The sequence below is a fragment of the Phacochoerus africanus genome, chromosome 5, assembly GCF_016906955.1.
Source record: "Phacochoerus africanus isolate WHEZ1 chromosome 5, ROS_Pafr_v1, whole genome shotgun sequence".
Lineage (NCBI taxonomy): Eukaryota > Metazoa > Chordata > Mammalia > Artiodactyla > Suidae > Phacochoerus > Phacochoerus africanus.
In genome coordinates, this window is record NC_062548.1 from 122135022 (window position 1) to 122205136 (window position 70115).

The window sequence follows — 70115 nt, forward strand, 5'->3', positions numbered from 1 at the left end:
ATAGGGTCGCCTTGGCCGCTCAGCTCCGGGGGCCCGCGGACGCCCTCCGCCCTCAGTCCCTGCGCAGAGGTCCAGCAAGGCCCTCAAATGCACCGGCCGAGCGCTGCGCGTCCGGCCCAGCGCGGTGGCCACTAGGCGGCGGGCCGGGGCCGGGCCGGGCCGGGGCGGGCGGGGCGCGGGGCGGGGACGCGGCGACGCCGGCGCCTGCGGGTCCCGTGACCGCGCGCCCCGCCCGGAACCTCGCCGTCATGCAGTCCCCGGCGGTGCTCGTCACCTCCAGGTGAGCCCGACCCCGCACCCGGCGCAGCGTCTCAGGCAGCGTGGAGTCGGGGGCTCGGGGGCCCGGGAGCCGCCGCCGGTGGCGCCCAAGGCGCGGGAGCCGGCGGAGGCGGCGGGTCCCGGGCTCCCGGTCCGCCGCCCAGGCTCCCCAGCGCGGGGGCCGTTGACCCGGGCTCGGCCCCTCCACCGCCCCGCGGGAGAAGCGGGCAGCTGCGAGTGCCCCCGTTTTACAGATGGGGAAACTGAGCCCCCCCCCCCCCCCCCCCCCGCCTCCCGCAAGGGCTAATGAACTCACCCAAGACCCACTGGAAGGACTGGACGGGCAGGTCCCGCGCAGGCGGGCAAAGAGGGAGGCTCACCTCTCCCCTTTCCTGTCTATCTGCCTTCATTTCTTTTCGGGAACCTAGTTTTGTATCTTTTCAGCGCTCATCGTGTGTCTGGCCCAGTGCACGGCAGTGGGGACGGGGTGAACCGGGCAAGGCTGGGCCCAGCAGGGGAAACAAGGATGGAGGCAGACCGATGCTGAGACAGGGTAGTGGGTTCAGGTCGCCATGGGAACACAGGGCAGGGTGTAACCCCGGCTTCTGGGAGGCAGTGAATGAAGCCAGGCTCTGCTGGAGGAGTGGACATGAACCAGGTGAGGGGGGAGAAGAGGAGGCGGCTGCTCCAACAGGTGGCTCAGACAAGTGCAGTTTGAGCAGAGGCCTTGGCAGGGCCCCTGGAGGCAGAGGATGCAGTGCGGGCCCACCCTGGTTCCGGGTGGAGGACTCAGTGCAGAACAGATCCTGGAAAGGCTGCGATGTCCGTGCTTTTACTTCCCCCCTTTCTAATATCTGTCTAGCAACTCACTGCAAGTATTTTCATATACTCCACCCTGTTCCCTCTACACAAAATCTTGGACTAAGGCATCAGTCTCTTACACAAATGAGTGGTATTTTTCCAGCTGAAATCTGAACATCCCTGTGCCCTCAGGCTGGTCTAGAAAAGTACGATTCTTTAATCGAACCTTGATGTCAGCCCTTGCTTGGTGTCCTCTGCCTGGTTGCTGGTCATGTCCTCGTTGGCAGAAGCGTCCCTAGTGCCACACAACTCACCCCCACCCCCTCTCGCTGAGTCTGTTTCCTTTTCTGCAAAAAGGGGGTTTGAGGTTGGCAGGTGTGAGCAGACCAATGAGGGTGTGACTTTGGCGCGGGGAGCTGGGAAAGCAGGTGGATGGCTTCCCTCACTGCCCCGCCTGGACGGGGCTTCTTCACAGATGCCGGGGCTGGTGGAGAAGGCCAGGTGAGTGGTTCTGGGGTACAGCAGTGAACACCACCAACCCCTTTCACGAACTTCCATGGGGCAGGTGGACAGTGGGTAAATGTGTGGTGTGTAAGGGGGGGTAAATGGTATGAAGGAAAATAAAGGGATGGGGAAAGCGTGTGCTAGGAGGAGGGCGTGGCGTGGGCTGGGAGTGTCTTTCTGAGAGAGTGGCGGGTGGGCAGATGCCTGACAAATGAAAGAAATCTTAAGAAAGAATGTACTGGGCAGAGGGGCCAGCAGGAGCCAAGGTTCTGGGGCAGAGGGGTGCTTGGGCCCCAGCGAGGAGGCCACTGTGGCCCGAGGGGAGTGAGGCAGGAAGAGGGTCGAGGGATGTGGCGCAGAGCTGGGGGCCTGGGGGCAGGGGACAATCCGGATAGGCCTCCCCAGCTGAGGTGTCACAAAGGGCCGCTGTGCTGACAGGAGGTGGGTGAGCTGGGCGCAGCGAGGAGGCCCTTCAGGAGACGCTGGCAGTGATCCACTGAGAGCTGATGGTAGCTCGGTCCAGCGTGACGGTGGCAGGGAAGGCGAGAAGTATCTGGGTTCTGGCTATGGTGCGAAGGTTGAGCTTTCAGGGGGTGTTGATAATTGGCTCTGAGAACAAGAAAAAGGAGTCGAGGAGTTCCCATTGTGTCTCAGTGGGCTAAGAACCCAACACAGTGTTCGGGCGTTCGATCCCTGGCCTTGCTCAGTGGGTTAAGAATCCGGTGTTGCCACGAGCTGTGGCGTATGTCACAGCCGTGCCCTCGGATCCTGTGTCGCTATGGCTGTGGCTGTGGGGTAGGCTGGCAGCTGCAGCTCTGATGCGACCCCTGGCCTGGGAACTTCCATGTGCCGCAGGTGCAGCCCAAAAAAGAAAAGAAAGAGGAGTCAAGATGGACTGCAAGGCCTTTGTCCTGAGTGTCTAAGAAAGTGAAGTTGCAGCGGCCCCCGACGGGAGACCGAACAGGGCGGGTTTGGGGGAAAGGTGGGAATCACTGCTGGTCTGGACGCGGTCCTTAGGAGGCTTGTTGACAGCCACGTGGAGGTGTTGGGCCGGCAGCTCGGAGGAGTGTGGCCTTGAGGGGAGAGTCGGGACTGGAGAGAGGAGTGGGGGGACCGCTGGCCATAGATGGTGTTTAAAGCGTTGGACCTGTTAGGGATCAGCTGGGGAAGGCTGCTGTGCGAGAGAGGTCTAAGGGGGTGCTCTGGGTGGGATTGGGGGGACCACGCAGGGAAGCTGGGCAGGAGTGGCCAGGAGGGCAGAGAGCCGAGAGAGACTGGGGGTCCTGGGAGCCAATGAGGACAGAGCTTCAGGGAGCAGGAGGGACTGTCACGTGTTGCTGGAGTAGGAGGAGCAGGAGAAATGACCTTTGGGTTTAAAGACCGGAGGTCCCTGGCCACCTGGGCATGCGCAGTTGCAGTTGCATGATGAGGACAAAAGACTCATTGGAAAAGGTTCAAGATCAAACAGGAGAGGAACCCGGGACAGTGAATAGAGGCCGTTCTCTTGAGTTTTCCTGAAAGGGGAGGGAAATGCAGCAGTAGCTCAAGGGGATGATTGGGCCACAAGAGAACTTTGGTTTGTAAGGAAGGGAGAATGATCCAGGAATGGCACAGAAAAGAACGGGTAGACACAACATCCTTGAGAAGGTGAGGGGTTGGCCTCAGGTAGGGGCCAGCCAGTGTGGTCCTGGTGGCAGGGGAGGCAGATGCAGGCCAGCTGTGGATGCCCCGGGACGTGCTCGGACACTCTCCCTCTGCTTTCCTTTCTCAGTAAATAAACAGGAAGCAGGATCATGAGGGAGAACAGGTACTGGGGTTTGCTGAGTCAGGCAACTCAGGCTCCAGGTCTTTCTACTCAGCGGGAGGCCCGGGAGCAGTGTCAGCATCACCAGAAGGCCGCTTAGAGATGCGGACACCCAGGCCCTGCCCCGAACCTGCTGGATCAGAATCTGCATGTTGACAAGATCCCCAGGCGACTTAGATGCACTTCACAGTTCGAGAAGCTTGATCTGGGGTGTGGTTGGGCAAACTACACCTATGGGCCAAATCCTGCCTACCACTTACTTTTGTAAATAAACTTTCTGTACTGTCTGTGGCTGCTTTCGCTCTACAACGGCTGAATTGGGTGGTTGTAATGGAGACCCTGTGGCCTGGAAAGCCTGAGATATTTACTATCCTACCCTTTACAGAAAAGGTTTCCTTGGAGGCCCAGGGGAGAGGGAGAGAGCGGGGATTAGGCTCAGGCATGTAAGTCAGCTGGCGGATGTGGTAACGTGAAGAGTGAGTCGGCAGCCTGGATCTGTCTTTCTCACCAGTTCCCAGGTGAGATGCTGCGGGGACCACATTTGGGGAACCCCAGGTCAGGACTAAGGCGGGGTTGCCAGGCCCGGTGTAGCAGCTTGCAGGTTGTGGCTGTGAATTTCAGGAGGACTAGTCAGCCTGACTGTGTTTACCTGGTCATGTGCAGCTGCTGGGCGCAGCTTCAGAGAACTGGAGAGTTTAGGGAAGAGGGCAGGGGAGCTGAGGCCTGAGGCTGCGACCCCAGCACTAGAGGGGGCCTCTCAGCTCGGGAGGCGTGGGAGGGACAGCAGGAAGGTGGAGGGATCAAGGATGCAGGTCCTGGGGACCTGTCAGGTGTGGGGTTCTGAGAGGGAGGAGGAAGCTGGGCTGAGAGGAGCTGCAGGTCAGTGGGGACATGGGGGGGGGGAAGCCTAGAGGGAACCCTGCCCCTACCTCTGACCTCTGAGCCCAAGGACAGGTGACTCCTTTTTGTGTCTAAGCAGTAGTGTCCCTTGGTAGGGCTGTGGAAGGCGGGAGTGCCTTGTGTGTGCATGTTGCAGGGGGAACCTCCAAACAGAGCCTGTGACAGTGCCAGCTATTTCCTCATTGTCACCTATTTTCCTACTGGGAAAACAGCCCTTTGTTCCTGAGTGACCCAAAGGCGGGGGCATGGCCTGGGAAGCCAGGCTTTAGGAGGGGCTGGCATGTGGCGGGTGGGTAGCCTGGAGCTCTGGCCACTGAGGACAGCCAGCAGAGCAGCCCCGCCCCCCCAGGCCCGCTGGGCCACCCCGAGGTCCTGCCTGCATTTTGCTCAGGAAGCCTGCTGACTTGCACCTGAGTTTCCTTTGCCTTCTCTCCCTCCGCAGGCGAGTTCAGAATGTCCACACAGGCCTGGACCTGACGGTGCCGCAGCACCAGGAGGTGCGGGGCAGGATGATGTCCGGGCACGTGGAGTACCAGATCCTGGCGGTTACCCGGCTGGCTGCATTCAAGTCGGCCAAGCACAGGCCCGAGGATGTCGTCCAGTTCTTGGTGAGCTGGGGGCTTGGGGGGGGCCCAGGGGTCCAAGTAGACAGACACACTTGCCACCAGGGGGCAAGGAGCATCAGGATGTGAGCTGTGTCCTAGCCAACACTCGCTCAGCCTGAGAGTGCCAGGGCGTGTTGGCGGTAAGGACACCAGTGAATCATGGTTGTGGTGTGTGGGGAGACAGACCTGTAAAGAGACAGATGCAGGTGGTGACAGGAGCTAAGGGGAAGGGAGGGCTGTGGGAGTGTGGAGAAGGGGCCCCCAGCCCTCCTAGGGAAAGGGTTCTGGAAGGTTTCTCAGAAGAGGTCGGGGCTGAGCTGTGTTTTAAAGAGCAGGTGGAGAGGTCCGCTTTATGGCAGCTGAGATGCTCCCACTGTCCCCCCTTTAACCTCAGCCAGGAAAATATCCACAGAAATTTCACGTCTCTACATCTAGATGTGGGTAGATTGAAACATATAGAGGAAGCGGAACCCGGGGAACGGTGGAGGTGGTGTTTGCAATCCTGGGTCCCCAGCCTCGGCAGCCAAGCCTGCAGCCATGGAGAACCCAGTAGCATCAGGGAGGCAGGACGAACAACTCCCGCCTCCTGGCCTTGGTGGGGCCTGCAGTGCTGTCGCTTCAATTGCAGAGTCGCCCTCAACTCTAGCCCCCATCCCCCACCCACAGTGGTGGCGCTCCTAAATCCAGCAACCCCAGACATGGCAGAGGTGCCATGATCCCTGCTCCACCCCCTTCAGTGGTGGCAGAGCCTGTGACCGGAGACTCTGGACACGCAGAGGTGCCCATCATCCCAGTGTTCCAGGCAGTGACAACAGTGACAGTGCAGGGCACCAACAAGCAGAGAGGCACAAGCAGTGCCAACGAGGGTACCGGGCAACACCTTTGTCAGAGGCAGTGGAGGCTGGAAAAATAATCAGTCCTCAGGTATAACCAGGGGCAGCTCAGGTAAGGAAACCAAAGGCTAGTGCTGTAGCGCCACCTACTGGAAAGTAAAAGAAAAGCCTCTAATCCACTGAATCGTTCAAAGCAAGTTTTTTTTAAAAAGTTTTATCTAAAGAAGACAGGTATTTGCTACTTCATGTATACCAGCAGAGGAACAACTCATCAAACATCATGAAGAATCACAGTGACACTGTATCACAAAAAGAAAATGACCGTTCTCCAGAAACTAAAGTTGCAGAACATTGCAGTTTAACAGATAAAGAGTTCAAAACAGCTATCAAGAAGAAACTCAACCAGCTCCAAGAAAACCCAGAAGGGCAATTCAGTAAACTTAGGGATGAAATTAGTAAACAGAATAAACACTTTGTCAAAGAAACTGAGACTAAAAAAGGACCAAATAGAAGTTCTGGAGCTGAAGAACTCAGTACGCAAGATGAAGAATACACTAGAAAGAACTGGAAAGAGGGCAGACCACATAGAAAAGAGGTTTTTCAAGTTCAGAGATAGACATCTTGAAATGATTCAGTTAGGAGAGGAGCGAGAACTAAGATCTGAAAACAATGCAGAAAATCTTTGAGAACCAGCCAACTCTTTAAGGAAGGGCAACATTAGGATAATGCATATCCCGGAAGGAGGAGAGAGGGAGTAGGAAGCAGAGAGTTTATTTAAAGAAATAAGAGTGGAGAACGTCCCAAACCTGGGAAAGGAACTGGAGGTACAAGTCCACGAAGCTAAGAGAACACCGAATTGCCTCAATGCTAAAAGACCTTCTCCAGATAATTATATTAAAACTGTCAGGAGTTCCCTGGTGGTTCAGTGGGTTAAGGACCTGGCATTGTCTCTCCTGTGGCGTGGGTTTGGTCCCCAGCCTGGAAAATTCCGCATGCTGCGGGCACAGCCAAAAAAAAAAAAAGTCAAAAGTCATTGACAAAGAATTTTAGGAGTTCCTGTTTTGGCTCAGTGGGTTAAGGACCCAGTGTTGTCTCTGTGAGGATGCAGGTTTGATCCCTGGCCTCACTGACTGGGTTAAGGATCTGGCATTGCTGCAACCTGCGGTGTAGGTTGCAGATATGGATCGTATCTGATGTTGTTGTGGCTGTGGCTTAGGCTGCAGCTGCAGGCCTGATTTGACCTCTGGCTTGGGAACTTCCATAAGGCACAGCCATAAAAAGGAAGAAAAAAAAAAAGAATTTTAAAGGCAGCCAGGGAAAAGAGGATGGTAGCTCACAAAGGAACCCCCACAGTTATCAGCGGATTTTTCAACAGAAACTCTACAGGCCAGGAAAGAATGGAATGACATTCTCAAAATACTGAAAGATAAAAACTGTCAGCCAGGAATATTCTATTCAAGAAAGTTATTTTTAGAGTTCCCATCCTGGCACAGTGGAAATGAGTCCACCTAGGAACCATGAGGGTGTGGGTTTGATCCCTGGCCTGGCTCAGTGGGTTAAGGATCTGGCCATGCTGTGAGCTGTGGTGTAGGTCGAAGATGAGGCTTGGATCCTGTGTTGCTGATTAGACACCTAGCCTGGGAAACTCCTTGGGTGTGGCCCTAAAAAAAGCAAAATAAATAAATAAATATTTTTTAAAAAGGACGTTATCTTTCATTTATGAAAGAGAAATAAAGGCTTTCCTAGACAAACAAATTCTGAGGGAGTTCATCAACATTAGACCTGCCTTACAAGAAAGGTTAGTAGAAGCTCTTCTTCCTGAAGCAAAAAGCTTTGAGTAAGGCGATAAATAGACAGAATCAGAAAATTGCATCTCTACATATCAGAATAGGTTTTTAAATAATTTATTACAGCACAAAGGATGAAGAGATGAAAAATTAGTTAAAAAACTATAGCGACTTCAATTTGGTAACCAATTTACAACATAAAATGTGATAATTTAAGATGACAAAAGCATAAATGGGGAAGAGGAAAAGGATGGGCAAATGAAAGTATCAGCAGGAAAAGGACTATTTTATCTATGAGCATTTTATGCAAACTTCATGGTAACCACAAAACATACATCTAGAACAGAGACACAAAAGTTAAAAGGGGGGAACTGAAAGAAACACCATAGAAACCACCAACCAAATAGAAACACAAGGAAAAGGGAACAATGAAGACATAGAGCAGCCAGAAAACAAAAGGTAAAATGGCAGCACTAAATCCTTATTTATTAGTGATTGCTCAGCAGGTTAAGGATCTGGCATTGCCATGAGCTGTGGTGTAGGTTGCATATGCAGCTCAGATCTGACATTGCTGTGGCTGTGGTGTAGGCTAGCAGCTACAGCTCGGATTCAGCCCCTAGCCTGGGGACCTCCGTATGCTGCGGGGGTGGCCCTAAAATGCAAAGAAACAAACAAAAACAAGACCCAACTATGTGCTGCCTCCAGGAGACTGACCTCAGCTCTGAAGGTAAACATAGGTTCAAAGTGTAGGTATAGAAGAGGATAATTCAAGCAAAGGGCAGCCCAAAGAAATATGGCAGGTATAGCCATATTCATATCGGACAAAGAGACTTCAAGCCACAAAAGGTAACAAGACAAATATAAATAGTATATAATGATAAAGGGGACAACTTATCAAGAAGACATAATAATTATTAATATATATGTCCTTAACATAGGAGAACCAAAATATATGAGGCTTTATTAACAGACCTCAAGGGAGAAATTGAGAGCAACACAATAATAGCAAGAGACTTTAACAGCCCACTTGCATTAATGAATAGGTCACCCAGGCAGAAAGTCAACAAGAAAACAGCAGCCTTAAGAGAAACATTAGACCAGATGGATTTGATAGATTTGTACAGAACATTCCATCCAAATGCAGCATAATACACATTTTTCTCAAGTGCACATGGAATGTTCTCAAGAAAAGACCATATGTTGGAACATAAAACAAGTCTCAATAAATTTAAGAAGGTTGAAATCATATCAAACATTTTTTTCTAATCACAACGATATGAAACTAGAAATCAACCATAAGAAAAAAAGCTGGAAAAACCACAAACATGTGGAAACTGGTCAGCATGCTACTAAACAGCTGTTAGGTCAATGAATGAAGAAATCAAAGGATAAATGTTTAAAAAATATCTGAGGACAAATTAAAATGAAAATACAATGCGCCAAACAGGAAGCAGCACAAAGAAAGAAGTTTATGGCAATACAGGCCTATCTCAAGAAGCAAGAAGAATCTCAAACAATCTAATCTTTTTTTTTTGTCTTTTGTCTTTTTATCAAATGAGCTCATCTTATACCCAAAGGAACTAGAAGAACAAAGCCCAAAGTCATTGGAAAGAAGGAAATAATAAAGATCAGAACAGAAAGAGACAACATAAAGACTAAAAAGACAGTAGAAAATTTGATGTAACTAAGAGCGGATTCTTTGAAAAGATAAAATTGGCAGACCTTTAGCTAGACTGACTAAGAAAAAGAGAGAAGACTCTGGTAAATAAAATCAGAAGTGAAAGAGGAGAAATAACAATGGGTACCACAGAAATGCAAAGGATTATAAGAACATGATGAACAGCTATATCCTAACAAATCGGACAACCTAGAAGAAATGGACAGATTCTTAGAATCATACAACTTTGCAAGACTGAATCATGAAAAATAGAAATCTGGGAGTTCCCGTCATGGCCCAGTGGTTAATGAATCCAACTAGGAACCATGAGGTTGTGGGTTCGATCCCTGGACTTGCTCAGTGGGTTAAGGATCCAGCGTTGCCGTGAGCTGTGGTGTAGGTTGCAGATGTGGCTTGGATCCCATGTTGCTGTGGCTCTGGCATAGGCCAGCGGCTACAGCTCCAATCTGACCCCTAGCCTGGGAACCTCCATATGCCACAGGAACGGCCCTAGAAAAGGAAAAAGACAAAAAAAAATCTGAATAGACTGATCACTGAAGAGATTGTAAAGATATTGAAACAGTAATCAAAAGCCATAAGTCTAGGACCAGAGAGTTTCAAGGCAAATTCTATTAAACATGCAAAGAAAACTTAAAACCTATCTTTCTCAAACTCTTCCAAAAAATTGAAGAGAAGGGCATACTTCCTAACTCATTTTTTGAAGCCAACATTACCTGGTACCAAAACCATCAAGGACACCACACAGAAGAAATTACAGGCCAATATCTCTGGTGAACATAAATATAAAGCTTCTCAATGAAATATTAACAAGCTAAATACAGTAATACATTAAAAGGATGATAAACCAAGATCAAGCAGGATTTATTCCAGGGATACACGGATGGTTCAACATCAGCAAGTAAATCAACATGGTACGCACGCCACATGAACAAAATGAAGGATAAAAGTCATATGATCATCTCAACAGAGGCAGAAAAATCATTTGACAAGATTCAACACCCATTTATAAAAACTCTTAACAAAGTGAGTTTAGAAGCATGTAGCACAACACAATAAAGTCCATAAATGACAAGCCCACAGCTACCCCTCTAAGACTGGGAATAAGACAAGGATGCCTACTCGTGCCACTCTTATTCAACATAGTATTAGACAGGCAATAGTATATCCAGGGCAGCTAGGCATGAAAAAGAAATAAAAGCCATCCAAAGAGGAAAGGAAAAAATAAAACTTTCGCTATTTGTGGATGACATAATTTTATGTAAACCTCTAAAAATGCCACCAAAAAACTATTAAGAATAATAAATGAACACAGTAAATATTATGCAGGGCATAATATCATAAAACCTGTTGCATTACTATGAGTTAGCAGAAAGAGAATTAGGAAAACAATCCCATTTGTAATCACAACAGCAAAAGAAATACCTAGGAATAAATTTAATCAAGTATACTGAAAACTACATAAGACATCTTTGAAAGGAATGGAAGAGAACACCAATGAATGGAAAGATTCTATGCTCATGGATTGGAAAAATTAACATTGTTAAAGTGTCTGTATTACCTAAAGCAATAAACAGATTCAGTGAAAACAAAACAAAGCAAAAAAAAAACCAGATTCGGTGAAATCTCTATCAAAATTTTAAGGGCATTTTTCACAGAAACAGAATACATTTATTAAAAAATTTACATGGAATCACAAAAGACCCTGAATAGCCAAAGCAGTCTTTTTTCCTTAGAAAAAAAGAACAAAGCTGAAGTATCACATTCCCTGGCTTCAAACTATATTACAAAGCCATAGTAATCAAAACAGCATGGCATTGGCAGAAAAACAAATACATAGCTCGATGGAGCAGAATTGAGAACCCAGAAATAAATCCACACATATATGGATAATTAATTTATGACAAAGGAGCAAAGAGCACACTGTGAAGAAAGGACAGGCTCTTCGGTAAATGGTTTTGGGCAACCTGGACAGCCACATGCGAGAAAATGAAGCTACACCACTATCTCACACCATACTTGAAAACCAACTCAAAATAAAGACTTGCATGTAAGACCTGAACGCATTAAACTCTGAGAAGAAAACGTAGGTAGTCTGCTCTTTGACATCCGTGTTAGCAATATCTTTATGGATATGCCTTCCTCCGGCAAGGAAAACAAAAGCAAAAATAATCACGTGGGACTACATCACACTAAAAAGCTTCTGCACAGCAAAGGAAATCATTAACAAAATGAAAAGACAAGCTACGGAGCAGGAGAGGGTATCTGAAAATTGTATATCCAATAAGGGGTTAATATCCAAAATGTGTGAAGGGCTCACCGAGCTCAACAACAGAAGAACCAAACAATCCAGTTTCAAAATGGGCAGAGAAGCTGCGTAGACATTTTTCCAAAGAAGACGTTTCCTGGCCAACAGGCACATGAAAAGATATTCAGCATCACTAATTATTAGAGAAATGCCTCCGTGAGATATCCCCCCTTTCCTGTTAGAATGGCCACTACCAAAAAGGCAAGAAATGACACGGGTGGGTGAGGATGTGGAGAAAAGGAAGCCCTCATACACTGCCGGTGGGAGTGTAAATTGCAGACACAATGGGAAACAGTGTGGAGATTCTTTAGCTAATTAAAAAAATAGCACTGCCATGTGAGCTGGCAATTTCAGTTTTAGATATTTATTCAAAGAATACGAAACCACTGATTCAAAAAGATATGCAGCTCTCTCTATTATCATTGCAGCATTATTTACAATAGCCAGGATACGAAAACAAATCTAAGTGCCCATCAATGGCTGCATGGTTAAAGAAGCCTGTGTATGTATATATACTTCAGCGGACTACTACTCAGCCATAAAAACATGAAACCTTGCCCTTTGCAACCACGTGGATGGACCCTGGGGGTATCATGTTAAGTCAAGGAAGTCAGATGGAGAAAGACAGATACCATATGATTTCACTTATGTGAAATATAAGAAACCAAAAAAATCAAAATAAGTGAACCATCTAAACCAAACTAAAAAACACGTAGATTATAGAGAACAAAGTCGTGGTTACCAGAGAGGATGGGGCAGAAGGAAGGGTGAAATGGTAGCGGGTACTGTGACGGGTAGAAACTGAACTTTTGGTGGTGAGCATGCCCGGGCGTCTACAGAAGTAGAATGTAATATTGCGGAGTTCCCGCTGTGTCACGGTGGGTTGAAGATCTTATGTTATCTTTGTGGCGGCCTGAGTTCAATCACCAGCCCAGCACAGTAGGTTAAGGATCCTGCAGCTGTGGCTCAGATTGGATCCCTGGCCTGAGAACTTGCATGTGCCACAGTTGCAGGCAAAAAAGAAAAGAAATGTAGTGTCGTACCCATGAAACTTATGTTATAAACCAATGTTACCTCCATTTAAAAAATGTTTTAAAGTGCCGATGGAGCTGAGAGCAGCAGAGAGGGAGAAGGGTACCCCAGGCAGAGGGCACAGCCCAAGCAAAGGCACGAGGCTGGAAATAGGGGGTCGTGAGAGGGACTGGAGCCGCTGAGTGTCGTCCTAGAGGCAGTGGGAGAGGAGGAGGGTGAGACAGCAGCACCCAGCTCATGCAGGGCATGCAGGGAGCCTGACTTGTCTGGCTGCCAAGCAGGAGTTTTAAGCAGCAGCATGACGTGGTCCTCAGGTCAGTTCTAAGAGGCTGGCTTGGGAGGCATCAGCTTGGAGGTGATGCTGAAAGCCTGGGAGAGGGTGAAGTTGCCCAGAGAGTGGATGTGGGTGCGGAGGTTAGAATCCCTGGGGACACCAGCATCTCTGGGACATTCCAGGGGAAGGCATCCAGGCCGAGTAAAGAGAAGGGGGCTAAGGAGGGGAATTTCAGGAAAGGTGAGGCTGCAAGGTAATTATTTTAGTATTTACATTTGGCTGCTAAGAGTGTGGCTGCTAGGCCTAGAGTATGCCCAGGAGAGAAGGCCACAGGATTGTGAGATAAAGGTAAAATGAGCAAGGGCCCTGTGGTCCAGACTGGAGCAGCAGCTGGAGGTTTGCTGAGAGTCCTGAGGCTCCTGGCAACCAGGGCAACAAGGTAAAGAGTGAGTTACCTAGTTAGAAGAGAACCCCCGATTCTACAGATGGCACAGTGCTACCTTTAAGGGACATTCAGCACATCTTGGGACGTGTCTAAAAGAATGTGATGTTTTTCGTTTGCTTCTTAGGGGGACTCTTGCTGAGAACCAAGGTGTAATGAAGGGCAGGTGGTAGTTGGAGGTGTGCTCTGCTTCGCTGGTGGTTTGCAGCTCCTGCCAATCTCGCTTGACCCAAGGAGAGCTCAGAGCACCCATGTTTTTCAGGGGTGGGAGCAAAAGAGAGACCACCTGAGACCCAAGTCCCTGGGAAAGACAGAGAGGCAGCACTCGGGGGCCCTTGGGAAGGCCCCCTGAACCTGCTTGGTCCTGTGCAGAGGGCCAGCCTTGTGAGCCAGGCTGTGTGTGAGGACATCTTTGACACATCCGTGCCACTTCCTCCTGACTGGTGACACCCTTGCCCTGTATGCACAGGTTCCCATGCATGGAGGTGCTTCTCAGACGTTTGAACCACCTGCAAGGGCAAAGAATGCATTTACTCCCTGTGGGATCCAGAGGTGTAACCCCAAACCTGAAATTTCTTTGAATTTTCGTGATTTAGCTTTAAAAACACTAAGGAGCATTTTGCTTTCTACTCCTTAAGAGGAGTGTAAGCCCTTGCTTTGGAGACCACTGAATGCGGGCCCGGATGGGACGGCACCCAAGACTTAAAGCCTGGCGGCCGGTGCTCTTCATGCCCCGGGGGACCTACAGCTCCCAGCACCCAGGTCCACGTGGGTCTCGCGGCTGGGCCTGCATGGAGGAATCAAGCCAGCAGAGGGCGCTCTGGCTCCACCTGGTAGAGTCTCAGGTTGTCAGGCCCACCAGGAGTTGGGAGACTGCGTCCCTTTTGTGAAAAGATGTTCTTACCTTTCCTCGAGGGCTGTTCTCGGCAAAGCTCCCGAGCCAGGCTTTGTGTTGATAACTGCAGGTCACAGTCCCCTGTCCCAGGTGACTCCCCACTGGGGGTTCCTGAAGTGCCCTCTTGGGACCTCTGTTGGGGTGGGAGGAGCAGCCCTCTCTCCCTCTTCACTCGGGAAACCACGAGCTCCTCTCATTCCAGGTCTCCAAAAAGTACAGCGAGATTGAGGAGTTTTACCAGAAACTCAGCAGCCGTTATCCAGCCGCCAGCCTCCCCCCGCTCCCCAGGAAGGTCTTGTTTGTTGGCGAGTCTGACATCCGGGAGAGGAGAGCCGTGTTCGACGAAATTCTGCGCTGTATCTCGAAGGATGCCGAGCTGGCAGGCAGCCCAGAGCTGCTCGAGTTCTTAGGTACCCAAGGCTCTGTCCCAAATCCCTGAGGTCACCCCTGGTCCAGTGCCTCCTGCTGCCCAGAAGCTGCAGCCAGACCACTGAGGCGCGTTGGCCTTACTGCCATGCCTGGTCCAGGGTGGTGGGTGGAAGAGGCCTGGACCCGGCCCTGGAGGACTGACCGCCTGGGCGCTGGATGGGGCTCAACCAGTGGCTCACCCAGGGGACTGGTCACAGTCTGACCACCCACCCCGGCCAGCTCTGTCCAGGGTTCCCCTGACACCCCCCCCACACACACACACACAGTCCTGCCCTGGGAACACCCCACTCAGTTTGCACCCCCACCCAGAGGGTTGTGGGTGTGGATCCAGGCAGCCCCCAGGAATGGGGGCCACGAGCCCTTGCAGTCCCACAGCCTCCTGTCTTTCTGCTTGTCTCATCTGTCAGGTGAGAGCAGCCCAGTGGACAGGTGCTTGTGTGAATCATGTGAGCCGACACATGCAAAGTGCCCGCACAGAGCCTGCCACACAGGAGGTGCTATAGAAGCCACAGCCAACTCAGCACACCCAGTGACTCAGAACACGCCAGGCCTGTCCCCGTCTTGCACAAATGCCCCCGGGTAGGTGGAGGACGGGGAGCCCTCCCAGGAATCTGGGTGCTCCCCCCTGCCATTCTCCTCTTTGGATCGCTCCATTTAACTCTTTCCCCAATGACTATAAATCTCCTAGTTCCACAAGAGAGATGAGATTTTTTTCAAAAGAAATTAACAGCAAATTAATTTAAAAAAAAAAAAAAGGAGTTCCCATCGTGACGCAGTGGTTAACGAATCCGGCTAGGAATGACCCGGCATTGCTGTGAGCTGTGGTGTAGGTCGCAGACGCGACTCAGATCCTGCATTGCTGTGGCTCTGGCGTAGGCCAGTCGCTACAGCTCCGATTCGACCCCTAGCCTGGGACCCTCCATATGCTGCAGGAGCGGCCCAAAGAAATAGCAAAAAAAAAAAAAAAAGAGGGCAGGGAATAAAGGCAAAACCAGTGAATGCACGAAAGACGGGCTGGGTAAGGCTGCAGTGCTAGGGGTCTTCTGTCCTTTCCCACCCCGAGCCTGGGCCTGTGGGCTCTCCTGGCCCATTTGCTCCAAGCTCACAACCCTCCCCTCTGCTTCTCCCTGGGCTGCGTCCAGGGCAGTGCGTGGGCTCCAGCCCATCTGTTGCTGGCAGAAACTCCCCACCTCCTGGCCTCCTGTGTTGCAGGGAAGCAGGTTAGGGTGGTCCGACTTCCCCAGCCTCTCTGTGCCTTCATTTCCTCATCTATAAAATGTTCATTACACGATGCTTAGTACATGAAATGAAAGGTTCCTGAGATTTTTGCATGGGATTCTCCCATTTTTCCTAGTAGGACGACAAAGCAGAATTCAATATAATGCAACATAATCATTATCACTTAATTCTACATGTTACATCTGTATACATATTCCATCAGTATATATGTTCCATCCTATATGCCAGGCACTCTTAAGTTGTTTATATAGGGTGATGTATTTTTTAAAGTGACCATCTTCAAAAAGAGATACTATTCAGTAACTGTTTGGATAGAAATAAACACGTAATCTCAACCACACTTCTCAGGCAGCACTCTGAGATGCTCTGGAAGTTTGTGGATGCTCGCTCCCCCCTTTGTACTTAACCTCATCGTGGACACCTGCCTATGGACCACTAAGCCCATTTGTCATGAAGCCGTCACAGTTTGTTCTGGAATCATCCACCTGATCACTGTGCACTCATTGAGTTCGTAGTCTAATCACCCAGACCCTCAGAGTAACCAACCCGCCTGTGGTTGGGTTGGCAGAGCTTCCCCAGTATGTCCCACAACTGCAAAACATTTCTGGGACTGTCGGTTCTGTGGGAACCTGCACACACTGGCTGCCTCCTCCTGCCCTCAGCCTGTGGATGCAGGCTCAGCTGCTCCTGCAGTACTACCAGGCCCGGGCTCCAGAGGTTCAGGAACGGCCGCCCCATCTCAGAGGCTTCTGCTTATAACCGCTCCACCCCAGGCTTTGCTGGCCGCCACCCACCCAGACCCTCCTTCTGGGTTCCAGGATGCTTCAGGGACCGCCCCGCCTTGAGTGCTGGCCCAGGAGCCTGCGAGTGGGGAGGTGCTTCCTCGTCCCCTGGCGATGGGTGTCAGGTGCCCCCTCTGTCTCCCTTCACAGGCACCAGATCGCCCGGTGCCGCGGATTTCAGCAGCAGAGACTGCTCTGTCCTGGACACAGACAGCCAAGCAGGGGACGACGGGGACGCTTTTGATTTCTTCCAGCAGCAGGACCAGATGGAGAGTGAAGGCCTGCCCGCCCTGGGCCAGAAGGGCAAGGATGCAGGGAAGTCCTCGGGAGAGGAAGAGGAGGAGGAGGAGGCCCTGGACCCTCTGGGCATCATGCGGTAGGTCCCCCCTTCCAGGCGGGCCCTGGTCCATCTCCCTCCAGGCACCTCCCTCCCTCCTGGGAGTCTGAGAAAGTCAGTGTCCCTGGGCCAGAGTAGGCTCGGTGAATGACACGGCTGGAGGGGACTGGTCACCCATAAGGTGCTGACTGTGAGGCAAGGAGGTAGAATGGGCTCCAGGGTGGACTGTGTCCCCTTCCCGTGCACACACGTGCACACACACACATGCACACACACACACGTACACTGGAGAAGAAGAGGCAAGCTAGCCCTCACTTCTTGGCCCAAATGAGCAAGAAACAAAGGTGGGAACTACTGATTTTGAGAGCCTACTATGTGCCAGGCATTGTATTTGTATACCAGCCATTGTATGTGTATTGACGTACTTCGTATACCATGTCTCATTGCCCTGCAAACAGCCGTTATGATACCATTTGACAGATTTAAGCAACTGAAGTCCTCAGAGGTCAGGCAGCTGGTACACAGGGTGCGAGATTCATACCAGGCGCAGGACCCTGCCCTGCCCTGCGGAGCCAGGCTCCCCGGGCTGGAATCCTTGTGTTTTCTGTGGTGAAGGCAGGATGATGATAGCACCTGTCTCCTGGGGTGCTTGTGAGGATGAGTGGGTTCACACAGACGTCACGGCCCCATCTTTGTGCCCCACGACAGACCAGGGGGACCTCCTCCCCACCCATCACGCAGGCCCTGTACCAGAAGGAAATTAGAGCGAGGAGACATCGGGCAGAGGCAAGTTCAACTTAAATAACATGAAAAACACAGCCCAGAGGGCACCGCCTGCCGCCCACAGGCCTTCCCCTCCTGGTGGGATGTGTGAGGGTGGGCACGGGCGCCGTGTGGCTGCAGGATGGCTGTGAGACCAGCCTAGAGGGGAATCAGGAGTCGGGCTGGGGAAAGATCGTAGGTGCTCAGCGAGATGGGGACCAGAGCTGGAGGTCCTGCAGCTCCTCGGCGCCCAGGAGTCAGCCCCTCTACCCCAGCCCTCCACACTGGCCTTGTCCTAGAAGGGGGTCCGTGGCCCCATGGGAGCCACAGCGAGGTTATGTCAGGAGAAGTCCGTAACAGTGGCTCCTTATCAGCCTGTGCAGCCTAAGGGCCTTGTTGGGCTATATTTGTTGGAACTCACCCTCTCTGCGTTCTGAGTAACCACACATCACGCGCTGCCAGACTGAGATGGGCTCGCATGGTTTGTGCCAGCCTTTGGCTCAGGGACATGCTTAGCAAAGCGGCTCCTTTTTTGGATAGGAAAATGTTCTTTTGGGTTGGCAAGGGCCACCCTCAATTTCCTGCCCACTCCAGTAGCAATTGTCGGGGGAGGTGCTGACCATCTGGGGACCCTCTGCCCCCCAGGACCACCCCCAGCTCTACCTTCCTGAATCTGAGGAGAGCTGGGCACCTGTTAGGGATGCCAGTGGCTTTGGACCTTCTGCCAGCCCTTCTTTTGATGACCAGCATGACAGCAGTCAGTGCTGACACCTACAGCTAACACTTTTTGTGGGCCGAGCCTGGGGCATGTGGAGGTGTTCCCCTGCCAGAAATCAAACTCCAGTGACAATGCTGGATCCTTAACCTGCTGCGCCATAAGAGAACTCCGACAACAAAGATTTGGGAACTTATTAAATGCCAGGAATTGATTAGCATTTACGTGAATAGAGAGTTTCTATTTTCTTTCTTCCTTTCTTTCTTTTAAAGGTCATGACTCACCAAATGGCTTTCAGGATCCATTGTGGGTCTGGCTTGGGAAATGGAGCCCTCAGCAGCGGGGAGTGGCATCAGGCTCATTCTGTGGATGAGGAAGCTGACGTTTGCAGTCAGTAGCTCATCCAGATTCATTTCTGTCATCAAGAAATGACAGAGGCAGGACTTGATGCCACCCCCCTACACCCTGTTCCTTGGTACCAGTCTTCCAGTAGTCTGGGTGGCTGGCAGGGCCCTGGGATTAGCCCCCTTTCACAGATGGGAACATGGAGGACAGAGCTGAGTGGGTACTTGGCCAAAGCCTCATGTGTGGCGGAGCCCGGTCTCGGAGCCAGCGCTTCCCCTTGGCCTCTCCTGGAATGCCAAGGTGGCCTCGTTGACTTCCGTGCAGAGTGCTGCGCAGCCCACCCTTTGGCGAAGAGCATTCTCTTCTTTATAGGAGACTTAGGCTTTGCAGGCATTTTTCTCCATCCCCCGCCCCCAGTTCCTCTGCAGATGCGGCCTCCCTGCTTTGCCAGCCACCCCACCCACCCCACCCGCAAGCGGCCGTCTGGGCCCGAAGCAGCCACGTTTCCAGGGGACAGATATCGGTCCTTCCTGCCGTGGCCGCGGCGGGGCGCTGTTGCTCCACTGCGGGGCTGCTGGGAGGGTGGGAGGCATGGGCACAAAGCCTGGCTTTCCTTTGTCTGTTAAACCTGGTTTTGATTAAGGAAAGACACGCCACTACACCATTGGAAGTGGCTCAAGACAGAAAAAGCCCAGCCCAGCCCAGCCCGTCACTGCCGCGCTCCCGTGTTCGGGGTTTTTGTGTCTCTGTCCTGGCTGCATCCGCGTAACTGCGGACGGAGCGCACAGGTCCTTTCATCCTCTGCTTTTGCACGAAATGTCCTCAAGACCGCTCTCCGCGTGGGGGCAGCGTCTTCGTGTTTAACTTTCTATTTTAGAGACTTCACAGTTCTGAGAAAGAGGAAGTTGTCCCATGATAGTTCTGCCTTCTGCTAGAAATACTCTGCTAGAAATATTTTAAATAATAACTCAAATAGTATTCGATTAACAAAGAAAAATCGAAAGCCCCATTGAAAATCCTTCTGTCATGATGTTCCCGTTGTATTACCAAAACGGGATCGTGCTATGTGCGCCATCTCATACTTTGCTTTTGTTCAGCTTCCATTCCCAGTGTTTGCAGATCAATAAATAAACGTCTACATTCTTAACTCAGTGCTGGTCCCTCAGGCTGAGGGGCTATAAATGACATTGCCAGGCCCCTGCTTGGGGACATTGCTGGTGCTTTCCATAGGCTTTCGCCATTTCAGGCAATGAGGAACTCGTTCATGGATGGAGCGTTTACTCTGTGGAAGCTTTTCCTCCAGAGACCTGCCCCAGAATGAGGACCTGTCCCAGAACGGGGTCCCCCAAGCTTCTACTAGGGGTCTGGGTTGGGTCTCCCCAGTGAAGGGGTCTTCAGGGACTCGATTCCCCTGCCTTGGGAAGGGCTCTCTGCTTTTCCAAATGCTGCCCACCCACCAGGCTTGCTACCCGCCCCCCCCCACCTCTTCCCCCAGTGCCCAGGGAGGCCCCCCCCACCCCACGTCCAGGCCCCAGGTCCCTGAGGACCCTCAGCTTCCCGAGAGACCAGCTAGTTCACTTCCCCGTGAAGCTGGGCTTCCCGCTCTCTGCTCAAAGGAGGGGGAGCCGGCACCCAGGGGCCTGTGCCATGGCCTCGAGTGGTGAAGCTGGACATTTCTTTGGAATATGAACCCTGTGCTTTGTCATAATTATTTATACACATTTTGCTTTATCGTTCATAAAATAACTGTATGTGTTTGAGTAGAAAAGTATTTTGCCTCCTAAATTTGGATGAAATTGCTGCTCTGGGATGAGTCTGTGGTGTTTTGGGGGTTTTTTAAAATTTTTTTTTTCTTTCTTTTCTTTTTTTTTTTTTTTTTTTGTATTTTCTAGGGCCGCACTTGCGGCATATGGAGGTTCCCAGGCTAGGGGTCTAATCCGAGCTGCAGCTGCTGGCCTTCGCCAGAGCCACAGCAACACGGGATCCGAGTCGCGTCTGCGACCTACACCACAGTTCACGGCAACGCTGGATCCTTAACCCACTGAGCAAGGCCAGGGATGGAACCCACAACCTCATAGTTCCTAGTTGGATTCGTTAACCACTGAGCCACCATGGGAACTCTGAGTCTGTGGTTTTGAAAGCTTCTAGCCATTGCCAGGTGCCCTCAGATCTACTAACACAAGATTTATTTCCCCCGGGCTTTACTGAGATATAACTGACATATGACATCGTGTAAGTTTAAGGTGCGCAATTTGATACACCTGTTTGTTGCGAAATGATTGTCACGAGGTTAGACGAGGCACTTACCCCTCACAGAATTACATTGTCCAAGACTTAGAAGTGAGGCTGTCCCCAAGGATGGGGGCTCTGGGGGGACAGCTTGGCCTCAGCCCCACCTCGTGAGGGACACCAGGAGCCGCTTCTCCTTGGACGCCTCTTGCTCGATAGCGTGGCTGTCGCTGGTGGCTTAAGACCCCTTTAATGGTCTAGCTGCCCCCACCCAGGGTAACAGACCTGGGCAGAGGGGGAATTCTGCACTACCCTGGATCTAGTTAGGGATGCAGATTCTCAGGCCCCCTTGGACCCAGGTGAGGCCCAAGAACCTGTTTTTTAATGAGCTCTTGGGGTGCTTTCCAGGCAAATTCATCCTTCAGGAGCCCTCCTGCCACCCCACCCCACCCCAGAACCGAGCTCAGTGAAAGTTTTGGAGAAGCAGGAAGGCAATGACACAGAGATCTGCCAGCCACTGGGCCCACCACTGCCCACAGGGGTTCAGGAGGCAGGCTTAAGGAGTCGCCCTCACCACCCCCTGCCATCTCTGGGGTTTCCCCCTCTTGTCACCTGCTGGAGGGCAGTTCTTCCTGATCGCTCTTAGGGCTGGAAGCTGGGGCTGGTGGCTGTGCACGGTACCTCCACAGACAGCACTTCGCCATGGCCCTTCCTGGGATCAAAACTGTGAGGATGGAAGGGACACAGTGAGCCCCCTGGGCCCCCCCCGGGAGCTGTCACAGCTACTGTTACAGTGACCAGAGCACAACCCATGGGCCTGCTGTACCAGCTCTAGGTTCCCCATGCACGCAAGTGCACAGTCTGCCCCAAATGAGTAGACCATCAGGGTAACAGATGGAACAGAGCCGTCAACCTTTTAAACTGAGAAACAGACACTTTGGTTCAAGAGAAATCTCCTACGGAAGCCTGATCCATAAAACAGACTGAGAGAGTTCCTATCAAGGCTTAGCAGTAACGAACCCGACTAGTATCAGTGAAGACACAGGTTCGATCCCTGGCCTCGCTCAGTGGGTTAAGGATCTGGCGTTGCCATGAGCTGTGGTATAAGCCTCAGAGGCGGCTCAGATCCTACGTTGCTGTGGTTGTGGTGTAGGCTGGTAGCTGCCGCTCCAGTTCAATCCCTAGCCTGGGAACCTCCATATGCCGCAGGTGCAGCCCTAAAAAGACAAACAAATCAACCACCTGACACGTGCATACATCCAGACAGACTGAAGTAGAATTGGCCCTGTAGGGACAGGAGTGGGGACTGGATCTCTGCCCCGCAGCCTCAGCCTGCCTCTCACGCGGCCCCGGGCAGCCTTGCAGAAGGTCAGGGCCCCTGCGTGTGGTTTGAAAGCCGCTGGAAAAGCTGGAAAACTGAGGCTGTCTGGTCACCCCAGGGCAAAATCCTGGTTCTGCCCTTAGCAGCTGGTGGGCACTGGCAGCGTGGCTGAACTTCTCCGAGCCTCAGTTTCCCTTCTTGTAAAGTCAAGTCCAGGCATGGTGGTGGTAAGGAACAAATGAGATGAAGCACAAGAAATTTTTTTTGTATGATGTTATTAGTGTTTCAGATTTACTTGGCTCCGAAGAAACCCTTAGGTGTTTAAACAAGTGATATGGAAAAGGCAGCTCTTCCATTTCCTGCTGCTGTTATGCAAATATCAGCATGGTGCGCTGTGCACACAAAGACCTTTACCTCCCGGGCCAGGGCCACCCGCACCCCTGTAGGACCCACAGGGAGCCAGTCCCCCCTCAACCCCCCCAACCTCTCCCCCACCCCCACCCCCACCCCCACCCCAGGTGGCTGGGTTGCCTCCGGAGGCCTCTGTTTCCAGAGGGCCGGGCTTCCTGGCTCTGTCTGGTGGAGTTAAATGGTTGCTTGTCTCCTTGGAGGATGGAGTCTTGGGAGGTCATGCCTGCCATTCCCCTGCCTCGGGCTGCCCAGGAGTCTGTGGCAGCCCCCCAGTCAGAGCATTTTTGGAATGACGGCCTTTACACCAAAAGGGGCCAGAGGTCAAATCTTGTCTTTGTGGTGACAGTAGAGGACCTTCCCAAGATCACGCGGTCAGCAGTACCGCCCAAGCAGGAGCTTTGGCCTCCTGACTGCTGGCCCAGGACTCGTGCCGTCACCCCCGGACGGAGGCCCTACCTGTGCCCCTCACCACCTTCACAGCCCTGGTTGGTTTGCTCTTCCTGTTGGGTGATGGGGAGGACAGGTGTTCCCTGCAAGGACTGCCAGCGTCCACTGGTCATGTCAGCATTTCGAGTGGCTTTGGGGGTGTGGGAATAGACAAAGACCACCCACACGAGAACAAGCAAAGGCCATTTATTCAGAGCTGGCCAGAGTAAGGCAGGGGCCAGCCACCATCACCTGCATCTGGCTGAGACTCCCTGGCAGGCAGGGAGTGGGAAAGATTTCCAGACAGGGGGATAAAAGGGGAGGCTCGAGTCCGCTGGATTGGAGGATCTTGGCACGCGGAAGCTGGAGGCCTAACCAGAAGTGGGGCCTCCTGCAGCCCATGTGATTGGTTGGGGGAGCATATTTGGCTTTGTCGCTGGACCTCGTAAGTGGGAAGCAGGGTAAAGCTTGCGGAAAAGTATTGATCAAGGCCCAGCCATTGGGTCCGTAGCTGCAGGGGTTGTGGTGTGGCCGCAGGTTGTGGGGCTGAGTTCTGTTTTCTCTCTGTCCTGGCGGCTGCACGTTGGTTCATTCAGCCCCTCAGGGCTGTTGCAGGTGTGACTGGGGTTGGATGCTCTGCTTTCGAGCAAGGGGGGCAGAGCAAGGGTGGATGAGGGGCAGCGTTTGGCCCCTGTGCAGAGGAGGAGACGTGCCACCCCCCTGCAAGCTGAGAAAGGGGAGAGGTCCCTGAGGTCCTGGTCCCTTGAGTGAGGCTCAGTGGCCTAGAGAGTCAGGCTGTGGCTGATGAGAAGCAGATCCTTGGGTGATGGGTGTCCATGGCGGCTACCCGGACCGGCCCGCGTAAAAAGTTAGGGCCCAGAATGGAGTCTGTTGGGTCAACACACGATGTGAGCTGGACGCCCTCAAGCAGCAGCTGTGGTCACAGGCCTCTGCTCTGCCCAGTGCGGGCCCACTTTGCAGCTCCCAGAGCATTCCTTATTCCCACTGAACAGATAAGGAAACGGTGAAATGATGGTCCTAGGGTGGTACACAGGTCCTCCCTCGGGAGCAGTTGGCATCTCCCCTGGCCCTGCAAGATGTGGGCCCGACTTCCTCTCAGACCCTCCCCAACCTGGCTGCATGCACCTGCTGTCCAGCCATGGGCACTGAATATGCCAAGCCCCGTCCCACCTTAGCGTTCCCAGGGCTGTTCTCTCTGCCTGGAACACGGCTTCCCCGACCCAGCGTCTCCTTCCGTCCAGTGCTTCCCTGAATCTCCTGTCCTGGTGAGGCCGGCCTGGCCCACAGGGCGAATGCCTTTCCTCTGTGATTTGCACGACTTGTGGTCAGGTTGCCATGGAACCCGTTGCCTGCTGCTGCTGCAGATAACATCATCCTGGAATGAACTTCTCAAGTCCATTTATTGGCACTCTGAAATTTTTCTCTAATTGAAAAAAAAAAAAAAATTTAAGATTGACAATGTACCTTTTTTTTTTTTTTTGTCTTTTGAGGGCTGCACCCGTGGCATATGGAGGTTCCCAGGCTAGGGTCCAATCAGAGCCACAGCTGCCAGCCTACACCACAGCCACAGCCACACAGGATCCAAGTCGCATCTGTGACCTACACCACAGCTCACGGCAACACCGGATCCTTAACCCACTGAGCGAAGCCAGGGATCGAACCTGCAACCTCATGGTCGGATTCGTTTCCGCTGCGCCACAATGGGAGTTCTGACACGTGCTCTATTTGGAAGCTGGGAAGTTGTATACTTGGAAAAGAGGTTGATCTCCATGTCTGGTTTAGCACCACCTCAGCTTTGAAGGTAGCAGTCCTGTTGTCTGTGAGTCTTGCTTTGGAAGGCTCCATTGTCTTCTGTTTTGTCTAGGAGATGCCTCTGCATCCCAGGGTCCTGGGCCGTCAGTCCCCATTGGGGACTTGCCATGGGGGCAGGTGCCTCCAGGAACGTTGACACAAGCCCCCTGGGTGACTGGAGGGGAGGACACTCTTGTGTCAATCACTGTCACCAGAGCCGCCTGAGCCCTGTGGGCAGGGCCGCTCCTTGGCCTGTCAGAGCTGTCAGCCACAGCACCTGCCGCCTCTCCCTCAAGTGTGCTCCACACCCGCCTGCAGCTTGTGGCTGGGCCTGGACATCTGTCTTCTATCAGGCACACACAGCAGGAAGGCTGATGTCTGTCCATGCACACACGTGTGTACCACAGGAGCACGCTTCTGCATGCCTGTGTCCGTCCGGGGAGCCCCACCACCCACCTTGTGCAGCCTGTGCCACGCTGGCACTGCACGAGGTCAGGAGGTGCAGTTCCGTCCATTGAGACCTCGCCGTCTGATGCTCAGTTGCCCCGACCCCAGTGACTGGAGTCTAATCATACCAGCCTTCTTTTGGTGGAGGGAGAAGTGGGGCATCGTTTGTGGCCTCGGTGCAGAAGGTGGGCAGCGGGCACAGCACAGCTGGGCACTGTGTCCCGCAGACAGCTGGATGGACACGGATGGAGACGGGGCTGAGAGGGGAATGGAAGGGGCACCAGGGCCCTGGCCCATGTGTGCAGCCAGCATCCATGCTCACGCAACCTGTGAGGGAGGGGAAGGTGCGGAGCTTGGAGTCTGAGAGACTCCCCTCACGTGGGAAATGCCTGTCCTCACCCTGAACCTGGCACCATCATGAACTCGCCACTCCTGTCTGAGGGTCCCTTTATCAGCGCTTGGCCTCCTGCCATCCTTCCTGCTCGTGCCTCCCCGGCTCTGGCCCTGATCCTTTCTCTATGGACCAGGAGCAAAGCTTCCACAGGGGCCCGGGCTCCTGCTGCTGCTCGAGTCATGCCTTCTGCAGCCTGTCAGAGGTTAAGGGTCTCTCTGCCCATGTCATTTTCTGCCCTGAGACCCCCTTAGGTCACTGCCCACCTCTACACCACCTCCTCCAGGAAGCCCTCGGACTGGGTGGGCTCCTTCCTCTGGGCTCCAGCTATCATAGTGTGATTGCATGTGTGGCGACGATGGGCTCGTGTCTGTGACTCTGCTCTGCTGTGAGATGCTGGGGACAGTGCCAGGTCTTTCTCATCTCCGGGCCCTCATCACCCAGCACAGGTCTTGCCCATGGGAGGGGCTCATGAGCTCAGGGTGAAAGGATGGGCCCCTGACACATGGGCCAAGGGGCCAGTGGAGACCAGCGGGGGTGCCTGCGAGCCGTCTGGAGGAGGAGTGATGGAGCAGAGGGCCTCTGTCTGATACGGTGCTGGGAGCCCCCTCTCTTCACTCCTTTTCCCCCCTCCCTGAGGGAGGAGGCAGAAATAAGTCTGGATTCGAGATGTACTGTCCTGCTGTCTGTCCAACTATCCATTCGTCTGTCTGTCCTTCCGTCACCCCTTCATCCATCCATCCTCTCGTCTGATGTTTATTTAGCATCTGCCCTGGCTGGACCAGACACACTCCTGAGCCCCCAGAGACTGAATCTGGGGCCAACCAGCCCAGATCCCTGGAGCTTTCAGCTGTCAGAGCTCCGTGTTTCCTCTTGTTCTTTGTCTCCCCTGGAGACAGGTCGGGGGAGTTGGGGAGACGAACAGGGTGGGGTTCAGATGGTGCCTGACTGAGCAGCCCCATGTGCTGAGGAGTCGCTTTATTTCAATTCAAGACAACAAAAGATAAAAAAAACGTCTCCAGGGAGAAAAACAAGAGCATTCATCCGATTTGAGAGGAAAACTCACATAGCAGGAAAGCCGGGCCTAATTTGTGCTCTGCGAACCAGAAGTAGGTGCAAGAGGGGAAATCATTGAAATCTCGGCGTGGCTTCTCCAGAGATAATTCATCACGTCTGTTCATTCACGTCCTTTGTTCTTCAGACCCTCCCTTCTCTCTGGGCTTCCTCTGATTTCTGGTCCTCGGAAAAGCCCCCAGCCCTTGCCCCAGGGGGCTGTCTGCTGAGGGGATGTGGTTGTGCCTTCCCCATGAGCCGTTTCAGAGCTGCTGTTTCCGATCAGGGTGCACCTGCAGAGGGAGGCTGCAGAGCGGAGCGGTCAGGCCCAGCCCCGGCCTCCCTGGGAGCTGCAGGGGTGCTGGGGAGCTCTCCGCCCTCCACTGCGGCAGCCCCTGTGGGACCCAGGAGCGGGACCAAGCAAAGGGTGGCAGCAGTGGGGAATGAGGGGCAGTGGTGGAGCAGAGCCTGCAGGCTCCGGGCTGGCCCACGGGCTCTCCTACGCACAAGTCATCAGAATCCACAGGGACGCAAAGAGCCCCCTGGGGCCTGTCAATGGGGTTCTGCCTCAGCAGGTCTCCGCTATGGCCATTTCCCAGCTGGCCTACCCGAGGGCCAGGGCGTCTGTGGTACCCACTTCCCGGGGGTCATTAGCGCCATCCTGGCTCTGCCTGATCTGTGAAACAAAAGGGGAAAACGTGCCAGGAAGGGCAGGCCACCCTGCGTCCTTAAGCTGTGTGAGGAAGTGCAGGTGACGTTTCTAAAGAAGTCCAGGCTCCCTCACCAGCACCACAGGCAGGGCCTGGGGGTGGCACCACAGCAGAGGCGTGGGCCTGATGGCCTGTGGCTTCAGCTCATCTGGCTTGTGCCTGGAATGGAGAAAGAGCAGGGGGACAACCGTCGCATCTCCAGCCCTGCCTGCTGTGTGGCCTTGAGCAGACACCCAGCTTCTCTGAACCACTGTGTCCTTGTCTGCTGACAGAGATCCTCCCACCGGGGCCCAGCTCTGAGCACGGACATGTGTTGGTCCTGCAGCCTCCGGTGGCTGCAGCCCCACCTTTCATAGCTTTTTCGCATCTCTGCCGGAAGCCCCCAGCTCTGCCAGGCATCTAAATCCTGCCCGTGGGAACGGCCGCCTCGAGAACCCTGCCCTCCAGCCCTCTGCCCTCCAGCCCCCAGGGCAGCCCCGCTATTCTTATCTGCTGTGGCTTAACCTGTGCCATTGTTGACAGCGGGGTCCATGCGGCTTAACCACGTCATATCGCCAACAGGAGCTCAGAGGGTGACCACGTCCCATTGGAATGGCCCTTCAGGCAGACAGGCCCACGGAAATCCCACTTCCAGTTAACAGCTTATGTCTGATTTTTGCAGGAACCTTCAAATGGCTAATTTAGGCATCATCAGCCGGGGTTGGATCCCCTTGTTAAAAGAAAACCAAGTTTGTTTATTTACTGGCGGTATAACTTCCAGTGACGTGTGCAGATCTGCAGCCTTCAGTTCCCTGAAGGTTGACGTGTACACCGTGAACCACCACCCGGATCAGGAAATAAAGCCTCCTGAGGTCCAAAAGCTTCCCTTGAGCCCCCTCCTGGTTTCCCCCAGCAGAGTCTGGCCCAGAGCAGGGCCTTCCCAGTCGATGAATGAGGGACCTGAGGGTTGCAGAGCCCGAGGGGTTTCCTGAAGGAGGTGGGGTTTGCTCAGTGGGACTGTGGTGTTTTCTAGAATGATGGGGGTTACACTGCTCAAGGAGAATGAAACATGTGGGGGGAAACAAGGAGCATTGCCCCAAACTCTCTTCCATTCTCCCCTGGGGCCAGGCCCGGAGGTTTGCAGCCTCATGCATCCCTGCCGGTTTCCAAGTGGCCATGCAGTGACTCTCAGCTTGGCCCCAGGGAGTGCTGAGGTCTGGCAGCCCCCACAGCTCCGGAAGGAGGAGTTCTCTGACCCCTGACCCCGCAGGCAGGCCTGAGTCCTGCTGGCCCTTTAGGCCTTGGAGTTGTCCGCGGTCGGCTGTATGGTCCAGATGCCCAGCCGCTCTTCCCCCACATGCCAACAGTGGCTGATCCCCGGGCACAGGACTGGGCTGCCTCCTTAGCAGCATCTCACGACCCCCTTGTCAGGGCCCGGGAAGGGTCCTTCCCGACACAAGCTCAAGCCTGCCCCACACCCGTGTGGTTCTGGCCAGGCTGCCCGAGCCCGCCGGCAAGCCTCTTGCAAGAAGTCCTAACTTGAGTTCTGTCTGTGATTCTGCAGCTCCAAGAAGCCCAGGATACGCCCTGAGGTGGCCGTGAAGCCCAGACCCTCGCCCCGGCTCACCATCTTTGATGAGGAGGTAGACCCCGACGAGGGGCTCTTTGGCCCCGGCCGGAAGCCTCGCCCCCAGGGCCCCACGGAGGGCGGACCCTCCAGGGACCGTAAGTAGAGCCCCAGGGTGTTCCCTTCGCTCTCAGTGCCTCCTGGGTGACCCAGCCAACCTCTGCAGGTGGCTTCTTCCCACTGCGCATGAGCAGAAGGGCCATCTTCCTGTTTTGACACAGTACAGACTCGGTCAGTGGAGATTTTCTGCTAAAGAGATCTGGTCCCGTGCCTTGTGTCCCCACAGCCTGGAACACTCCAGGGCTGTTTGTTTGTTCTCATCAGCCCTTGGAAGCAGAGGGTGGTTTTCTTTGTTGCTCTGAAAAGTGTGGGTTGTGACTGGTGTCAGAGCACCCTCGTTACATCTGCCGCCAGATGTGGGCACCTGGTGAAGAGTGGGTGCTGACCCAGCCCCGGGGTGCTGGGGCTCTGCGGGACTCGGATTCTAATGGGAAGCTCTGTGTGCCTGCAGAGACCCCGCGGGAGGGTCCGGTGCAGAGCTGGAGCGGGGAAGCTGAGCAGCCCTGGGACCCACTCTCGTCCTTGGGTCTGACTGTTCCTCCCCGGCCCGGGTCTGCATCCAGGGTGGGGAGTTGATGTCACCCACTAATTCAGCTGCACTTGGTGAGCACCCACTGGGGGCCAGGCTCTGTGCTGGGCCCAGGGACACCTGGATGAGTAAGACACAGTCCCAGCCTCGGGGCCTCCCATGGGACACAGGACATCAGGGTAGCCTGGGCCTGTAGCAGGTCTGAGCAGAGCCTGTGGAGGCACCAGGGAAGGCTTCCTGGGTGCGGGTCGGGTGGAGGAACTGTATTTCAGCTGCGGAGTTGCCAGGCCCGCTGAAAAAACGTATTCCAGGAACGGGGGCTGCAGTCACCGTTCACAAAGGGCAGCGTTGAACAGTGGGCATGGGGAGGGGGTGGAGCCGACCCCGGCTCCTAGAGGCAGGGGCTACATTCAGAAGAGCTACCATTGCATCCCAGCGGCAGCAGCCCCAGGCTGGTGGTTGGCACTCTGTAAGAACCTTCTGAAAGATGGGGGTGCAGCCCTGGGGGCTGAGCTAAGAGATCCAACTGGCTGGGTCCTGGGGAGCCTGGGGCAGCGAGCTGAAGAGGCTGTTTTCTCCTAAATGCAGTGTGGTGGCCCCAAGGACAGGAACCCAGCCGTGGGGCCATCAGCTGACTCCCACCCAGCATGGAGGGAGGTGGGGGATAGCTGGGTAGACAGGTGTGTCAGGCCCCATGAGCACCTGTCCCCTGCCCCCACTTGGCCCCGTTCCTCTGGTCCCTCTGTGCTCACCTTGCCGGCAGAGGGACAACCTTACGCCCTCTCTCCCGGCTGCACCTAGAGGTTGGGCCAGACTGTCTGCAGCCTGCACCCCCAGGCAGCCAAGGACAGGCTGGGACTCCCTCTGACCACTCTGCCGCTGCCTCCTCCACAGCCCTGAAGCTGTTTGACGACCCTGACCTTGGCGGAGCTGTTGCCCTGGGTGACCCCTTACTGCTGCCTGCTGCCCATGAGAGTGGAGGACCCCCGTCCCGCCTGGGCCCCAGGGAGACCTCAGAGGATCTATTCAGGTACCACCTGCATCCAGTGATGCTTCGCCAGGCCTGAGAGGGGCCTGGACAGAGCCAGGGCTCCAGCCCAGCGCGGGAGCACTTCACCATCCTCCGGCTCCCAGGAGGGAATCCTGGCCTCTGTCAAAGGTGGGAGCCTGTGGGGGGTGGGGGAGCCGGCCAGGAGGCAGTGAAGGGCAGGGGGCTGGAGGTGGTGTTAGTGGCTCAGCAACTTCTAGAAAGAACGAACTTCATGCATACACATCATTTATATAAAGAATAATTAAATTATATGATGGCATAAACAGGGGTGGCAACAAATAAACCTGACTCTTGGTGGCCTGCAGCTCACCTGAAGGAGGCAAAACGCAGATGTTCTGGACAGCGGCAGGGTCACAGCGGCAGGTGTACCAAGAGAGTGAGGCTTAATCTGTTACGTGGATGTAGGTTGACAAATGTGCAAAACTGACAGCCAGAGGGTGCGTGCCGTGTGCTAAACAGGATGCTGGGCTCCTCACACATCATCTTGTTTAATCCCCACAACAGCCCCCACCCCCCAAAAAGGTGCTATTATCTCCTTTTCACCGAAAAGGGAGGCGAGGGGAGGTAACTGGCACCAAGCCAGAGCTCCTAAGTGACAGGCTGGGATTGGAACCCCGGTCAGCCAGCCTGTGTCCCGTCCTCCAGCCTTTCCAGGACCCTAAGCACCTAGAGGAGGAGAGGGGGGCAGATCCGCCTCCCACCCCCAGCCTGGCAGGCTCCCCCTGGGCTCCTGCTTGCGCCGCTGCCTTCTTGGCACACTGGGCACCGTGCATCTCTCCGGCACGTCATCCACGTCCCCGGGATGCAGGCTGTGCCTGACGAGTCACAGGACACTGAGCCGTCTCTTTTCAGGAACAGTTACGTGGTGACGGGCCATGGGATCCCAGGAGGCTGTCATCCCCTCCCTCGTTAGCAGCCGCGGGCTGTTAGCCCCGAGTGCCTGCCCAGCGGAGTCACAGTGGCGGCTCCTTGTCATTACATCTCCCCATGGCCCCTGGCAGCTGTTCACTCTCATCCCGTGTCCTCGCTCCTGACATGCCGGCAGCAGGGCTCCCTGGGAGATGCTGGGACTGTGGTTAGGCACTGAGGGGTAGGGAAGCACTGCGGAGGCACAGGGAAGCAGAGCACTGCAGTCACGGCAGTCGGCCCCAGGGCGCGGCTGGGCCCCGTGGGAGCCTGTCCTCTCCAGGAAGCCTCTGCTGCCTCGTCTCCAGGACTCAGCCGGGCAGAACCATGGGGACCTTCTGGGCTGTTCACACTAAGTGCCTTGCACCGGTGCTTTCCAACCCAGATTCTGCAGAATGCCAGTTTGCAGGGTGTTGAAAGGTGTTACCTTCAAAGGTTTTCTGTGACCAGTTGGCCGGGGTGGTACTAGCGTTAAACAGAATTTTCCAAGCCTGCAGTCTGTGGGCACACGTGGCTCGAGGGGGGATGCCTCAGAGCATTTCACATGCCACTTGGTCCCTGGGACCCTTTCCTTGGTAAAGCATCCTGCATCCCACAGAGCGCTCTGGGAGTCACTGCTTTAGAGCATGTGAGTCCTGCGCCCTGCCTTCATTCTGCCAGACACCCGGTAAGGAAAGAATTCGCTTCCTAAGAACAGGAACCATATCTTATTTTTCTTCACATGAGTCCCATGACTGTCCAGGCAGTGATGGGGCTTCCTGATGATAAACTTTCTAATGTTCATGACCCATTCATCCCATCACTGGCATCAGCCACCCAGAGGCTGCGTGGAGGGCCGTCTCGGCGGGGTTTGGAGTCCGAGAAGCCCCGTTTCCTCACCAGCGCAGGGCCCCAGTTTGGGGCTTTTTTTTTTTTTTTTTTTTTCTTTTTTGGCTGTCCTATGGCACATGGAGTTCCCATAGCCAGGGATCAGATCCAAGCCACAGTTACAACCTACACTGAAGCTGCGGCAATGCCAGATCCTTCAACCCACTGTGCCAGGCTGGGGATCGAACCTACACCCTGGTGCTGCAGAGATCGTGTTGTGCCGTAGCAGAAACTCCCAGTTTTGGTCTTTAGTTGAGTTCTGTCCTCTACAGGGACCTGGGCAGGAGGGGTAGGACTGGGGTCTTCAGATGCCTCCTCCAGCCCCTTGGTGGTTGACTTCATGTCCGCAGGGCCTGGAGGAGAGGGGACCTGGACCTTTCATCAGTGGGACCTGCTTTTAGCCATGACTCAGGGAGCCCAAGTGGAAATGGGGCGGGGGGGGGGGGGCTTGGCCAAGGATGTTGAGTAGCCACCTGTGTCTCAGGTATGATTGCCCCGCCTCCCACCTCAGAGCAAATCCAGCTTCTGATCAGTTCCAGAGAGTCACTGCTTTGCTAGCCAGTATAAATCCTGAAGTCTGACATAAGCTCTTAGCTGCTGCTTTATTCCCTAAGGGCTCTGTTTGAGGGTCATTCTGTCCCTCTGAGTTTTTCCAGGCACCCAGCCCCCAGTGGGGGTGCAGCACCAGCCAGCACCTGCCCCAGGGGAGCTGGAGGAAGGGCAGCCACTTGGAGGGAGCTGGGACACAGCAGAGCCTGTCAGGAGCATCCTGTCCCGGGTGATGCCTCCCAAGATTGCCTGGAACTCTCCTTGAAGGCCTGGCTGGGGCCGTTCCCTCTGGGACTGTACTGGAGAGACATCTCTGCTCATTTCTCTGCTGTCCGTGGAGACTCTGGATTCTCGCCTTGGGCTCTGTGACCCATCACAGGAGGGGGGCCCAGGAAGCAGGCAGAGTGACCCACAGCTCCTTTAGTAGCTGGTACCTGGCAGGCAGCCCCTCCTGGGAAGGGCACCTCCACCCTCACGCAGGCTTCTGCCAGGCCCTGCAGTGCTGAGAGTAGTTCTGGCCAGAGGGGCCTCGCTTCTGCTCCTGCCTTGTTCAGCCCTGCTGGTGTCCAAGCTGGACCCCACTCACAGATGGGGAGACTGAGGACCAGGGAGGTGGCGTGGGCTGAGGCCACTGAAGGAGTAGCCGGATGAGGAACAGAACTGTGTTCTGCCTGCTGTGCGTACATCTGTGTACACGGTGTCCAACCCTGTGGGGCGATGCGACTGTTCCCATTTGGCAGATGAGAAAACCAGAGCTTGGAGAAGCCAAGTGGCCTGGGCAGGGCCCCCAGGGTCTCCTGCCTCCAGCACCTGTGCCCTCCCTCCCCTGTCCCCAGCGTGGCTGTGTGAGGCATATCTTACCCTTAGACACATGGGACCTCCCGGCCCAGCTGTGGCAGCAGCCTGCCTGCCTGAATCTCTCTGCTGGGCTGTAGTTTGAAGAAGGGCCAGGAAGCCTGCTTTAGGAATTCCTGGATTTCAGTGGGAATTTTCCTTGTAACTCTGCCAAATCTCCCAGGATAGTTATCAGACCTTCCCCAGGCCTGGGGCTCCTGCTTTTTCTTCCAAATCGGTCTGGCCAGTGCACAGTTTCTCCAGGGGGGCAGGAAAGAGGTCGCCGTGTCTGGGGTGTCATTCCGGACCCTCACTTAGGCCAGGAAAGCACACGGCTCACCCTCTGCCCAGCTCTGGTCAGGGGTCTTTCTTTCTCAGCATCTAATGGCAGCTGGAGCATTCCCGAAATGACCTCATCCGGCCCCTCGCAGGTGGGGAAACCGAAGCCCAGGGAGGGGGAGGGGCTGTCCATTTATCCTGCAGCTCTGCTTGCTTTGGGTCTTCTTTGAGTGACAGTGTCCCAGATGGAACCATCCTATTGAGGGACAGGAGGAGTGCGTGGCAGGTGTCCCGAGGCCTGGCGCCCAGGAGACTCCCAGAGGATGCATGTGTTTGGGTGGCTACAGGAAAAGCTCTTTCCCCAGGGGATCTGGGCGGGTCCTCAGGGGCCACAGGCCTGGCACTGTTACCTGGCAGGTGTGATTGGCAGGGGGAGCTAGGGCCTCAGATTAAAATGAGGGAGCCTTGGAGTTCCCGCCATGGCTCAGTGGTTAACGAATCTGACTAGGAACCATGAGGTTGCAGGTTCGGTCCCTGCCCTTGCTCAGTGGGTTAAGGATCCGGCGTTGCCGTGAGCTGTGGTGTAGGTCACAGATGCGGCTCGGATCCCACGTTGCTGTGGCTCTGGCATAGGCTGGCGGCTACAGCTCCGATGAGACCCCTAGCCTGGGAACCTCCATATGCTGCGGGAGCGGCCCAAGAAATGGCAAAAAGACAAAAAATTAAAAAAATAAAAAAATAAAATGAGGGAGCCTGGACCCTGGAGAAACCCTGACCTGAAGCTGGAGAAAGGGCTTCAGTGCACGGGTGCCCCAGGAAGGCAGACGCACCCAAAGACCGAGCTGCGCTCCGCAGAGTCCTGCTCCTCTGCCCGCTAGCTGTGGGCCCCAGGCCAGGCCCTTCATCTTGCTGCGCCCCGGTTTTCACATCTGTAAAACAGGGCTTATATCTACTGCCAGACAGTGTTTTGTGGTTATTAAGCGAGTTAATAAATGTGGAAGTGTTGATTGAGTGGGCGGGTGGTGGGGAAATTGGGTCTCCCATTGTGCATCTGGCCTCTAGGAACTCGGTTCCCGCAGCAGGACCTCCCTCGGGTGAGGTCTGCCTTTCTTTCCTGCCATTCGGTACGTGGGGCTGGCTCTGTGTGACTGTCACACTGCTCCAGTCTTCAGTCCCACCAGCCAATGGGCCATCAGGTTCAGGGCATGGTGGATCTTGGTGGGCACTGGCTAAGGGCAGGTCTAACCCACTGTGGGCTCTGTCTAGTGCCCGGGTGGTCCCCCAGGGGACGCTGGGCAGGCAGACCCCACTCCACAATGGCTCAGAGCCCTTCATTCATTCTTTCTCTGGCTAAATGTGGTCTGAATGAGAGCTCAGCTTCTGAAACCAGACATCCTAGTTCCAGCTCAGGCCCTGCCACATGCTGTCACCTCAGGCAGGTGGCTCAGCCTCCTAGGACTTGAGTGTCTTTGTCTGCAAGGTGGAGATTAGGCGGTACCTCCTCAAGGGTTGTTGGGCCATGAAACAAGATAATGGGTCTGAAGTGCTTGGCACACCTGGCAGCTCTTACTGTTATTTCTTGAGGGGGTGAAGGAAAAGTCACCCAAAGAAGCCACCTTGTTGAGAGCGGGGTCACCTGAAAAGCAGTTCTGCAGAGGCTGCTGAGGAGCCAGCTCTGCTTGTGCTGGGCGCTGGTGGAATCGCAGGGAAGGAGAGACCTGCCCTTAGCTTCCTCCGCGGGGACAGGATGGGTGGAAGGGCCAGGCGGGGAGGCGGGGGTGGGTGCTGAGCGCAGTGGCCCACAGGGCTTCCTGCCTTTTGGGGTGGTGGGGGGTGGGGGCTTGTTCCTTTTGCAGGAGGCTGTGCTCATGGCTTCCCCCTCTGGTTCTCTAGAGTCGAAGAGGATTTGGATCAGATTCTGAACCTGGGAGTTGAGCCCAAATCTCACCCCCAGCCCAAGCCCCAGCTTAAGCCCAAACCGCCGGTAGCAGCTAAGCCAGCGCTACCCAGAAAGCCAGCTGCTCCCCCCAGAGCGAGTCCATCAGAGGCTGTGGCGGGGCAGCAGAGGCGGCAGCAGCAAATCCAAGCCATGGATGAGATGGACATCTTACAGTACATCCGGGACCACGACGCGCCTGGCCAGGCTGCTCCCAGCCTCTTCTGACCGCCTCCCCAGCCCCGTGCTGTTCCTGAGCCAGTAGACCCTCACCGGTGCGGGGGCGTGTGGGGAGGTGCAGATGTGCCTGTAGGGCCAGGACCTCTGTTCCAAGGGAGAGAGGGTGCAAGCCCAGGGCATAGGACCCCTGTACTGCCTTTTCCCTTTTCCTCAGGCCCATGGGGTCATGGAACCCTGCAAGATGCAGAGAGCAAGGTCACTCTAGGAATTGGAACTTGAATTGTCCCACGTGGATGTTGAGGGGAGAGCATGTGGGGTTGCCTTGCCAACCAGGAGCCCAGCCCCCAGGGTGTTGTGAGACAGGTGGGGCCTATTGAGGCGCCACTTGGGCCCACTGGCTCTGCCAGCCCCACACAGGAGGGAGGGCCTGGCCAACTTAGGGTCAGGCCGGGGTCTCCAGGCCAAGCCCTTCTGGAATCTCTGGTCAGCAGAGACTCCTGGGGGCCTGCAGGCCATGGGAGGGTCTCTAGGAGAGGGCTGCTGAGTGGGTGCCTAGGAGAGCCTGGCTGGGTAGGGCAGCCCTGAACCACCTTTGTTACCAGGTATTAAGCAGGGTATCTCGCCTATGGCAAGCTCAAGAGAAACGTCAGGCCCAGGCTGGCTCTGGGGCGTGGATGGCCTGACAGGCCCCAGGTCTCCCCTTCTTCCTTTCCTAGGAAGGCCTGGCCAGACCGCAGCCTCCCTGGGCCTCTGGCCATGTGCTCAATGTCCAGCACAGCATGTCTGAGCAGAGTGGTCCCCCCAGCCTCCAAGGACCCCTGCAGCTGGACTGGGCTGGGCTGGACGCTCTCGGGCTACTGCTTCAAGGGCCCCGTCTGTCTAGTGGAGGATGCTGCCAGGCCCTCCCTGCCCTCGGGGTCTGGGCTTGTCCCCAACCTACCCAGCGAGAAGGAGCCCTGTGCTGGGCAGGGCCCATGCCTTAGACTTCTCTGTACCCCTGCGCCTTGGCACATAGGTCTGGGCATGGCACAGAGCTCAGGAAATTCTCAATGAATGTATGATGTTTAATGGAGCAAAGGATGCCTTTTTTTTTTTTTTTTTTCATATATTCTTCACGTTCAGAGCTAGTTTTTAATGAAACAGATTTTTTTTAAGGAAATGCAACCACTGCCGTCCCTTGGGTTGTGCTGTTGGACCGGGGATTGGAAGGGGGGTTTGAGACAAGGACCCCGGCCCTTCCTGATCAGGGCCAGCAGCCAACCCTAAGGGCTTCCCTGGGCCGGGGCCAGTGGTTGCTGCATCAGAGTCTCTAGCACCCACTGCCTTGTGCCGGGACCTGCAAGGCAGGTGGGAGCACGCAGATCTGCCCTGGGTGTCATGCCCCTCCATCGGCTGTCCAGTCCTGAAAAGCCTGCCCCCCAACGTGTGCCAGCATGAGAGGAAACAGGTGGCTCTGGGGGCCGAGAGCCTGATTCCTCCGCCTCCTCTACCTTAGCTTGGCTCCCAGGGACCCCCTCCCCAGGCCCTGAGCTGGCTCTGGGACAGCCTCGGTGCCCCCACGAGCTGCCCCCCTTTCTCTCATTGCCAGGCCTTCACACCCCCACCCCTCAAGCACAGGTAGGCTCCCCACCCGGACCCAGGTGACTACAGAGGCCTCCCAGGGAAGGAGGAAGTAGGGAGGGCCTGGTCCCCTTCCCTTCCCCTTCCCCGTTCTCTCCTCCGGGCCCCTCCCTCCCTGCACCCCTCCCCCCACCTCCCCCAACATGTGACATAGGAGCAGAGGGTGCAGCCGCCAGGTGCCTCTGGGGGTGGCTGGGAGGAGGCCTGTCACAGGCAGAACCTCCCACTCTGGTGTGGCTTTGTCCACCGTGAGCCTGGCCTCCTCCCTGTCGGCCTGGCACCCGGACCCTCAGCAAAGAGGTGCGCTTCTCCAGATGCGGAGGCTCCGTGGCTCGTTTTCTCACCCGAGTCTGTGACCTGCTGGCCAATCCATGACACCCCGTCATCCAATAAAGTCCGTGTTGGTGGCTCATTCCAGCACTTGTTAGTGGTGATCTTTTCCGTGCCTGGGCTGATGGAGGACAGTACGGGGCACTGTCTCTGTAACAGCGGGCTCCCCAAGGAGACCTGTCCTTGAAGGACCCAGGCTATGCCAAGGCCTCCCGGGCTGCTGCTGGGCAGGGCGGGGCAAGGGCAGGGGGAAGGGTCCACTGTGTAAAGCGAGGGGCCAGAGCCCCAGGCCCAGTGGGGTCGTCGGGTCACTGCTCAACCAGGACCTGTTTGGAAAGACAACATTTTCCTTCTCCAGACCTCACCTGGTCGAGGCTGGACTGGCCCTGAAGCCCTCCCGGCCCTGACGCCAGACAGCCCTGCCGAATAAGCCCATCCATCTGTCTCCAGACCTGTGCCGGCCTCCACTCTCCTGCCAGAGTCAGATTCTGCAATGCTGCTTCCTGCCCAGGACCCAGAGTTTCTAAGCAGACGACTGCAAGCCAGCGTCCCCAGGGAGCCCCGTGCAGCGCGGCCTGCGAGCCTCCCCCCACCCCCGCCTCCCCGGGCTCCCTCACCACTTGGCTTTGGCTCTTGCAGCTGAGCTCACATGGGGCTCCTGGCTCCAGAGAACAGGGGTTTGGGCCATTTTGAGAAGGACCACGCAGCCCACGAGCCTGCAGAGGAGAGTTCACTGAGGAAGGAGGTTTTATTGAGGTTGGTTGGTTTTGACGCGGTGTGAGCCCATGGACAGGATGTGCCAGCTGCTGCGGGGCCCCCGCTCCCATCCCCTATGTTCCCCTCAGGAAGCCAGGGGCTCTGGCCCATTCTCCTGTCCCGGCCGGGCTGGGAGGCGAGCTCCGCTGGGGGCACCCGCCCTTCCAAGCTCTGGCGTCCCGTGGTCGTATCAGTGCCAAAGTCTGGAACCCATCTCTCCTCCGCGTGCTCTGGGGCCCAAGGCTCGAGCCCTCAAACGGGATGCAGATGAGACGGCAGAAGTCCAGATGTCTTTGGGGCCCTGTAGCCTTCCTGCCCAGCTGCCAGCCTGGTGTTGTCAATACACAGTGGTGATCTAGCCCTGGTGTTAGGCTTTGTTTTGTTTCCAAAGAGACTTGGCGTGGAGGGTAACACTCAGCTCTCTGCCCACCAGCTGTCCAGCTGAATATCTCCTGTGGATGAGAGAAGGCAGCAGAGCCACCAGCGCATGCCCTGGTTGGAGGTCCGACCGGATAGCGAGCACCTCCCAGTGCTGCTGGGTTTTGATGGCCATGCTTAGAGGTCAACACTCAGAGCCTCGTGAGTGGCTGACCCTTCCAGCTCAAGTCTCGGACAGTGCGTTCAGGGCAAACAAACTCTGATCACTCCAAGCCATCCCCTGAGGCCTCATGGTTGGGGGTAACTGACCCAAGGGCCAGCCTCCGTGGACCAGAGGGATCTAGGTTCCAGTCCAGCTCGGCTGTATGATGTCCCCTCACCCCGCAGTGCCAAGTGAAGAGACATCCCTGAGCTCCTGTGAAGGGCCGGGTGGGCCGTCACGTCCTATTTGTTCCTGGAGGCATTTCCATAGGCTGGTTACTCCCGCTCATCACATTGGGCCCCCTGCCCAGGGCAAGCTGGGTCCTAGTGGGATGTGGCAGAAGGCACTGCCAGCTTCAGCCAAGCCCAGCCTCTAGCCCTGGGCACTGGCCTTAACTTCCAGGCGTGGCGCTACATATGACACAGCGAAGGGGACCCAGGTGCACAACAGGTGTATGTAACGTGGTGTGTCCAGCCTGGAGCACAGACGCCCGTCCCTCTCAGGGCTGACCTCAGCTTGTGGTTTATCACAGCTCTGGCCCCTGGTGGGAGCCGAGGGATTGCATTTCTCAGGTCGTGCTCAGGATAAGCCACACTTCTGGAGCGGGGGTTATGGGCTCAGTGCGCAGCCTCAGTAAGTGGGCACCCCTAGTGACAGCTTTCAGAGGGTGAAAGCCTGTGCCTCTTTGCTAACTCAGCAAATAGCAGCAGCCTCTAAATTGCTTTTTTAGTAAAGCTGGGTTCGCTTTCTCCAGCCCAGCTAGCCAATCACGTCTACTTCCTCACATGCTGAGCTCATTCAAAACCACTAAGCATTTAGTGCACCTACTGTGTGCGGGCACTGTGACATGTGAGAAGGGATCAGGTGGGGAGAGGCATAGAAAAAAATGCTGGTCAGCCCTTCCAGTCTAGAAGCTCCCCATGGCACTGGGCATCAGTCAGCTTGGTGAAGAAGCTCATACAAGGAGCCACACAAGCGCCTGAATAATGCAGTGCAAAGCAGAGGCAAGTGATGGAGTTCCCGCTGTCGCTCAGTGGGTTAAGAACCCGACTAGTATCCGTGAGGATGCGGGTGAGATACCTGGTCTCAGTTAAGGATCCGGCGTTGCTGCAAGCTGCAGCTTGGATCCCATGTTGCTGTGTTGCTGTGGTGTAGGCTACAGCAACCGCAGCTCCGATTTGCCCCCTCGTCTGGGAACTTCTATATGCCATAGGTACGGCCCTAAAAAGAAAAAAAAAAAAAGGCAGAGGCAGGGAAGGACGATGTAGGACACACAGCTCTGGTGCTCAAAGGACATGGGACAGGAGATATCAGGCCAGCATGGCCAAGGGATATTTCCTGAGCACCTCCTGGGTGCAGTGCCTATTCTAGGCATGGTGGAGGGCAAAAATAGGAAAAGTGCCACCAGAGCCAGATTTGCCATGAACATGCCAAGCTCCTAGGTCCTGTTCTGTTCTTTGGGCCTCCTGCCCACACAGCAGACACAACTCCTCCCATGCAGCCACCCCTGTCGGACACCCTCCCCGCCCCGCCACCCCCCAGCGCACACAGTGTACACGCAACCTGAACCCGGCTCCTGGTCCCTGAGTTCATTTCCTAGGGCAGCCGCAGCAAGTACCAAAAACCAGGAGGCTTTAAATAGCAAGAATTTACTCCCTCCCAGTTCCGGAGGCCAGAAGTCCCTCTGAAGGCTCTAGGGAGAGTCCTTCCCTGTTTCTTCCAGCTCCTGATGGTTGCGGGCAATCCATGCGGTCCCTGGGCTTGTAGCCGCATCCCTCCAGCCTCCACGTCCATCTTCGCCCGGCCTCCTTCCTGGGCCTCTGTCTGCACGTGGGCCTCTCCTCTGGGTCTTCTCTGGGTCTGTGTCCAGTTTCCCTGTCTTGTAAGGAAACCAGTTGTTGGGATAGGACCTCGTTTTACCTTAATTACATCTCAAAAGCCTGTCTCCTTTACACTAAGGTCCTGTTCACAGGTTCATGGGGACAGGAATTTGGGGCAGGGTGGGTGGGGGACACTGTTGCAGCCAGTGCCGTCCCTAAGGGTCTGGTACCTTTCAGGAGGCTGAGGTACTTGAGTGAAGAAGTCGTGACTTCCTACCTCCCGTATCAGCTTCTGGGCCTGTCAGATACCATCTGGTACCAGGTGGTCTTGGGCCCTTGTGATCACACAAAATTTGGGAGAAATCACCCCGCCGGTGACAAGAGTACAGAGACTTTGCACACGGCTTGTGTTCAAGAGTGGGAGTGGGACATGCCGAGCATGTGACTTGTGGGGCCCCGGGGCCTGACCCATGTGGCCAACGTGTGGCCTGGCCCCCCACAGGGCCATCATACCCAGGGCAATGGCAGGCCCCAAAGGGGTCTGCGTATCTCCTGTTCCAAGCTGAGGCAGGCGGCATCCCGTCCCATCCTATCCAAGCCAGGGTCTCCGTGATGTCCCTGTGTGCTCTGGGCATGTTTCAGCCCCGCCCTGTGGTCCCCACTCCCTGTCTGAGTCGGGGAGGGAGCTGGGACAGAAATACCTTTGTTGGACCCTTGCCAGGCGCCACGGTTAGATTTCACTCACTGCAGCTGCCACCAGAAATATGGAAAGCTCTTCTCTTCAAATCTTGGCAGGAGCGACTCTACAGCAATGCATGGCACCAGCTGGAGGGTCAGTGACACTTAGAGCTGTCCCCAGGGTGGCCCTGCCCTGGAGAAGGTCTGTCTGGAAGGGCCTGGTGGTTTTCCAGGCGTCAGGCCTCTGAGGAGGTTGGGGAAGGTTTGCCAAAGCTGGTGATGGACCGGCTTCCAGAGTGTGAGGGCTGCCGGCGGACTCCCGGGTGCCGAGGGCCCTCTGCCCCGGCCTTCTCAACTGCGCTTTCTTCCCTTGGCAGGATTGCTCTTGGCTTCTCCACCTGTGTGTTTCTGTTTTTCCTTTTGGTTTAATAGCCACTTTGCTCATTTCCCCCTCAGAAGTGTTCTCGGTCCCAGAGGGCGATTTTTTTAGGTTAGAAAGTAGAACAGCTAACTTCTTGTCCACCTGTTTCTCAGACACCAGGAGCAGCAAAGAGGCTCAGCCTGACCCAGTGCTGCCCTGAGGGCTCCTTTTACTGCCCAGACAGTCTAGGGTTCCAGTCAGGCTTGGCCTGGTATATGGGTGGCCCTAGGATGGGAACCCTGGCCCCACAGACTATATAAAATAGGAATGGAAAATGCTGCAACACATTTGGGGAAAAGCTTGGCAGTTTTTTTAAAAGTTGAACATAAATTTACAAGACACCCCAACACTTCCACTTCTAGGAATAGACCCAAAGGGAAAGGAAAACATATGACCACACAAAGACTCGTGCACAAATACCCACAGCAGCTTTATTCACCATGGCCAGAAAGTGGGAGCAGACACCAAGTCCATCAGCCAATGAATGGAGAAGTAAAATTGGGACAGGGAGTTCCCGTTGTGGCTCAGGGGAGACAAACCCAACTAGTATCCTTGAGGATGCAGGTTCAATCCTTGGCCTCGCTCAGTGGGTTAAGGATCTGGCGTTGCCGAGAGCTGTGGTATAGGTCGAAGACATGGCTTGGATCCGAAGCATAGTCCATCAGCTGCAGCTCTGATTCCATTCCTAACCTGGGAACTTCTATATGCCTCGGATGCAGCCCTCGAAAATAAATAAATAAATAAATAAATAAATAAAATTGGGACAGGCACACAATGGAACATGATTCAGCAACAAAAAAGAATGAAGTGCTGACACATGCCACAACACGAATCAACCCCAAAACCATCACGCTGAGAGAAGCTAGACGCCAAAGACCACACAATATCTGACTCTGATCTGAAAGTTCCAGCAGACAGATCTACAGAGACAGAAAGTAGTAGTAGCTGCCTTCGGCTGGAGGTGGCAAGTGGATTTTGGGGAGGTAGGGGGGGAACGAGGAAATGTTCGAAATGTTCCAAAACTGGTTTATCGTAATGATCGCACAATTCTGTACGTTTACTGAAATCATTTAATTATACACTTGATGCGGGTGAATTCTTAAATTATACCGTTAAATTACACCTCAATAAAACCGTTAAGGAAATTAATGACTGGAAAATGAAACAAACAAATACAAAAATCCATGGGCAGCCACGTGCGGCAGCTGGAAGTGTGAACCAACAACTCCAGGCTCTCCAGCCTCCTAGCTGCGTGGTTCTGGGCCAGTCACTGACTGTCTCTGTGCCTCAGTTTTCTCACCTATAAAATGGGGATGATATTTGTACCTGCCTCAGTAGGGTAGTTAAGGGAGAAAATTAATCAATATTTGTGAAGTTCTTTGATCATTTCCTGGTTCGCAGTGCATGTTATATGTGAATAATCAAAATTCTGCGGCATCGTTAGCGGTTTATTGTGCTATAAGGAATCCGAGGATTCAGATGCTCACTGCCTTCATCTAGGAGTGAGAGCCAGACCTTTGGGTGGAAAGGGAAGGCTCTGGGGCTTGCAAGTGAGGGTGGGTGTAGGAGAGAGGAGAGGCTGGGTCCTTCTGTCCAGCTGCTTGGCTTCTCTGAGCAGCAGCCCTCCAACCGCGAGAGGCTAACACAGCCGGCTTCTGGGCCTCAGCGGTGGGGACCACATGCAAAACCATTTGAGGCCCCCTAGGGGGCCCTGGTGTTGAGGGTCCTGGCCCCCGGGGACTATGGGGGGTGACCAGGGCCCTGGATCTGGATGGGCCGGGGCAGACTAAGGAGGGACGGTAGATGGAATGTGCTGGAAAGGAGCTGCTGGAAAAGATGTCATTCTGATGAAGATTCCTAATAACACCCGCAGGGCAGTGGCCCCAGGGAGCTCATCCCAGCACCCTACACACTCCAGACCTACAGCAGCTCGCCCAGCACCATGGAGACAGGGAAATAAACACCAGCTTCCCTCTGGCCCCTGACCTTTTGTTCAGAGCAACTGGCTGGGCGGGGCTGGGAAGGGAATGTTAAGGAGAGTTTGGTGGCAGCTTTATGGCCCGACTGACCAGACCGCGAGGAGGGCGTGAGCTGCCTCAGCCCTAATGCCCTTCCTCCTTTCGCCTCGGGGCCTTTTCCAACTTCCTCCTGTCTCCTGTTCCCTCTGGGCAGCAGTAGGGTGAGGGGGTGGGGAAGGGTCTAGATTCCCCTTTGAAAAGAAGCCACACCCACAAAGACTTGCACAAATGTCCACGGCAACCTTCTTCCTAAGAGCCCCCACCCCAACCAAAGGGAACAACCCAAATACCCATCACTGGATAGACCAGCAGCTACCTTCCTACGAGGCAATACCACTCAGCCGTGGAGAGGAGACTACTGGCAGATATAATGATAGCGATGGATCTCAAAACATGGTAATACATACATATGATCCCATTTCTAGAAAATTCTAGAAAAGACAAAGCTAGCGCAGATGAGCCACTGCCAGGGGCAGGGGCTGGGCAGGGAAGAGGGAAGACTGAAGACATGAAGACATGAGGCAAGTTTCCGAGGTGAGAGAAATAGTCTAAAGTTTGAACACGACTATAAACGAAACTCAATGAACTGCAGGCTTAACATGGGGAAGTTTTATTGTATGTAAATTATACCTAAATAAAGCTGTCGGAAAAAGGAAGCACAGTGCAAAAGTAAAAACACTCTTGGGATTCGATTCAGCAACTATGCTCCTTAGTATTCACCCAAAGGAGCTGAAAATGTGTGTCCACACAACAGCGTTCACACAGGTGTGTATAGCAGCTTGAGTCATAATTTCTAAAACTTGCAAGTTAACGAGATGTCCTTCAGGAAGTGAATGATTAAATAAGCAATAGCGCATCTAGACAAAAGAATGCTATTCAGCACTAAAAAGAAATGAGCCACCAAGCCACCAAAAAACCCCATAATATGCACTTAAATGCATATTACTAAGTGAAAGAAGCCAGTCTGAAAAGCCTACATACTCTACGAGTCTAAATTTATGACATTCTGGAAAAGGCAAAACTATAGAGACAGTAAAAGGATTAGTAGTTGCCAGGGGATGAGTAAGTGGAGCAAAGAGGAATTTTAGGGCCGCAAAAATACTGTGTATAATACTGTAACGATGGATACGCGTCATCATCTCTCTGTCCAAACCCATAGAGTGAGCAACGCCAAGAGTGAAGCCTGATGTGGGCTATGGACTTTGGACAATAGTGATCACACATGTGCCTTCTGGTGGGGGTGTTGATAGAGGGGGAGGCTGTGATAATATGGGGACAGCAGGTATATGGGACTCCGCATTTTCCGTTCAAGTTTATTCTTTGCTCTTTTTTGAACATGTAAATATGAAATCTATTTTAAAAAAGAAAAAAGGAGCCACAGGGAGGAAGTTCCTTAGCCCAGAAGATACTCAGCACTCCAGGAAGCCAGTCCTGCCTCCCCAGACCATGCCCTACCTTCAGTGAGTGCCCCACGCACAGAGCCTGCAGGTGCCCTGGGCTCCAGCTGACGGTGGTAGAGTTTTCTGGTCCAGCAGATGGACAAAATGGAGGGAAGGAGCTTGGGGCACCTGGTGTGGGGGACGACCTGCCCCAGAGTCCTCCGGGGATACGAGGGGTCAAGACGCTCAAGAAGTTCCAGGCACTGACTGGCCTTGCTTCATGGAGAGCGACTCTCTCTCTCTCTCCTCTTTTGTCTGATTTCCAGCTTCCCTTTTTCTTTCCTTCTGTTGCCCTGTGTTGTCCTGGGCAGGCAGATGGAGAGGATTACTGCAAGGTGGCTCAGCGCCTTTCAGAGGTAGGTGAGATGGCCTGAACAGGCCCATGGATTCCCTCCTCCCTCCCCTTGTGGAAAGCACGCCCAGGGTGCTCCAAAGGCCTCATCAGTCTCCAGGGGCTTGGGCTGCAAGGGCCCTGAAGAGAACACGCATTCCAGGAGGAGACCCAGTGGTCCCCCAGGACCTCTGGATCAGCTTTGAGGTCTCAGTGCTCCCAGCTCGCTCCTTGGGTTGGAGGGCGCATGACACCTTGCTTGCTGGGCTCAAGGAAGTGCTGTTGCATGGTTCTCTAGGGCTCAAGACTGGACGACGGCTCACAAGGCCCTGTTAGAGCAGCAGGTCGGGGGCTTGGTGGGGGGCAGGGGCTCATTCTGCCGCAGGCTGTGAACAGAGAGCCGGGAGGTGTTTTGTATGGTCCCATGGTCACATGAGAACGGACACGCTGCATGGTCACATGCTGGGAGCTTTACACACAGCACCTCATTTTGTCTGAAAGTCCAAAGCGTTATTATTACTAATAAGTGAGAAGCAAGCCTGCTGAGGCACCTGCCGGTTCTTGAAGTCATTTTTCTCTTGACATTGATGTCTTTGGGCTCAGCTTGAGGAGGACCCCCTTAGACCTGAGGATCAACGGTCTCAAGTTTAGAGAGGGAAGAGGAAGGATCCCAGAGCTTGAATCCAAGAATTGGGTCTCTAGGCTCGCGTGGAGATCAGGACAGCAGACAAAGGGGAAAAAAGACAGAGCTGTTGAACCAGCTCTCCAGCCAGCTCCCCCCGCCCCCACCGCACCTGCCCCTCCTCCCCCGCCCCTCCAGCTTCATATCCTCACCTGCCACCCTTCCTGGGCGTGGTCTTCGGAGGGACTTAGCTCACTGGTAATTTCTTTTTTCTCTTTCTTCTATGAGCATTAATCTGCTCAGATTTTTCGAATTTTCTTCAAATTAATTTTGATTATTTATAGTTTTCTAGAAAAGTATCTACTTCATCCAGATTTCCAACGTGTGTCACATTCTCTCATAACTTCACAAATTATCATCATATTTGTGATTATAGTCCAATTTCCATTTCTAGGGGTTTTTTCCTTTTTTTTAATTGGTTATATTTGTCAGAAACTTACTTTCTTCATCTTTTCAAAGAACCAGTTTTGGGTTTTAAAGATCTGTTTTACTATCTTTTCCATCTAATTCATTTATTTCTATTTTAACTTTATCCATTTCTCCTTTTAGGCTTTTTTTTTTTTTTTTTTTTGGTCTTTCTGCCATTTTCTTGGGCCGCCCCTGTGGCACATGGAGATTCCCAGGCTTGGGGTCTCATCGGAGCTGTAGCCACCGGCCTACCCCAGAGCCACAGCAACTCGGGATCCGAGCCTCATCTGCAACCTACACCACAGTTCACAGCAATACCGGATCCTTAACCCACTGAGCGAGGCCAGGGATTGAACCCGCCACCTCATGGTTCCCAGTAGGATTCGTTAACCACTGGGCCATGACGTGAACTCCCCTCCTTTTAGGTTTTTTTTAAATCACATTTTAAAATTGATTTTCCTTTTATGTTGTTAATTTTAAAAGCACTTAAGGCTACGAAATTCCATCTAGCAGGGTTTTGGCCCCCTCCTATAGATTTTATCATATAATGTTCTCATTTTCACTAATTCCCAAGAAGTTAAATTTCCAGTTTTTATCTCCTATTTAAAACCAAAAAGGTATTTTAACTACTAGTAGTGTTGATATGTTTGTTCTTTTGTCTCCAAGGTTTTAGCGCTGTTTTTTATTATCTCTTTGTAATCTAGTTCTAGTCTTACTGAATTATGGCCTGAGAATGGGATCTGCTACTTTCTGTAAGTTAAAAATCTTTCTGGGCAGCCTAGGATATAACCAAATTTTAAAATGGTCAGTGGATATTTAAAATGCATATTCTATTTGTAGAACATACACACACACACACACATACACGTATACAAACATGCATGCATACATACAGATATATGTACATATATACACATAAACTCAAGATATGTATGTATATCTGTGTGTGTGTGTGTGTGATTTCGAAAGTATTTAATATGTTTTTCAGGCTTCTGTATCCTGATTTACGCTGGGTCCACTTGACCCATCATTCCTGAGGGGGAATTGCAAGCCTCCCACTGTCATAATGGTTTTGTCTAATTCCGCTGGGAATTGTTCAGTGCCCATCCTGGCTGAGGGTCTCTAGCAGCCTCTGGCCTGGTCTCAGTGAGGTGCTGAGGGCTCCCAAGAGGATATGACCTCACTTTAGCCAAAGGAGCTCACAGTCCTGGGCTTGCCTGGCTTCTGTCTCTGGACTGATGCAGCATGCCTGCTTTTTTGGTGGCTCAAGCCACTGTCTTCACAGAAATGCCTGGCCTCAGGGGATGGGCATCAGGGTGGGCCCTTACAGGATTCCCCTTCAGCTAAGATGGGACAAGAGCAAAGGGCCCAGCCCACACACAAGGCTTTCTCTGCCAAGTCTGTAAGCTCCACCTGCCATGCAGGAGCCAGAAGCTCTGGAACATCTGTGTTTCTTAGTTGGCCATCAGTTCTCTCTGTGCTCCTGCCAATCAGGCCAGCAAGAATTGGTGATTTTTTTTTTTTCCTGTGGCCAGGCAGGCCTCGGCATAGCACTTTTCGGTAAACTGGACCTCTCAGGCACCTGAAAAATAGGTGCTTTTCAACCTGTTTATTCAACATAAAGTATTATTCAATCATAAAGTACCAGTATTTGAAATACTGACACATGCTCCAGCATGGATGAATCTTGAAAACATTAAGCTGAGTGAAAGAAATGGACATAAGGAGTTCCCCTTGTGGTGAAGCAGAAACAAATCTGATTCGTATCCATGAGGATGCAGGTTTGATCCTTGGCCTCGCTCAGGGGGTGAAGGATCTGGCACTGCCGTGAGCTGCAGTGTAGGTCACAGATGTGGCTCAGATCCCGCATTGCTGTGGCTGTGGTATGGGCCAGCAGCTGTAGCTCTGATTTGACCCCTTCCATATGCCACAGGTGCATCCCTAAAAAGCAAAAAAAAAAAAAAAGGTGGGGGTGGAGAGGGGTGTAGAGAGGACACAAAAGGCCATATACTGTATGGTAGCATCTATGTGCTATACCCAGAGCAGGCAAACTCAAAGAGACAGAGAGTGGTTTGTGGTTACCAGGGGCTGGGGGCTGGGGGAGTAGAGAGTCACTCCTCAATGGGTACGCACTTTCCTTGGGGGTGATGAAAGGAGATGGTGGCAATGATTAGACAACCCCATGAATGTATTAGGTACCACGGAATTGTACCCTTTAAAATGGCTAAAATGGTCAATTTTACCACTCCCCCACACGTGTATCTAGGACGTAATGAGGACCAAGCCCAGGGAGTAAAGTGTCCTTGCCCTGCCAGGCCAAGAGGCCAGGAGTCGCAAGATGATGGAAAGCAGGGGGTGATATGAAATTTGGGGGGCCGTGGAGGATGGAAGGCATGAAGCCAGGAAAGGCAGAAGGAGGCAGCATGTTTCTACAGCTGATGCTGCATCCTGGTGGGAGTGCCGGCCTCCCAGGTTGAAGCATCCCATGTGTGTGTGCATGTTTCCTGGGAATGGTAAGGGCTGGGACTTGTCTTTCTTGGCTGCATCTAAACCGAAGACAAGCTCTCCCCTGGTTTGGCAGGAAATATTTGAAACCATTGCCAACACATCTGTTTCGTTTTCCTTGGCAACAAAAGGCATCCTGCGAGATAGACTCAAGGCTTACGACTGAGAGCTTCCATAATTCTTGCTCCTTTTCTCATGGAAGTTTAAGTGGAAGCACTCAAGCTCAGGTTTGGAGAGGGGCAGGCCAGAGGAGGCTGAGCTGCCGAGAATCCAGCATCTGGGGAGAGAAATGAGCTAACTTGAGGGGGGCAGGAGGGCAGGCGTCTCAACAAGGGGAGGCCCAAGAACGTCCTGAAAATCCAGAGTCTGGGGGCAGAGTCCCTCTTGGGGGGTGGAGGCGCAGTGGAGGAGACCCCTCTTCTCTGTGATCTGTGCCACTTATGAAATGGAGAAACTGGGGGACGGGTCCAGGAGAGTGAGCATGGGCTTTGGCATCAGACAAGCTGGGTTTGAATCCAGCTTGCTTACTCCCTGAGTGACCTTGAACTTCCCCCTTGTGTTCTCATCTATAAAAGGGGGGAAAGAACATCTACCTCATAGGTTTGTTGTTGGGATCAAGGGAGGGGGTGCATGTGAACCGTGGAGCAGAGAGTAGCACACTGCAGGGGCTCCATAAACGCTTCCGTATCCTCCAGAGAACTGAGCTGGAGAGGACACTGTGGCCTGGCCTGCCCAACTCTGTACCCTGGTCTTTTCGCCTTGAACATGAGGGGGCCAGGAACGGACTTTCTGTGATTTTATGACTAAGAACTCCAGACCCAGGGCTGTCCCCAGGGACTGTTTAAAAGTAGGGCAGCTTGGAGTTCCCATCGTGGTGCAGAGGAAACGAATCCCACCGGGAACCATGAGGTTGCGGCTTTGATCCCTGGCCTCACTCAGTGGGTTAAAGATCCAGCATTGCAGAGAGCTGTGGTGTGAGCCGCAGACGCAGCACGGATCCCATGTTGCTGTGGCTGTGACGTAGGCCAGCAGCTGTAGCTCCTATTCGACCCCTAGCCTGGGAACCTCCATATGCCACAGGTGTGGCCCTAAAAAGACAAAAAAAAAAAAAGTAGGATGGCTTGTCCAGGAGCTGAGAGATGCAGGGTGCACCTTCCTTGGCTGAGGGTCAAACAGTTGAATGAGCACTAAGGGCAGACAACTGAGAGACAGGAAGACCCAGAACCACTCTGGGCCAGGCTCCCTGGGGAGCAGAGATGGAAGAGTGGCCTCAGCTGCACTCCTGACTTCCAGCACCTTCTCTGAGTTTCTCAGACCTATAAAGTCCAATGGATTATTTAAATATTTAAGTATCAACCAGGCCAATGGTAGTCAATTCTCACAAAGAGAAGCTGCAAGTCCCACTCACTTAGGAAGTTTGGCACCTTCCAAAGATACCACCTTGGAGCGCCCGCTGGGGAGCAGTGGATTCAGATCTTACCGAGTGCCAGCACCCTTGACCCAGCACACGGCCGCTGTGCGTCACACCTCGCCGTCGGCATTGAGGGAGATGAAGCTATTTGTCGGAGGAGGTTGCATGGCTGGGAAGCGGCTGAGCTGGAGTTCGAACCCATTTCTGTGCTGCCATGTAGACCTGAGTTCTCATTAACACTCAAGTCTACTAAGTGGGCCAAGCATGGCAACTGGGTAGTTTTTTGTTTCTTTTAATTAAAAAAATTGTTTATGGCCACACCCTTGGCATACGGGAGTTCCTGGGCCAGGGGCTGAATCCAAGCCAAAGCTGTGACCCACCCTGTAGCTGCGGCAACGCCTGATGTTTTAACCCATTGCCAGGCCGGGATGGAACCCATGCCTCCACAGCGACCTGAGCCAGTGCAGTTGGGTTCTTAACCCACTGTGCCATAGCGGGAACTCGGGCAATTTCTTTTTTTTTAAGTAGCTTTATTGACATATAATTCCCCCATTGTATAACTCACCCATTTAAAGGGTACAATTCAATGATCTTCATTATATTTGCAGAGTGGCTCAACCCTACCACATTTTCATCTGCTAAGAAACCCCCACACCCCTTAGTTTGCACAGTCCAATCCCCCCAGCCCCTCCAGCCCTAAGCAGTCATTAATCTGTTTTCTGTTTCTATGTATTTGCCCATTCTGGTTCTAAGAATGTTCTTTCTATATTATAGATACAAGTCCCTTACTAAACATATGGTTTGCAAATATTTTCTTTCATGTTGTGGGCTACTGTTTCACTTTCTTAATAGCGTCCTTTGAAGAAGAAACATTTTAAGCTTTTATGAACTCCAACTTATCTAGGGGTTTTTTGGTTTTGTTTTTTTTTGGCAGTTTGCACTTTCAGTATCATAGACTTCCCTGTGCTTTAAAGCAGGATTTACTGTAGCGAAATATACCCATGCCAAAACAGCAAAAGGTATGGATTCTTGTTGTCCTTTCAGGTTCAGGCTTTTAAAGAATTCTCTTATTATACTCTACTTCATTCCAAAAACCATTTGATGCCACTTATGAAAATTCAAATAATACAAAAGGATACCATAAATAAAGAATTCTAGGCAGAAGGAAAATATCCATCAAAGATAAAGCCGAGGATAAAGTCAGTGGGTAGAATTACATGTGTCGAGTTTCTAGTGACCAAAGCAAAGAGGACATGCAATTATTTATAAGATTCACGGGCGCATGAGATAAAAATATATCTAGATCTTAGGAGAGGCATCACTTTTCCTGGCACAGAGGCCAGAACAAAAATTTCTCCGATGGCTCCTCTTAAAGGGAGACTATGTTTGGGTTTATCAACTAGAAGAGAGAACATGTATAGTGTCCCTACATTCCCTCTCTCTTCACAGCCCAATTCCCTCCCCTTTCTGTTTCCAGATCCATGTCCCTTATTTCCAACAGTTTTGCCACACATGAAATTGCCCCTGTTGTAGTCATCTTTTAAAAACACAAATATGAGGGGAGTTCCCTTGTGGCTCAGCAGGTTATGAACTCAAGTATCCATGAGGATGTGGGTTCGATCCCTGGCCTCGCTCGGTAAGTTAAGGATCCGGCATTGCCATGAGCTGTGGGGTAGCTGACATTCACAGCTCCAATCTGGCGTTGCGGTGGCTGTGGCGTAGGCCGGCAGCTGCAGGTCGGAGTCGACTCCTAGCCTGGGAACATCCACGTGCCGCAGGTGAGGCATTAAAACAAACAAACAAACAAAAAACAAAAAATCCACCAAAAAAACCCCAAAAGATGCAAATAGAAGGACTTCACTTCCCTTCTTGAAAGTCTTCAATAGCTCCCAATTGCCCTCAGGATCAAGTCCAAACTCTTTAAGGTGACTTACATGATATTACGCGATATAATCCCAGCCTACAAAAGCCACTGATTTTGAACCCCTCTGTACTCTGGATCTCAGATCTTGTCAGCACCTCCATCCTGAAGCCCTCGCTCAGATCTACATTCTCTTAGCTTACTCACACTTTTTTTTTTTTTTTACACTCACACTTCTAACAAGCACACGTGTTTTTTCCCAAGATGACAGCAGATTAGAAGCACCGAATTAGAAACAGTATAAAAGAGTTGGTACAGGTGGGGTGCTGAGACTGCCGGTTCAGCAGCAGTGGAAGAGATTGACACATTAGAGAAAGCAAATCTAAATACACAATCGGCAGAGTCATGTGAGGCCGTTTAAACAGGCACACGCATATTTCTGCTCATCCAATAGCCCTGAAGATCAGCCTTTTATATAATAGGGTAGTTTGGACCTTAAACCATGACAAAGCTAATGATAAATTCTTTTCATGGCACTCTGTTACCAGAAGGCGTGAGAATATGCAGTGTTGCTTAGAATCATTTTCTTGTTTACTGGTTGACGTAAAAACTTTTAAAAAGATTCATTCTTGAATTAATCACACATTCGTTATAAAGAAAACTTGCTTCTCCAAAACCATGCTGATTCATGAGTTTTATTGGCTGAAGTTTGTTTGCAGAGGGACAGAGTGCGCATCCTCTAATTCTCTGAACCAATTTTTAAGAAAAGAACATTCTTAGAAATACAAAAGAACTATGTGTTCTTTACAGAAAATACAAATAAACTGAAGAAAAGAAAAGTACCCATGCTCCCACTTTCCAAAAATAACCACTGCTAACATTTTGAAGTATTTTCTTCTATGCTTGTACTGGGTACATACGTGCATGATATTTTTTTTTTTTTTTACAAAAATGGCTTCTTCTTGGTAGTTGTGTGACCTTGTTTCCATGAATCGTGAGGACTTTAATGTAGTAAATAAGATAGACAGCATCGTTTGAAGGACCGAAATCTGTGCTATCATTCAGCTGACCCAAGCTTTATGTAACTGTCTGTTGGACATGTGGGTTGTTTCTAGTTTTTCTCCTCCTCCTCTGATTCTGGGCTCAGGGTGACTTTGAGGCTGATGCTGGGACCATTCTCTTTAGAGCTGGGCTCTCTGTGACTTGAAAGCATGATGCATCTCCTGGTAGGGCCGTTGCGACTTGTAATAATGGCGCTTTGTGGCTTAATGAGAACAGGGCTCTATTAATCCCTCTTTGTCTGACCTCAGCCAACCTCACTCTCAGCAAAAGCAGGATTCTTAGGCCCTTGGGACCCTATTGAGCTGTTGTCATAGTGATTGGTGCCTGGGGCAGGGTCACTGGGCCAATGTCCCTAACCAGACCATCTTTGTCTTGCTGACACACGCAGTTCATGGCTGTTCAATCCCAAACTCCGAGAGAGACTCAAGGAACCCTGCTGAGCTGCCAGCCTTTGGTCTGACTGCCCTGAGGCTTGGGGGTCCTTGAAGGCTTTCTGGGGCCTGGCCCAACTCTCCCCAGGAGGGCAGCTCAGCTCAGCCACCCACAGAGCCCCAGGGCGGCTCTGCTCTCACCCGCAGACCTGGGACCACCCCCCAAGCCTCTGCTTCAGAAGTGAACCCTCACAGGGCAGAGGAGGCCCAGCCAACCAGCCAGACAGCAAAGCTTCTTGTTACCTGATGTCAGGACTGAAGGACCTTGGCGATGATTGGGTCCGCCCCACCCCACACCCCCCGGGTGCCGATGGGGAAACTGAGGCCCAAGGAGCCAGATCTGATTCCAAACCATTCAGTAAGTCACGCGTGCTGTCTGAATGAGGCAATTCCCACTTCCAGCTCCAGAAAGGAATTGTCTCTTGTAAGACAATTGATATTTTTACAGCAAGTTTTTTAGGTCTGGGAGTTCTTCCTGTGGTGCAATGGGATCAGAGGCGTATCTGGAGCAGTGGGACGCAGGTTCAATCCCCAGCCCGCCACAGTGGGTTAAGGATCTGGTGTTGCTGCAGCTGCAATGCAGGTTGCAATGGTGACTCGCATCTGATCTCTGGCCTCAGAACTTCACATGCGTAGGGGTGGCCAAAAAAGAAAAAGGAAATAAAAGCTTTTTAGGTTTGATAAAAAAAAACAAAAAAAAAAACTTTATTATTATTATTACTACCCAAGTGGTCCATGAATACATTTTCTTTGAAAAAATAAAAAGAACATTGCAGAGAAGACACAAAGACCCTTTGGCTTCTGTCTTCAATCCCAGTTCTCTCTCCTGAGACCAAATCCTGGTTTGCTAGGTATCCAAATCTGATTTTAAAATGCCCAAACCTTATTGGTTTGACGTGGGTGGCCAGGACAGCTGGGGTGACACAAACCTGTGTCCCCAACTGGGGGTGAGTCCAGGTGGCTCACAGTGGTGGCAGGATTGCCCATGCAGGAGGCACTTCCCTGGCCCCAGGGCGGCAGGGACATTCTGGCTCTACTGTGTCCTCACTCAGCCATGGGCTATGACAGCCCCTCCATCTTCTTGCCCCATTTCCGGTTTCAGAATCCCAGGAGCCTCTGCCTCTGGCCTGGGTGGCATGTCAGAAGTCTTAGGCTGAAAGAGAGAAATTTTCCACCAGGATTTAGCAACCTCTCCCGCAGACTGTAGCCCAAAAGGACAGTGTTGAGATTTTGGGTTTCTGTGTCTGTCTCGGATTTCCACTCCCTACTGCCCCATCCTACCTCCCTGGCATCAGCCCCCTTCCTCCCAGGATCCAGGACCTTCTGCAGGGAGAAGCTCAGCTGGCCATCTCAGTACCCCTGGAGAAGGAAGAGGGGGTTTAAAAGAAGAGTTTAGGGAGTTCCCATTGTGGCACAGCAGAAATGAATCCAACTAGTATCCATGAGGATGCAGGTTCGATCCCCGGCCTCACTCAGTGGGTCAGGGATCCTTTGTTGCTGTGGCTCCGATTTGACCCCTGGCCTGGGAACTTCCATATGCCGAGGGTACGGCACTAAAAAGAAAAAAATAATTAATAATAAAAGAGGAGTTTAAGTTGCACAATGACATGTTAGAAGTCAGTCTTACATGAGAGAAATTCCAACAATGAAGACAAGTACAGCGCAGAAAGAGGCTTTCCTGGCATGCCTACTTCACACCAAGTGGGGGACCTCTGGGACCCCCATTTTCATCTCCATAACCACCTAGGACCAAGCCTTGTTCCAGGCATTGAGGCAGTGAGGCCCCTGCTCAGGAGGCTGTCAGGCCTTCTGGCCGTGCCTGGGAAAGATAACAAGAGTCATGAAAACAACAACAAGAATTACGAGCTGGGAAACAGAAAGCAGCTCTCCTCCCTTAAATTCTCCCTGTCCTAATCTTCGAGAACCTACCACGGTCTCAGTACATTCTGTTTAGATTTCTAAATGCATGGAAATCATATCGAGGAGTTTTCAGGATTTTTTTTTTTTTTTCCGTAAATCAGTGACAATCTATATTTTTTTTCTCAAGCAAAAAATCTTTACAGGAGTTCCTGTTGTGGCTTAGCAGTAGCAAACACAACTAGTATCCATGAAGATTCAGGTTCGATCCCTGGCCCCGCTCAGTGGGTTAAGGATCCAGCATTGCCATGAGCTGTAGCATAAGTCACAGGTGCAGCTTGGATCCCGAGTTGCTGTGGTTATAGCATAGGCTGGCAGCTACAGCTCCGATTCAACCCCTAGCCTGGGAACTTCCATATGCCACAAGTGTGGCACTAAAAAAGAAAAAAAGAAAAAAGAAAAAAAAACTTGCCCAGTGTTTTAACATAAAAAACCAATCAGAGTCTTCTCCAGGCAAAGCATGTTGCTTGGTAGAAGGACGCTAATATTTGGGGCATCCCCAAGGTTCCCACAGTCCAGTTTTGATCACCTCTCATCAAAATCAAGTTCCTTCTTTTGGAGCTGAGAAAAAGGGCAGCAGAAGGCTCAGGGATGCTGAAGCCCCCAGCAAGTTAGCAGCAGAATTGCCCCAGACACCTGGAAATCTGGCCATCGCCTGAAAACCAGCACAAGACTTTCTTCGCCTGAAAAGGTAAATTTGGACAAAATCAGAACTTATGAGGATCCTTTGCTACCCTAAGGCAGCTAGGGAAGGGTAAGGGCAAGGATGTTGCCGTGGTTACGTCACCCTGGTCCAGGAAATGACCTTTGGCTCCAGCGTCCCGAAACTGATGCCTGTTTCCTGCCGGGCTGGAGGGAAGTGGCTGGGGCTGAGGCCAAGGGACTTGTGCTGCCCATGGCCTGTAAATCCCGTGTTTCAAAGCCCCGCCAGGAGCATGGAGGGAGCCCAGGGGCCTTGACAGGGGGATGGGGCACCTCTGAGCGGCGAGTCTCACAGCCTTGCCTCCTCTGGGTCCCCCTCTTCTAGTGGAGATCAGCAGTGATGCAGGCTCTGCCTTGTGTGGCCATGAGGGGTCCCTGAATTGGACCCCTGACACACTTAAATGGCCCAAATCCTACCCAGAACCCAGTTGGTCAAGTCCCCGGTGGCTGCCTCAGGTCTGCATTGAGCAGTCACCAGTTGCGGGCCAAGCCAGGGAACGCGGTGATGAAAAGACACCAGGCTCTGAAGATGCCCAGACACGAGTGGGGACAAAGAGGGAAGTGGGTACTTCAGACAGTGATGACGAGGATGGTGAAATAAGGACGAGGGAGAAGGGACCCCTTGGCCTGGGCATGTGGGCAGCAGGGAGGCGGGAGCTAAGGTAAGATTCTCAGAGGAGCTGGGGTCTTGAATGATGACCAGGAGTTTTCCAGGACAAGAATGAGAAGAACGAGAGGGGGAAGCCTAGGACGACAGAGCCTAGAGTGTCAAAACACATGAGGGCCAGGACCGGAACTGGGAGAAGCTGGTGTGGCCAGAGGTGGGGTTGCCGAGGTGTTGGGGGGACGGAGGGGAAAGTTGTGAAGAGCTTTAGACATTTGGGTCACATCAAATTACTGGTGGCCCAAGGAGCCCTGGGTTGGGTAGAAGGGTTTCAGGACCCTGGGGGGCAGGCAGGGGGGGACTGATGAACCGATTTGGCTATCACCTTGCCTACCTTCCTTGCCCAGCAGGGTCCCGCGGGGACGAATCCAGCTGCTGACTCCCTTGGCTTTGATGGTGGTATGTCTGTTGTCTCATTCGCATTTATGTCACAGAAGAGTCAACAGGAACCAAACTATGGGAGTCAGAAAGAAAACAGCCATGCTGGGAAGGGCAGCAGCACAGAGCAGACCACGGCCCCTCCAGGAGAAATCAGTCGCCAGACACAGGCTATGAATGGAATCCCTGGTTGCTACAGGCCCCGCGAGACCCAGCTCAAATCCTGCCTCCTCCATGCAGCCCTCCTGGTGGTGGGTGGCTTCAAGCAAGATTTGGTCCTTTTCTGCAAAGCAGAAGAGGGTGTGCCACAGAAGGGCTGTTTCTCATCCTGGAAGGATGGCAGAAGGTTCCTCTTCCCTTGGCAGCTCCCACGGGGGACAGGCTGGTGGCATCACAGGGACACAGGCACAGATGGAGAGGCCCCTCCTGAGTGGTGGGAGCAGGCTTGGAGTCTGCCTCCTGCCTGTGAGAGCAGCTGTAAACCCTCAGAGCTTGGCTGGCTGCTCCAGGCCCCCACCGTGACCAGCCTGCCCCTGTTCCTCCCGGGCGCCCCCTGCTAAGAGCTGCCACGCTTACCAGCACTCAGGGTCTCACAGGGTGAGTCTGTGTAATGTGCAGAAAGGGTGAGGGTGGAGTTCCCATTGTGGCTCAGTGGTAACCAACCCAAATAGTATCGATGAGGACGCAGGTTCGATCCCTGGCCTCGCTCAGTGGGTTAAGGATCCATCATTGCCAGGAGCTGTGGTGTAGGTCACAGATGCAACTCGTATCCGACGTTGTTGTGGCTGTGGTGTAGGCCGGCAGCTGCAGCTCTGATTCGACCCCTAGCCTGGGAACCTCCATAGGCCGCAGGTGTGGCCCTAAAAAGACCAAAAAAAAAAAAAAAAAACAGCAACAGATAAGTACAAAAAGAAAAAGAAAAAGAAAGAAAGAAAGAAAGGAAGAAAGAAGGAAGGAAGGAAGGAAGGAAAGAAAGAGAAAGAAAGAAAGAAAGAAAGAAAGAAAGAAAGAAAGAAAGAAAGAAAGAAAGAACGAAAGGAAGGAAGGAAGGAAGGAAGGAAGGAAGGAAGGAAGGAAGGAAGGAAGGAAGGAAGGAAGAGAGTGAGGGCTTCAAGCAGGGGCAGCCGAGAACTGCTGAGACCCAGGTGGCCTCTGACGCCTTCGCCTCATTCATTCATTCATTCATCCAGATGTTAGCTGAGGTCATCTCTGTCGCAGGCATCTGGGGCACAGCAGTGAACTGAGTGTCACTGGGACCTTCTGACCCAGTCGGAGCTGCTGGGAGTTCCAGCCCCCGCAGGACCCTCAGTCACCTTTCTGTCCATATACGGGGGCAGGAAAGCTTCAGCAGCCCCTGCCTCATAATTCTCCCCCTGCCTGGGACGAGTGTGGATCCTAGAGCTGCCAGAGGCTCCCAGGCCTGCTGCGGCCAGAGCCCTTCCTGTGCAGGCCCCACGAGGAGGCCATTCACAGGGTAGGCGAGTGCGCTGGTGGGAGGACCCTGGGTGAGCCCAGCATCCCTCGCACAAGGTGACCCCGTGGCCGGAGGGAGGTCCTTCAGCTCAGGCAAGTCCAAGTTTCCCGTCACAGCACTGGCTCACCAGTTCTCTGGCTCCCCAACACCCCTCCCAGACTCCTTTCACAGAGGAGACCCAAACATCCAGCCCCAGGGCCCGGCCCTCCAGCAGCTAAGAGGTTCGGCTTGGAAAGACAAGCTTTTCACACGTGAAATAGCTGAGAAGCACAAAATGAAAACCTAAGGAGCTCGAGCGCAGGCAACACGCGCTGGAGGGTCCAGAGGAGACAGGCCTGGCGCTCTGGGAGAAGCCGGCTCTGGAGGGGCCTGTGGCTGTTAAGTCCTGGAATCAGCTCCCGCCCTCAGAAACCTGCACGGATCTCCAGACCACTGAGGCCGTCTACACGGCCTGCTTAGGTCCTCACAACAGGCAGAGGAAGAACGAAGGCCCCATGTTAGAGATGAGCAGATGGGGGCCAGAGCCGCTCAGGGTCTCGCCAGGATCGCGTCCTGACTCAGAGGTCATGACACAGGCCGACCCGGTCTCCTGATTCCTAGTGCAGTCGTGGGCAGTCCACACAGCAGCTCAAACCACCCCTGAGGATGCTCGAGTTTGGGAGGAATAGTCCCCAGAACTGACCCAGACACGGGCCTTGGTGCTGCCACCCACCCAGACACCCTCCGGCTGGAGTTCGGGGAACTTCAGGTTCAGCAGGAGGGGAGGCTCAGTTTTCAGCCGAGGTTTAGGGTCCGGAATGACTGGCTCCACACAGTCTGACCTGGCAGTGGCTCGGACGAGAGCAATAGGACAGGGGAGGCCCTCGGGGCCCCTGAAGAAGGGCTGGAGGCACTGGGTGCGTTGACAAGGGAAGGCTCTGAGGGCGATGTGCTCATGGAGAAGCCGGGAGAAGTCAGGTTCTTACAATGCAGGGCCCGCGGGGACAGGGGCGTGGGGCCACAGGGACCGCGGGAAGGCCCTCTGAGGAGCGCTGGCCTGTGCCTTCGCCCCCTGGCCCTGCCTGTCAGCTGGCTTTCTGAGGGCATGCAGACACACCAGAGAGGAGGGCAGAGGGGCTGCAAGCCCCCGTGCTGGGCCGCACTCTGCTCCCAGCAGGCAGCTGGGACCCTCTGGCCTTGCCAGCTGCCAGAAGAGAAAACGGTTTGGAATGACTCAGGAGACATTTTCCTTTGGTATGAAATGAAAGAATGCATATTATGTTTAAAGTAGCCTTTATCATTTTTCTAATTATAGAAGTAATACACACCGGATACATAAATTTTTGAAAATAGAAAAAGGCACATAGAAAACTAACATTGCTTTTCATCCTATCACCTATTACAACTATATTTTGGTCTCCCTCTGTTTTTTCTTTTTCTTTTTTTTTTGTCTTTTTTTGCTATTTCTTTGGGCCGCTCCCGCAGCATATGGAGGTTCCCAGGCTAGGGGTCGAATCGGAGCTGTAGCCACTGGCCTACGCCAGAGCCACAGCCACGCGGGATCTGAGCCGCGTCTGCAACCTACACCATAGCTCACAGCAACGCCGGATCGTTAACCCACTGAGCAAGGGCAGGGACCGAACCCGCAACCTCATGGTTCCTAGTCAGATTCGTTAACCACTGCGCCACGACGGGAACTCCAATCCCTCTCTTTTTTCTTGCCAGCTCACAGCATGCCACAGTTCCTGGGCCAGGGATCAAACTCTTACCACAGCTGCAATAACGCTGGGTCCTTAACCTGCTGAGCCACAAGGGAACTCCTCCCTTTCTTGAACATGTCTATTTCCCTTGGTCACCTGCTTGGGGTGCCCTCATGACCACAGTCTGGCCCCCAGGGACGGGTATGAGAGTACGTCATGCTCCCCGCCGAGGTGTCCTGCTTCCCTGGGGGTATCGGGTGGGGGACAGCTAATCAAATATCCTTGATAGGTTCTGGGAAAGTGTTTCTAGAAGGGGTATCACTGACTTACTTATATGCCGCCGCTAGCAAGTCTGAGAGGGCCAGTGTTGTGACCTGCTTATGGTAACATCATTAAAGCAAATCCTATTATGAAAAGGCAAATAACGGTATTTCAAAATTATGGCTTACATGATTATCCACCACACAAAAATGTTTGTAATTATTAAGCAATTTTACATTTTGGAGGGATCAATTATCTGCTTTGCTGCCTGTTTTCCTAATAAGGTTCTGGTGGATTTATTTGGAAATCATTTCATGAGCTCTCTATCTGTTGCCATTGTGACTTTCGTGGCATATGTGTTTTGCAAGTGTGCTGATTACTTTCGTGTTTGTTTTTGATGGTTTTTAATATATCCAAGCTTTGTTGTTTACACTGTCAAAGCCATTGGCTTCTCCTTTTATGACATGGTCCACAACTTAGTCCTTCCTGGGAAATAGCTTTTTAAATGGGTCAAAAAGTTGTCTCTTCCTCTTCTTGGTTCTCTATTTTTGGCAGATTTGGAACAAACATCCTTTTCCCAAAGCCCATTTTCCCGGGAGCATCTGGCATGTGCTTGCTTTTATTTCTCCCCCCAGACCAGCATGTTGGGGTGGAAAGAGCCTCTGGGTCATCCTGTGATGACCGCTGGGTGGAGAAACTGGAGCGGGGAGGTTTGGGCTCCAGAAGCGGCTTGTTCTCCACCTTCGAGGCGGCCGTGCTCTGTTCTAAAAGATGCCTGCTCTCTCCCGCCAAAGAAAGGAAACTCCTCTTTGAAAACTTCTTAAACGTAATGTGTCTACAAGTGCAGACCATTTGTGGGGGGTTAGACCCACTCAAGGGTGTCTTTCTGTGCTTCGGGGCAGGATGGTCCTGGCTCCTTCCTCGGCGGCCAGAATGCCTGGGGGCCTTGCGGGTCAACGGATCCCTCCTCATGGTTTAGCCATTTGTCCACCGTGGGCCCACTGGAACCCTATTCCCTTGGAGCCCAAGCAGCAACCCATTGCTTGCTTCCATAGTGCGTGGGCCAAAAGGGCGCTCCATGGAGGGTTCCCTCAGTTCGAAGCCAGGATCCCAAGTTCTAGCCCCAGCTCTGTCTCTTCCCAGCTGTACAGCTTTGGAGAGTTTTCCTTCTATGGACAGAAGCCCGTAACACCCACCTTGCAGGGCTGGTGTGAGGATTAGATAACTGTACCTTGCGCAACACCTGGCACACGGTGGCACGATGACGCTTGTTCATCTGAAGAGAATGACACTGCCGCCCCAGGGAGCAAACCAGATGTGTCCACACGATCCCTGCGAGAGGGAGCAACGTGGCAGAGGTGGCTGAAGTGCGGTGCTGGGAAGAGAGCCAAAGGGACTCCAGGACTTTAACTGTTATTTCTCTGCTATTTGGAGATACTAGATTCTTAGGCCTTCAAAGCATCAAAGGATCTTAGGAGAGGAAGTTTGGTGTTGTGGCTGAGAAAAGGGCTTTGAAGTGGAGAGCTGGGTTCTTCCCAGTTTCTGGTTCGGCCACGTCTAACTGTGTGGCCTTGGGCAAATTACTTTTCTTCTCTAAGCCTTCGTTTCTGCATCGTAAAGTGGGGCTATTAGCAGTTCCTCTTGTAGGGCATTGTGGGGATTAAACAATATAATAGCCATACGATGAGGGCAAATATATAATTCTCTTCCAGAGCAGGACACTTCAGAGAGAGAGTGAAAGGAAGCATTATTAATAATTGTCCAGGAGTTCCCATTGTGGCACAGTGGTTAACGAGTCTGACTAGGAACCATGAGGTTGCAGGTTCAATCCCTGGCCTTGCTCAGTGGGTTAAGGATCCAGCGTTGCTGTGAGCTGTGGTGTAGGTCACAGACGCGGCTCGGATCCCGCGTTGCTGTGGCTCTGGAGTAGGCTGGTGGCTACAGCTCCTATTAGACCCCTAGCCTGGGAACCTCCATGTGCCACGGGAAGCGGCCCTAGAAAAGGCAAAAAGACAAAAAAAAAATTGTCCAGCCCCCATGACCATCGCAGGCAAACCAGGGAACATGGCCATGCTCTAAAGAGCTTAGCACAGTGCCTACTTGAATATGACAGCAACCAGTGATGCTGGAGCATGTGGGGTCTGGGTGGCCCATGTCCGAGATGGGAAAAGAGAGCCCTGGCTTGAGTGGGGGTGAGGGGTGAAGGGAAAGAATTGTCAGCCCCACTCTGAGAGGGAAGCCAAGGAGCAGCCAGAGCCTCCCCAAGCTCTCCGTACCGTCCGGGAGGTTGTCTTTCATGCAAGGAGATGGCAGGGAGCAAGTTCCTTTCCCAGAGTCACCGCAGGGGAAGCTCTGCTTGGACTGGCCCCTCTCCACCCTCCGTCTGTGGGATCAAGCCAAGGCCAGCTCTGGACAAGGCAGAGGCCTCGGTTCCAGCCTGAGTCCGGCCCTCCCCGCCTCTGGTCCTCCGGGGCCCACGCAGAACACGTCATCACGGTAGCTCGAGGTCACAGCCTTGCCCCCCTCATCCTTGAAAGAGCCCCCGCTCCCTCGCCCCTAGCCAGCAGGATGGATGCAGAGTGAACAGACGTGGTCTGTGCAGTCTCTCTTGGGCCCTCAGCTACCCTCCCAGCCGTCAGCATAAACACATTCCTGAAGCCAGCAGGAGCCAGGAGTGACTCAGGCCTCAGGAATGTGCAATCTGATCCCCTCTCTTGGGGGGCAAATTCCTTATCCCCGAGGTGGGCAGCTAGCTGGCCTGAGCCAGGAAGCCCTGGAGACCTCTGCTCCTTCTGAGGGACTGAGCCGCCTGTGTCAGGGTCTGGACAGGCTCTGAGGGAACAAATTCTTATGGCTGTAGCATCTTGGCTCTGCTCCCCCACTTTGGACCCCCAGAGCCTTACAGTGTCAGGGTGTGGTGTGGGAGTGGAGTTAGGGCTACGGGACCCCATTCCGTGTTCAGATTCAGTGCTCAGACCGCTGAAGCAGGCAGTCCGAGTCAGCAGGGGTGAGAGGCAGAAACAGGTACCCCGGTCCTTCCCAGGCCCATCCCCTGAGCAGTGAGAGAGAGATCCCTCTAGAAAACAGCCTCGATCCTCCTGCTAGCCAGGCTCGGCTCAGGCATTCTTGGCATCCTCCACCCTCCACCCCTGCCCGTACCCCCCCACCCCAGCCCCCTGGGATACTGGCTACTATTTTTTTTTCTTTTCAAGTCCACACCTGTGGCATATGGAAGTTCTCAGGCTAGTGGTCGAATCAGAGCTGCAGCCATGGCAACACTGGATCCAAGCCCCATCTGCAACCTACGTGCCATCCTTGACCCACTGAGGGAGGCCAGAGATCCAACCCCCATCCTCACAGAGACATCAGGTCCTTAACTCGTTGAGCCACAATGGTAACTCGTGTTGGCTACTTTTGGGGGCAGCAACTGGGAGGCTGAATCTCCGGGTTACTCTGAGGGCAGGGGTTTCTGGGGACACAGCTGTGTCCTGATTCAGTGCCACCAAGTGAGTTAATGGGGAAGCTTTTAAAATCACAGAAGGAATACTTCATGTGATGGCTCTGAGGGTGGGCATTGGCTCAAGGAACTAGACATTGATTAAACCTAAGTCTGTGAGCCAGGTACCAAATATGGAAAAAGAAATCCCACGTATTGGAACACAGATCAGAAGATGCAGGAGCTTTGGCTAGAAGCAGAGAGCTGGGCAGCCTGCTGGGGAACCCAGTCCTGGGACTAGACAAGACAGAGTCACTCGCCATTCCCGTTCCTTCGGAACACTGCCCTGCCAATTCCAAAGAGTGACCAGCCCCTCCCACCACGGAGGGGTGGGGGGCCGCATCCTCTCCTCGCTCTCGGGTTGGGATATGCTCTTGACCAGTCAAACCCTTCTCCCTGGGGTGTAGACTCTGGAGTGGGTGAAGCAAGGCTTCAGAGAGAGGCCGGGAGGACTGGAGACTCCGGCAGTGTCCATCCAGGCTGGCAGATCCCAGCAGTGTTCCCTCGGGGGGATACTGTCCAGCTGGGCTCACCCCTGGATCCTGACTTTTCCCAGCCTGGTTCTCTATCCTTCCTGATAAGTCAGTGAACTGCCTCGTACCCTTCCATGAAAATCCTTCTCTGAGTAAGTTAGTCAAAGCTGGTTTCTGCTGTTTTATGTGAAGGTCAAATGCAACAGACCTGCAGGTGCCCCAAGGCCTGGGGCGTGAGAGAGCCGGGCTCAGGACGGCTCAGAGGGGCATCCACAAGGCCAGCGCCCCTCCCTGGGTTGCATTTGCCTTGCTCTAAAATCTTGCTTGCTTCAGGTCTGAGCAGAGGGTGGGGGAGACTGAGGGTCTTAGTTCTGGGGGGAGGAGCTGCCCCGGGGAGCCCTCAGGTCAGGCTGGGAGTGGCAGGTGAGGCAGAATGGGGGAGAACATGGAGGCAGGTCTGGCAAGTGGCACAGGGCTGGGACTCCTCCTCAGCCTCGTCAGAGTGGGCAGGTCAGTACCCCATCCAGCCCACAGCTTGGTAGGCACAGAGGGGTCAAAAGGAGCCCGGGCACAGAGAGGGCAAGCCGTTAAGAACTGGGCAAGGAGGTGGGTGGGGCAGGCTCCCAGGTGCAGGGCCCATGGCCTCCCTGGCCACCAGCTCTGTGCCTTGTCTCTCAGCAGGGCTCAGAGGCCTAAAGCAGGGGCTTCCAGGCCAGGTGCAGGCACTGGAGGTTCTGTCCCTGCCCAGAGGGCCCCTGCCTGGTCTGAACCCAATGGTGGGTTTCTATTCGACTACGTTCCTGCCTGGAGTAGGATGAGCCTGGCAGGCTGAGGTCATGTCTGCCCAGTGACAATTCTCCCACTGTCCCTCTGTGGGGACACATGGAGCCCTCCCAGCCGCCCCTTAGCTGACCTCTCGAGTGCCTGTGAGAGCCGAGTGGGGCTGGGGATGGGTGGGTCCCCTGATGGCAAAGGTGCCAAGGACAGAAAAAAAGGCTGCGATATAAGAGGGCCCATCTCAGAGCATCCCAGAGAACACCCGGGCCTGCTGCCCCCACCCCTTCCTCGCCTATTTTTGCTGCCCAAGGGGCCAGCCCTCCCCCTAAGACCTCTTTTGCCACCCATCCTTCTCTCCTAGCTTCCTCCACACCTCAGGTCAACAAGCTCCCCACACCATCATGGTGGGCCCTCCCTCCGTCCGGAGGTTCGGAGCCCTGCCCTGACCCGCCTACTCGGGGAAGGCTGTGACTCCCAGGCCAGTTCTGTGCTGCCTGAAGCTTCTCCGTTCAGGAAGGCAGTCAGCGAGGTCAGCAGACAGACCCTAGGGTGGGCCCCTGATTCCCTGCTCTGTGTTCAGTCCATAATTCCCTCCCCTTGGGGGAGAGGGGCCCAGCGACTTGCTGCCACCTCATAGAATAAGGCCAAGATGAGGGGATCAGGCAGGTGTCACTAAGATCCTGAATCGGCTGATTCGGAGTTAATCAAACCTGAGGTTATTCTGGGTAGGCCAGGTTTGATCAGGTGAAAACCCTTAAAAGAGGGATTGGGCCCTTGCTGGGTCCGAGCCTCGCCTTGTCGGCCTGATGGAGTAAGCAGCTGTGGTGGGGAAGCCCGCCTGGCCAGGAAGCCTCTAAGATGAGCGGTGGCCCTGACAGTCAGAAAGGGGGCGGGGGCTCCATCCCACAGCTGCAAGGAAACACATGAACTCAGAGGCAGATCCTTCCCCACTTGAGCCTCCAGATGAGAATACTGCTCAGCTCATACCTTGATTGCCGTCTTGTGAGGCCCTGAGCAAAGAATCCAGCTCAGCCAGGTCTAGACCCCTGAGCTGAAATAATAAAGGTGTGTTGTTTGAAGCAGCTGAGTTTGTAGTCATTTTTTTAAACAAAGAAAACTAATAAACTCATACCAGCAGTGAAGTGAGAAGGTGAGGGTGTCAGGCTGGAGCACAGAAAGGGAGTGACAGGTGTTGCCTTCTCAAGGGTCAGAGTCCTGAGGCCAAGCCCCCACTGGGCCAGAGTCAGCAGCTGGGCAGTGAGCCAGCCCCCTGTTGGGCTGGACGAGAGGGCTCTCACTGGGGCCTGGCTTCTAGGTGTTGCTAGAGAAACCTGTGCACAGGGGAAGGGTGTGGCCAGGAGTGCAGGTGGGGGACACCTCCCTGGAACAGGTCCTCTGCTCTGGTATCCTGAGGCCTGGTCATACCTTTGAGCTGACCTCAGCAGGAGTGGAATTCCCATGGCAGATTCCTTGCATATGCAATCTGCATAATGATTTTCAATTAAAAAGCCATCATTTGCCTTCCTGGAGTTCATTCCCAGTGGCAGTTCCTGAGGGCTCCCTCTTCTCCACACCCTGTCAGCACTTGATAGTATCTGTCTTGGCAATTTTGACCAATCTCCAGGGTATAAAACAGCATCTCACTGTTTTAATTTGCATTTCTCTGATAACTAGTGGCGTTGACAACCTTTTTTTGAACTTCTTAGTCATTCGGATTTCCCTTCCTATGAATTCCTTTTTAATATTCCTTGATTCTTCTCCAAAAAAAATGACTTGCTTTTTAACCCTTGAGCTTCCTAAGGGGCCCCAGCTTGGTCCAAACCCAAGGGCACCTGCTCAGCCTTTAGCACCAGCCCCTCAGGCCTGTGTCCCCAGGTGTGGGCCACATTCCTGGGTAGAGTGTGGCTGTGGGATCAGGGGGTTTCTGCCCTAGATAAGTATCTGGAGAGATGATAACAGAAACAGATCTGGAGCTGTCTCTGCTGCCGGTCCACACCCTTTGGACTTGATTTTTATTTTTTTATTTTTTAAATTTATATGTATTTATTTATTGCTTTTTTTTTTTTTTAGGGCATATGGAGGTTCCCAGGCTAGGGGTCCAATCAGAACTATAGCTGCTGGCCTACGCCACAACCACAGCAATGCCAGATCTGAGCCGCATCTTCAACCTACACCACAGCTCACAGCAACGCCGGATCCTTAACCCACTGAGCGAGGCCAGGGATGGAACCCGCAACCTCATGGTTCCTAGTCAGATTTATTTCCACTGCGCCACGACAGGAATTCCTGACTTGCTTTTTATTAAGTCAAGAGGAAAAGTGAGGGGCTCCGCTGCTTCCTAGGCCTGGCCCGGACCCCGTATCAGGCGCATTCCTGGGAGTCCGGGGGTGGGGGGCTGCATGGGTTTTTCTGCTGCCGCAGGGACGCAGGCAGCCTGCTGGACCCCCACCCCCGGAAGGATTACGGTTTCAGAGAAGCAGGGACAAAAAACACAAATGACCCCATTGAGTCTGCAGCGCCCGCAGGGGGCTTCCAGAGCAAACAGTGGCCCTCTGTGTCTGGTTGCTCCTGAGAGCCGGAAGCCCCTGCTGCTGGCCCACCGATGAGTCACGCAGGATGTCTCCTGCACCCGCTTTGTTGTGCCGGAGCAGCTCCCAGCCCCGCCTGAATCGGGGGATGATCTCATCGAGGAAGATCATGTCTGGGGAAGCCCTGTCGCTGGACAATCCCGGGAAGCTCACCGCCCACTAACAGCCCAGAGCTGGGGGGCGCTGGCCTTGAGAGGGTCCTGGAGGTGGGGGTGCGTGCTGGGCAGAGAGAGCCGGCCAGGCCCCGGTGCTCACAGAGCCCAGGGAAACCCCCGCTTTGTTTTCTCGGGACACAGCATGTGTGGGAGACTCTGCTGTGTCCTGTGCAGTTTCCTGAACTCAAGCAAAGCTCCAGACGCCCGAACCAGGCGCATCCCGGGGACGGCCGACCTGGGCCTGGCGGGAAGCCGAGGGCCAGGGTGGGCGCCGAACCTGGCTGAGCCTCCGAGGCTCGGGAGGGAACGAGGGCTGGACTCAACAGAGATTTCCGAAACAAAACGTCGGGTGGGACCAAGGCCATCTCGATTCCTGGCACTTGGACATGGCTGTTTGACATTGTTGTTGCTTAAAGTACACCCACCGGTTGGTAAAAAGCATGGCTCTGGAGTCACATGGCCTCACACCCACTGACTGTAGCCTGGAGCAGGTTACTCTACCTTTCTGAACCTCCGTTTTCCTCCTCTATGAAATGGGACGGCGGCACTGCCCTGAAGCTGTTGTGGCCATGCTGAGCTTACCTGTGCCACCCGCCTGCCTCAAGGCCGCCCTGAGTGACAGTGGTCTCCTCGGAGGTTTTTCGTTTTGCTTTTCAGGGCCACACCTGTGGCACATGGAAGTTGCCAGGCTAGGGGTCAAATCAGAGCTGTAGCTGCCAGCCTACACCACAGCCACAGCAATGCTGTGGGGATCTGAGCCGCGTCTGAAACCCACATCACAGCTCACAGCCATGCCGGATCCTTAAGCCATGGATTGGGGCCAGGGATCGAACCTGCATCTTCATGGATACCAGTCGGGTTTGTAACCCGCCGA

General features: G+C 53.5%; 1 protein-coding gene across 1 annotated transcript; it reads left to right on the forward strand.

The window, feature by feature from the left end:
- Positions 1–226: 226 nt before the first annotated feature.
- Positions 227–38361, forward strand: HS1BP3 (HCLS1 binding protein 3). Its single transcript, XM_047782567.1, has 7 exons — positions 227–280; positions 4710–4875; positions 14321–14528; positions 16719–16944; positions 29071–29231; positions 30617–30752; positions 36102–38361. Exons 1-7 carry the CDS (start codon positions 249–251, stop codon positions 36370–36372), a joined length of 1200 nt encoding a protein of 399 aa, XP_047638523.1. The 5' UTR covers positions 227–248; the 3' UTR covers positions 36373–38361.
- Positions 38362–70115: the final 31754 nt, after the last annotated feature.

Bases quoted from the DNA above. Each gene is read 5' to 3' on its own strand.
- HS1BP3 (XM_047782567.1), top strand. From the start codon at position 249: ATGCAGTCCCCGGCGGTGCTCGTCACCTCCAG. The intron at 4,876-14,320 runs GTGAGCTGGGGG...CTCTCATTCCAG, and splicing joins AGGATGTCGTCCAGTTCTTG to GTCTCCAAAAAGTACAGCGA. The intron at 16,945-29,070 runs GTAGGTCCCCCC...GTGATTCTGCAG, and splicing joins GACCCTCTGGGCATCATGCG to CTCCAAGAAGCCCAGGATAC.